At 56.9% G+C, this 71,929-nt stretch overlaps 3 protein-coding genes across 3 annotated transcripts in view; 1 reads left to right on the top strand and 2 right to left on the bottom strand.

Annotated features, from left to right (window-relative positions):
* LOC134433085 (tenascin-X-like) overlaps window positions 1–6,120 on the bottom strand; it is a gene marked incomplete at its 3' end in the record, with an annotated part of 66,642 nt that extends 60,522 nt beyond the window's left edge. The window contains exons 1-2 of the mRNA XM_063181978.1: window positions 6,037–6,120; window positions 2,106–2,319 (exon numbers count right to left, since the gene is read on the bottom strand). Of these exons, the coding sequence (XP_063038048.1) occupies window positions 2,106–2,319; window positions 6,037–6,120 (298 nt within the window). The remainder of the gene's footprint in view (window positions 1–2,105; window positions 2,320–6,036) is intronic.
* A 6,523-nt stretch (window positions 6,121–12,643) lies between these two features.
* LOC134433084 (antigen peptide transporter 1-like) lies at window positions 12,644–41,043 on the bottom strand. The gene is given in 13 exon segments (XM_063181976.1): window positions 12,644–12,681; window positions 14,049–14,229; window positions 17,833–17,969; window positions 21,340–21,499; window positions 22,121–22,294; window positions 24,165–24,374; window positions 24,873–25,001; window positions 28,750–28,947; window positions 29,299–29,358; window positions 31,076–31,288; window positions 31,290–31,422; window positions 38,538–38,643; window positions 40,715–41,043. Coding segments are annotated over 13 exon segments (1,836 nt in total). The 5' UTR covers window positions 40,812–41,043.
* Window positions 41,044–41,249: 206 nt separating this feature from the next.
* Window positions 41,250–58,683, top strand: LOC134433075 (antigen peptide transporter 2-like). The gene is made up of 12 exons (XM_063181970.1): window positions 41,250–41,312; window positions 42,692–43,239; window positions 44,805–44,913; window positions 44,991–45,121; window positions 46,645–46,850; window positions 48,905–49,102; window positions 51,918–52,046; window positions 52,127–52,315; window positions 54,134–54,307; window positions 55,658–55,817; window positions 57,318–57,445; window positions 58,313–58,683. The coding sequence occupies exons 2-12, from the start codon at window positions 42,738–42,740 to the stop codon at window positions 58,559–58,561; spliced, it is 2,175 nt and encodes a 724-aa protein (XP_063038040.1). The 5' UTR covers window positions 41,250–41,312; window positions 42,692–42,737; the 3' UTR covers window positions 58,562–58,683.
* The last annotated feature ends 13,246 nt before the right edge of the window (window positions 58,684–71,929 follow it).

The following is a 71,929-nucleotide window of genomic DNA, read 5'->3' as shown; positions in this document are numbered from 1 at the left end:
GCGTGGGGACAGAGCGGGGACAGCGTGGGGACAGAGCTGGGACAGAGTGGGGACAGCGTGGGGACAGAGTGGGGACAGAGCGGGGACACCGTGGGGACAGAGTGGGGACACCGTGGGGACAGAGTGGGGACAGAGCGGGGACAGAGCGGGGACAGCGTGGGGACAGTGCGGGGACAGAGTGGGGACAGCGTGGGGACAGTGTGGGGACAGAGCTGGGACAGAGTGGGGACAGAGCGGGGACAGAGTGGGGACACCGTGGGGACAGAGTGGGGACAGAGCGGGGACACCGTGGGGACAGAGTGGGGACAGAGCTGGGACAGAGTGGGGACACCGTGGGGACAGAGTGGGGACAGAGCGGGGACACCGTGGGGACAGAGTGGGGACACCGTGGGGACAGAGCGGGGACAGAGCGGGGACAGAGCGGGGACAGCGTGGGGACAGTGTGGGGACAGAGCTGGGACAGAGTGGGGACAGCGTGGGGACACCGTGGGGACAGAGTGGGGACACCGTGGGGACAGAGTGGGGACAGAGCGGGGACAGCGTGGGGACAGAGCGGGGACAGAGCTGGGACAGAGCGGGGACACTGTGGGGACAGCGTGGGGACAGAGTGGGGACAGAGCGGGGACAGAGCGGGGACAGAGCGGGGACAGCGTGGGGACACTGTGGGGACAGAGTGGGGACAGCGTGGGGACAGAGCGGGGACAGAGCGGGGACACTGTGGGGACAGTGTGGGGACAGAGTGGGGACAGAGCTGGGACAGAGCGGGGACACTGTGGGGACAGTGTGGGGACAGAGTGGGGACACCGTGGGGACAGAGCGGGGACACCGTGGGGACAGAGTGGGGACACTGTGGGGGCAGCTCAGGGACAGTGTGGGACAGTGCAGGGACACCGTGAGGATAGGGCACGGACACCTTGGGGACACTTTGGGGACACCTTGGGGACACACTGGGGACACTGTGGGGACACCTTGGGGACCCCTTGGGGACACATTGGGGACACCTTTGGGGCACTTTGGGGACACATTGGGGACACCGTGGGGACACATTGGGGACACACTGGGGACACTGCGGGGACACCATGGGGACACATTAGGGACACACTGGGGACACCTTGGGGACACCGTGGGGACACACTGGGGACACACTGGGGACACCGCGGGTCACCGTGACGCACCCACGTGGCAGCGGGCGCCGCCCCAGCCCGGGTGGGGAGGACAGGGGGTCCCTTTGGGGCACACTGGGGACACACTGGGGACACCGTGGGGACACATTGGGGACACCGAGGGGACACCGTGGGGACACATTGGGGACACACTGGGGACACCTTGGGGACACAGTGGGGACACACTGGGGACACCGTGGGGACACACTGGGGACACCTTTGGGGCACTTTGGGGACACACTGGGGACACATTAGGGACACCTTGGGGACACACTGGGGACACCGTGGGGACACCTTGGGGACACCTTGGGGACACCTTGGGGACACTTTCGGGACACACTGGGGACACCGTGGGGAGACATTGGGGACACCATGGGGACACCTTGGGGACACATTGGGGACACCTTGGGGACACACTGGGGACACCGTGGGGACACACTGGGGACACACTGGGGACACACTGGGGACACCGCAGGGACACCGTGGGAACACCTTGGGGACACATTAGGGACACACTGGGGACACACTGGGGACACCGTGGGGACACATTGGGGACACCGTGGGGACACATTAGGGACACATTGGGGACACCGTGGGGACACACTGGGGACACACTGGGGACACACTGGGGACACCTTGTGGACACCGTGGGGACACCTTGGGGACACCGTGGGGACACCATGGGGACACATTGGGGACACCTTTGGGGCACTTTGGGGACACACTGAGGACACTGCGGGGACACCTTGGGGACACCTTGGGGACACAGTGGGGACACCTTGGGGACACCTTGGGGACACCTTGGGGACACACTGGGGACACACTGGGGACACTTTCGGGACACACTGGGGACACCGTGGGGAGACATTGGGGACACCATGGGGACACATTGGGGACACACTGGGGACACCGTGGGGACACACTGGGGACACCGTGACGCACCGACGTGGCAGCGGGCGCCGCCCCAGCCGGGCGCGCAGGCGGCCGTGCCGCAGTCGGGGCCGCTCCAGCCCGGGAAGCAGCGGCAGCGGCCCCGCTCGCACCGGCCCTGGTCGCTGCAGCCGCGGGGACACGCGGGCCGGGGCGGCGCCGGGGGCGGGGCCTCGCCCGAGGGGGCGGGGCAAGCGCAGGCCCCGCCCGCGGGGGGGGCGCAGAGCTGCACGGAGCGGCCTGTGGGGGGGGGAGGGGGGGACACACGGACAGAGGGGTGAGACACGGTGACCCCCCAAAATGACCCCCCAAACCCACCCGTTGACCCCCAAAATGACCCCCCAAACCCACCCGTTGACCCCCCAAAATGACCCCCCAAACCCACCAATGACCCCCCAAAATGACCCCCCAAAACCCACCCGTTGACCCCCCCAATGACCCCCCCAAACCCCCCCAGTGTCCCCCCCAAAACCCCCCCAGTGTCCCCCCAATGACCCCCGGTGACCCCCCCAATGACCCCCCCGTGACCCTCCCAAAACCCACCCAGTGACTCCCCAATGACCCCCAATGACCCCCCAAAACCCACCTCAGTGTCCCCCCCAAAACCCCCCCAGTGTCCCCCCAATGACCCCCGGTGACCCCCAATGACCCCCCAAAACCCCCCCAGTGTCCCCCCAATGACCCCCGGTGACCCCCCCAAAACCCACCCAGTGACCCCCCAATGACCCCCCAGTGACCCCCCCGGTGACTCCCCCAGTGACCCCCAATGACCCCCCCAAAACCCACCCCAGTGTCCCCCCAGTGACCCCCGGTGACCCCCCAAATCCCACCTCAGTGTCCCCCCAATGACCCCCGGTGACCTCCCCGGTGACCCCCCCAGTGACCCCCAATGTCCCCCCCAAAACCCACCTCAGTGTCCCCCCAATGACCCCCGGTGACCTCCCCGGTGACGCCCCCAGTGACCCCCGGTGACCCCCCAAAACCCACCCAGTGTCCCCCCAGTGACCCCACAATGACCCCCCAATATCGTCACCAATGTCCCCCCAGTGACCCCTTGGTGACCTCCCCAGCGACCCTCCAATGACCCCCCCGTGACCCCGAATGACTCCACCAATGTCCCCCCAGTGTCCCCCAATGTCCCCCCAGTGTCCCTCCCAATCCCCCAAGGACACCCAGTGACCCCAATGCCCCCCCAATGTCCCCCCTTGTCCCCAATGTCCCCCAATGTCCCCCATGTCCCCATGTCCCCATGTCCCCAATGTCCCCAATGTCCCCAATGTCCCCAATGTCCCCCAATGTCCCCCATGTCCCCATGTCCCCAATGTCCCCAATGTCCCCAATGTCCCCCAATGTCCCCAATGTCCCCCAATGTCCCCCCAGTGTCCCCCATGTCCCCCATGTCCCCAATGCCCCCCATGTCCCCAGTGTCCCCCTGTCCTGTGTCCCCAATGTCCCCCATATCACCAGTGTCCCCACTGTCCCCAATGTCCCCCAATGTCCCCTATGTCCCCCATATCACCAGTGTCCCCACTGTCCCCCAATGTCCCCAGTGTCCCCCTGTCCTCCCTGTGTCCTCCATGTCCCCAATGTCCCCAATGTCCCAAATGCCCCCCAATGTCCTCCCAGTGTCCCCTGTCCTGTGTCCCCAATGTCCCCCATATCACCAGTGTCCCCAATGTCCCCCATGTCCCCCATGTCCCCCATATCACGAGTGTCCCCCATATCACCAGTGTCCCCAACGCCCCCCATGTCCCCAGTGTCCCCCTGCCCTCCCTGTGCTCCCCTGTCCCATCCTGGGGCGCTCCCATGTCCCCTCCATGTCCCCAACCTCTGTCACCTGTCCCAGCCTCGTGCTCTGCCATGTGCCCCCCATGCTCCCAATGCCCCCCCAATGTCCCCCCAATGTCCTTCATGTCCCCCTTGTCCCTGTAATGTCCCCAATGTCCCCAATGTCCCCAATGTCCCCCCTTGTCCCCATGTCCCCCCATGTCCCCCATGTCCCCCAATGTCCCCAATGTCCCCATGTCCCCCATGTCCCCAATGTCCCCAATGTCCCCCTTGTCCCTGCAATGTCCCCAATGTCCCCATGTCCCAAATGTCCCCAATGTCCCCCATGTCCCAAATGTCCCCAATGTCCCCATTGTCCCCCTTGTCCCCCTTGTCCCTGCAATGTCCCCCAATGTCCCCCATGTCCCCAGTGTCCCCCACGTCCCCAATGTCCCCAATGTCCCCAATGTCCCCGCTGTCCCCTGTCACCTGTCCCAGCCTGCGGTCCCCCCGTGTCCCCGCAGTGTCCCCAATGTCCCCATTGTCCCCGCTGTCCCCTGTCACCTGTCCTGGCCTGCGGTCCCCCCGTGTCCCCACAGTGTCCCCAGTGTCCCCAGTGTCCCCCCGCTGTCCCCTGTCACCTGTCCCGGCCTGCGGTCCCCCCGTGTCCCCGCAGTGTCCCCAATGTCCCCGCAGTGTCCCCAATGTCCCCCATGTCCCCGCTGTCCCCATTGTCCCCGCTGTCCCCTGTCACCTGTCCCGGCCTGCGGTCCCCCCGTGTCCCCGCAGTGTCCCCAATGTCCCCATTGTCCCCGCTGTCCCCTGTCACCTGTCCTGGCCTGCGGTCCCCCCGTGTCCCCGCAGTGTCCCCAGTGTCCCCAATGTCCCCCCGCTGTCCCCTGTCACCTGTCCCGGCCTGCGGTCCCCCCGTGTCCCCGCAGTGTCCCCAGTGTCCCCAGTGTCCCCAATGTCCCCAATGTCCCTCCAATGTCCCCAATGTCCCCATTGTCCCCGCTGTCCCCTGTCACCTGTCCCGGCCTGCGGTCCCCCCGTGTCCCCACAGTGTCCCCAGTGTCCCCAATGTCCCCGCTGTCCCCTGTCACCTGTCCCGGCCTGCGGTCCCCCCGTGTCCCCGCAGTGTCCCCAGTGTCCCCATTGTCCCCAATGTCCCCAATGTCCCCCCAATGTCCCCAATGTCCCCAGTGTCCCCAATGTCCCCTGTCACCTGTCCCGGCCTGCGGTCCCCCCGTGTCCCCGCAGTGTCCCCAATGTCCCCAATGTCCCCAATGTCCCCTGTCACCTGTCCCGGCCTGCGGTCCCCCCGTGTCCCCGCAGTGTCCCCAGTGTCCCCATTGTCCCCAATGTCCCCTGTCACCTGTCCCGGCCTGCGGTCCCCCCGTGTCCCCGCAGTGTCCCCAATGTCCCCATTGTCCCCGCTGTCCCCTGTCACCTGTCCCGGCCTGCGGTCCCCCCGTGTCCCCGCAGTGTCCCCAATGTCCCCAGTGTCCCCAATGTCCCCTGTCACCTGTCCCGGCCTGCGGTCCCCCCGTGTCCCCGCAGTGTCCCCAGTGTCCCCATTGTCCCCAATGTCCCCTGTCACCTGTCCCGGCCTGCGGTCCCCCCGTGTCCCCCATTGTCCCCAATGTCCCCGCTGTCCCCTGTCACCTGTCCCGGCCTGCGGTCCCCCCGTGTCCCCGCAGTGTCCCCAGTGTCCCCAATGTCCCCAATGTCCCCAATGTCCCCCCGCTGTCCCCTGTCACCTGTCCCGGCCTGCGGTCCCCCCGTGTCCCCGCAGTGTCCCCAATGTCCCCGCAGTGTCCCCAATGTCCCCCATGTCCCAAATGTCCCCAATGTCCCCGCTGTCCCCTGTCACCTGTCCCGGCCTGCGGTCCCCCCGTGTCCCCGCAGTGTCCCCATTGTCCCCAATGTCCCCAATGTCCCCCCAATGTCCCCAATGTCCCCAGTGTCCCCAATGTCCCCTGTCACCTGTCCCGGCCTGCGGTCCCCCCGTGTCCCCGCAGTGTCCCCTCAGTGCCCGCACGTGTCCCTCGAGCTCCCGCAGCCGCCGCAGCACATCGGCCAGCGCCGCCCCGCACGGCCCGGGGACAGGGGACACCGCGGGGGACACGGATGGTGGCACCGCGGGGGACACCGGGGGTGGCACCGGGGGTGGCACCGGGGGTGGCACCGGGGGTGGCACCGCCTCCCCCCGCAGCGCCAGCGCCAGCAGCAGCAGCCGCAGCTCCAGGGACACCGGCATCGTCCTGCGGGACAGCACAGGGACATGGGGACATCGTGGGGACATCTGGGGACATCGTGGGGACATCATGGGGACATGGGGACATCGTGGGGACGTGGGGACATCGTGGGGACATGGGGACATCGTGGGGACATGGGGACATGGATGGGGACATGGGGACATGGGGACATGGGGACATTGTGGGGACATCGTGGGGACATGGGGACATCGTGGGGACATCGTGGGGACATCGTGGGGACATGGATGGGGACGTCGTGGGGACATCTGGGGACATCTGGGGACATCGTGGGGACATCTGGGGACATCGTGGGGACATGGGGACATTGTGGGGACATGGGGACAAGGGTACATGGGGACATGGATGGGGACATTGTGGGGACATGGGGACATCGTGGGGACATGGGGACACAGGGACATGGATGGGGACATGGGGACACTGCGAGGGGACACAGGGACACGGGGACATGGATGGGGACATGGGGACATTGTGGGGACATGGGGACATGGATGGAGACATCTGGGGACATGGATGGGGACATGGGGACATCGTGGGGACATCGTGGGGACATGGGGACATCGTGGGGACATCGTGGGGACACCGTGGGGACATGGGGACATTGTGGGGACATCGTGGGGACATGGGGACATCGTGGGGACATCTGGGGACATGGGGACATGGATGGGGACATGGGGACATCGTGGGGACATGGGGACACGGGGACATGGGGACATGGATGGGGACATCGTGGGGACATTGTGGGGACATGGATGTGGACATGGGGACATTGATGGTGATGTGGGGACATGGATGGAGACACGGGGACATGGATGGGGACATGGGTGGGGACATGGGTGGGGACACGGGCACAGGGACGAGCACGCGGGCACATCCACAGGGACATCCCTGGGGACACGGGGACACGGGGGGGACGTCCCTGGGGACGTCCCTGGGGACACCCCTGGGGACACAGGGACAGGGACGAGCATGAGGGGACATCTGTGGGGACATCCCTGGGGACACGGGGACATGGGGGGGACACGGGGACACCTGCGGGGACAGCCAGGGGACACAGGGACAGGGACGAGCATGAGGGGACACCCATGGGGACATCCATGGGGACACGGGGACATGGAGGGGACACGGGGACACCTGCGGGGACAGCCAGGGGACATGGGCATGAGCAGGCAGGGACATCTTGGGGACATCCACGGGGGGACACAGGGACACCAATAAAGGACACGGGGACATGTGGGGACAGCCAGGGGACACAGGGACAGGGACATGGAGCATGAGGGGACATCCGCGGGGACACCCCTGGGGACACACGGACACCCCGAACCCGGCACCCCCAGTGCCCCCTCCCAGTGATTCCCAGTGCCCCCCAGTGCCCCCCCAGTGCCCCCAGTGCTCCCCAGTGCCCCCCAGTGCCCCCAGTGCTCCCCAGTGCCCCCCCAGTGCCCCCAGTGCCCCCCAGTGCCCCCCAGTGCCCCCAGTGCCCCCAGTGCCCCCAGTGCCCCCCAGTGCCCCCCAGTGCCCCCAGTGCCCCCAGTTCCCCCCAGTGCCCCCCCAGTGCCCCCAGTGCCCCCCAGTGCCCCCCCCCCAGTGCCCCCCCAGTGCCCCCCCAGTGCCCCCAGTGCCCCCCAGTGCCCCCCCCCCAGTGCCCCCCCAGTGCCCCCCAGTGCCCCCAGTGCCCCCCAGTGCCCCCAGTGCCCCCCAGTGCCCCCAGTGCCCCCCAGTGCCGCCAGTGCCCCCCAGTGCCCTCCCAGTGCCCCCCAGTTCCCCCAGTGCCCCCTCCCAGTTCCCCCAGTGCCCCCCAGTGCCCCCAGTGCCCCCCAGTTCCCCCAGTGCCCCCCAGTGCCCCCCAGTGCCCCCAGTGCCCCCCAGTGCCCCCAGTGCCCTCAGTGCCCCCCAGTGCCCCCCAGTGCCCCCCCAGTGCCCCCAGTGCCCCCTCCCAGTGATTCCCAGTGCCCCCAGTGCCCCCCAGTGCCCCCCAGTGCCCCCTCCCAGTGATTCCCAGTGCCCCCAGTGCCCCCCAGTGCCCCCCAGTGCCCCCTCCCAGTGATTCCCAGTTCCCCCCAGTGCCCCCAGTGCCCCCAGTGCCCCCAGTTCCCCCCAGTCTCCCCCAGTGCCCCCAGTGCCCCCCAGTGCCCCCCAGTGCCCCCCAGTCTCTCCCAGTCCCCCCCAGTCCTCCCCAGTTCCCCCCCAGTCCATCCCAGTCCATCCCAGTTCTCCCAGTCCATCCCAGTGCTCCCAGTTCCCCCCAGTTTCCCCCAGATCTCTCAGTTTCCCCCCAGTCCCGCCCCATTCTCCCAGTCCCTCCCAGTATATCCCAGTCCATCCCAGTCCATCCCAGTCCATCCCAGTCCCTCCCAGTATATCCCAGTCCATCCCAGTCCATCCCAGTCCATCCCAGTCCCTCCCAGTATATCCCAGTCCATCCCAGTCCATTCCCAGTATATCCCAGTATATCCCACTCCATTCCCAGTATATCCCAGTCCCTCCCAGTATATCCCAGTTTGATCCCAGTCCATCCCAGTGTCCCCCAGTCCATCCCAGTCCATCCCAGTTTGTTCCCAGTCCCTCCCAATTTGTTCCCAGTCCCTCCCAGTCCATTCCCAGTATATCCCAGTCCATCCCAGTCCCTCCCAGTCCATTCCCAGTATATCCCAGTCCATTCCCAGTCCCTCCCAGTCCCTCTCAGCTCTCCCAGTTCCCCCCAGTTTCCCCCAGTTCCCCCCAGTTCTCCCAGTTCCTCCCAGTGACCTCACAGCCCCCAGTGCCTCCCAGTCCCTCCCAGTCCCTCCCAGTGCTCCCAGTTCCCCTGAGATATCTGCGCCCCCCAGTCCCGCCCCGTTCCCCCAGTTCCTCCCAGTTCCTCCCAGTCCCTCCCAGTCCCCCCCAGTCCATCCCAGTCCCTCCCAGTCCATCCCAGTTCTCTCCCAGCCCCCCCCGGTCCATCCCAGTTCCCCCCAGTCCATCCCAGTCCATCCCAGTTCCCCCCAGTCCATCCCAGTCCCTCCCAGTCCATCCCAGTTCTCTCCCAGTCCCCCCCAGTCCATCCCAGCCCATCCCAGTCCCCCCCAGTTCCCTCCCAGTTCCCTCCCAGCCCATCCCAGTCCCCCCCAGTCCCTCCCAGTTTCCCCCAGTCCATCCCAGTCCCCCCCAGTCCATCCCAGTCCATCCCAGTTCTCTCCCAGTCCATCCCACCGCCCCCCAGTTCCCCCAGCCCATCCCAGTTCCCCCCAGTCCATCCCAGTCCCCCCCAGTTCCCTCCCAGTTCCCTCCCAGCCCATCCCAGTCCCCCCCAGTCCCTCCCCGTTTCCCCCAGTCCATCCCAGTCCCCCCCAGTCCATCCCAGTCCATCCCACCGCCCCCCAGTTCCCCCCAGCCCATCCCAGTTCCCCCCAGTCCATCCCAGTGCTCCCAGCCCATCCCAGTTCCCCCCAGTCCATCCCAGTTCCCCCCTAGTCCATCCCAGTTCCCCCCCAGTCCATCCCAGTCCCCCCCAGCCCATCCCAGTCCATCCCAGTTCCCCCCAGTATCCCCAGTACCTCCGGCCGCTCCCGCTCCGCTCTCGCTCTGCCCCGGGCGGGGTGGCCCGAGGGGGGCGGGGCCGGGGGCGGGGCCGGGGGCGGGGCCGGGGGCGGGGCCGGGGCCACACCCACCCCGCCCCCCCTGGGGAGCCGCCCCCGCCCGTGTTTGGGGCGTTGCCATGGAAACCAAACAGCGGAGCGGGAGCGGCTCCAGGGAGAGAAACCAGTGAGACCAGTAAGGGAAACCAGTGAGACCAGTAAGGGAAACCAGTGAGACCAGTAAGGGAAACCAGTGAGGGAAACCAGTGAGACCAGTAAGGGAAACCAGTGAGACCAGTAAGGGAAACCAGTGAGACCAGTAAGGGAAACCAGTGAGGGAAACCAGTGAGGGAAACCAGTGAGACCAGTGAGGGAAACCAGTGAGACCAGTAAGGGAAACCAGTGAGACCAGTAAGGGAAACCAGTGAGACCAGTGAGGGAAACCAGTGAGACCAGTGAGGGAAACCAGTGAGACCAGTAAGGGAAACCAGTGAGACCAGTAAGGGAAACCAGTGAGACCAGTGAGGGAAACCAGTGAGACCAGTAAGGGAAACCCGTGAGGGAAACCAGTGAGACCAGTAAGGGAAACCAGTGAGACCAGTGAGGGAAACCAGTGAGACCAGTGAGGGAAACCAGTGAGGGAAACCAGTGAGACCAGTAAGGGAAACCAGTGAGGGAAACCAGTGAGACCAGTAAGGGAAACCAGTGAGGGAAACCAGTGAGACCAGTAAGGGAAACCAGTGAGGGAAACCAGTGAGACCAGTAAGGGAAACCAGTGAGGGAAACCAGTGAGACCAGTAAGGGAAACCAGTGAGACCAGTGAGGGAAACCAGTGAGACCAGTGAGGGAAACCAGTGAGACCAGTAAGGGAAACCAGTGAGACCAGTGAGGGAAACCAGTGAGACCAGTGAGGGAAACCAGTGAGACCAGTAAGGGAAACCAGTGAGACCAGTGAGGGAAACCAGTGAGACCAGTAAGGGAAACCAGTGAGACCAGTAAGGGAAACCAGTGAGACCAGTGAGACCAGTAAGGGAAACCAGTGAGACCAGTGAGGGAAACCAGTGAGGGAAACCAGTGAGACCAGTAAGGGAAACCAGTGAGACCAGTGAGGGAAACCAGTAAGACCAGTGAGAGAAACCAGTGAGACCAGTAAGGGAAACCAGTAAGGGAAACCAGTGAGACCAGTAAGGGAAACCAGTGAGACCAGTGAGGGAAACCAGTGAGACCAGTGAGGGAAACCAGTGAGACCAGTAAGGGAAACCAGTGAGACCAGTAAGGGAAACCAGTGAGACCAGTAAGGGAAACCAGTGAGACCAGTGAGGGAAACCAGTGAGGGAAACCAGTGAGACCAGTAAGGGAAACCAGTAAGGGAAACCAGTGAGACCAGTAAGGGAAACCAGTGAGACCAGTAAGGGAAACCAGTGAGACCAGTAAGAACCAGTGAGACCAGTGAGGGAAACCAGTGGGACCAGTAAGGGAAACCAGTGAGACCAGTAAGGGAAACCAGTGAGACCAGTAAGGGAAACCAGTGAGACCAGTGACACCAGCGAGACCAGTGACACCAGCAAGAGAAACCAGTGAGACCAGTAACACATCCCAGTGAGACCAGTGAGACCAGTAACACATCCCAGTGAGACCAGTAACGGAAACCAGTGACACCAGTGAGACCAGTGAGAGAAACCAGTGACACCAGTAACACATCCCAGTGCTCCCAGTGACACCAGTGACACATCCCAGCGCTCCCAGTGACACATTCCAGCCCCTCCCAGCGCTCCCAGTGCTCCCAGTAACACATTCCAGCGCTCCCAGTGACACCAGTAACACATCCCAGTGCTCCCAGTGCTTCCAGTAACACATCCCAGTGCTCCCAGTGACACCAGTAACACATCCCAGTGCTCCCAGTAACACATTCCAGTGCTCCCAGTGCTCCCAGTGCTCCCAGTAACACATCCCAGTGCTCCCAGTGCTTCCAGTAACACATCCCAGTGCTCCCAGTAACACATCCCAGTGCTCCCAGCGCTCCCAGTAACACATCCCAGTGCTCCCAGTGACACATCCCAGTGCTTCCAGTAACACATCCCAGTGCTCCCAGTGACACCAGTAACACATCCCAGTGCTCCCAGTAACACATTCCAGTGCTCCCAGTGCTCCCAGTAACACATCCCAGCGCTCCCAATGACACCAGTAACACATCCCAGTGACACCAGTGACACATCCCAGTGCTCCCAGTGCTCCCAGTAACACATCCCAGTGCTCCCAGTGACACCAGTAACACATCCCAGCGCTCCCAGTGACACATTCCAGCCCCTCCCAGCGCTCCCAGTGCTCCCAGTAACACATCCCAGTGCTCCCAGTGACACCAGTGACACATCCCAGTGCTCCCAGTAACACATCCCAGTGCTCCCAGTGACACCAGTGACACATCCCAGTGCTCCCAGTAACACATTCCAGCCCCTTCCAGCGCTCCCAGTGCTCCCAGTAACACATTCCAGCGCTCCCAGTGACACCAGTGACACATCCCAGTGCTCCCAGTGCTCCCAGTAACACATCCCAGTGCTCCCAGTGCTCCCAGTGACACATCCCAGTGCTCCCAGTAACACATCCCAGTGCTCCCAGTGCTCCCAGTGACACATCCCAGTGCTCCCAGTAACACATCCCAGTGCTCCCAGTGCTCCCAGTAACACATCCCAGTGCTCCCAGTAACACATCCCAGTGCTCCCAGTAACACCAGTAACACATCCCAGCGCTCCCAGTAACACCAGTGACACATCCCAGTGCTCCCAGTAACACATCCCAGTGCTCCCAGTGACACCAGTAACACATCCCAGCGCTCCCAGTAACACATTCCAGCCCCTCCCAGCGCTCCCAGTGCTCCCAGTAACACATCCCAGTGACACCAGTAACACATTCCAGCTCCTCCCAGCGCTCCCAGTGCGGGCGTGCCCGTGACTCACAGCCCCGGCAGCAGCAACAACAGCGGGGGGGGAACTGGGGGGGACTGGGAGGGACTGGGAGGGACTGGGGGGAACTGGGATGGACTGGGAGGGACTGGGAGGGACTGGGGGGGACTGGGGGGCCCAAAAGGGCCGGGGGGGGGCGGGGAGGGACCCCCAATGTCCCCCCCGTGTCCCTGTCCCGTGTCCGGCCCCCGTCCCCGTCCGTGTCCCCATTGTCCCCAGTGTCCCCCCCCTTTGTCCCCTCCCCCTTTTGTCCCCTCCGTGCCCCCCCCGCCCATCGCGTGTCCCGGCCCCCGCCGAGGAATTTCGGGAGTTTGGGAATTTGGGAATTTTGGAATTTTCTCCATCAACAGCGATGAGATCATGGAGGGGGGGGGGGAAGGGGCGGAGGGGCCCCGCCGGGGGGGGTCCGGCCCCGAATTGTTCCCTTGGTTTGATCGATCGATTGATTGATTGATTGATTGATTGATTTTATTGTTCGATTTAATTCATATCGATCGATTTATTTTATTGTTTGATTTATTTTATCGATTTATTTTATTGCTCGATTTAATTTATTTCGATTGATTTTATCGCTCCGTTGATTTTTTTGTCTAATTTATTTTATTGTTGGATTTATTGACATTTTATTTCATTATTTCGCGCGCTCATTGATGCTCTCGCACTCGGGTCGCTGTCACGGCCCCGGTCCCGAGGTCACCCCGTCCCGGCGGTGTCCCCATCGCTGCCACCGCTGCTGCCACTGCAGTGTCCCCGTGTCACTGTGTCCCCATCCTCAGTGTCCCTGTGTCACTGTCTGTGTCCCCGTGTCCCCATCCTTGGTGTCCCCATCGCTGTCACCGCTGCTGCCACTGCAGTGTCCCCGTCCCTGTGTCACTGTCTGTGTCCCCGTGTCCCCATCCTCGGTGTCCCCTGCTGTCCCCATCCCTGTTGTCACAGTCTCTGTCCCCAGTGTCCCCATTGTCCCCACCCTCGGTGTCCCCCGCTGTCCCCATCCCTGGCACCACCCTCAGTGTCCCCTGCTGTCCCCAGTGTCCCCACCCTCAGTGTCCCCCGCTGTCCCCATCCTCAGTGTCCCCCGCTGTCACAGTCTCTGTCCCCATTGTCCCCGCTGTCCCCGCTGTCCCCATTGTCCCCCGGGGTCCCCCAGGGGACGCTCCCCAGCTCCTCAGTGTCCCCGCTGTCCCCACTGTCCCCATTGTCCCCCGGTGTCCCCCAGGGGACGCTCTCCAGCTCCTCAGTGTGCCCTGCTGTCACAGTCTGTGTCCCCACTGTCCCCATTGTCCCCGCTGTCCCCATTGTCCCCATTGTCCCCCAGGGGACGCTCCCCAGCTCCTCAGTGTGCCCCGCTGTCACAGTCTGTGTCCCCGCTGTCCCCATTGTCCCCGCTGTCCCCACTGTCCCCCGGTGTCCCCCAGGGGACGCTCCCCAGCTCCTTGGCGCTGCCCAGCTCCCGCAGTCGCCCCCCCTCCAGCAGTGCCACCCTCGGTGCCAGCTGTGCCAGGGCCACCCTCGATGTCACCAGCAGCACCGCTGGGCCCTGCCCTGGCCCGCGGCCGCGCAGCAGCTCCTGCTCCACCTGCGGGGACACCGGGGGACATTGGGGGACATTGGGGACACTGGGGACATTGGGGGACATTGGGGACATGGGGGACATGGGGGACATTGGGGACATTGGGGACATTGGGGGACATTAGGGACATTGGAGACATTGGGGACATTGGGGACATTGGGGGACATGGGGGACATGGGGGACATTGGGGGACACTGGGGACACTGGGGACATTGGGGGCATTGCGGACATTGGGGACATGGGGGACATTGGGGACATTGGGGACATTGGGGGACATGGGGGACATTGGGGACATTGGGGACATGGGGGACATGGGGGACATTGGGGACATGGGGGACATTGGGGACATGGGGGACATTGGGGGACATTGGGGACATGGGGGACATTGGGGGACATTGGGGACATTGGGGACACTGGGGACATTGGGGACATGGGGGACATTGGGGACATTGGGGACATGGGGGACATTGGGGGACATTGGGGACATGGGGGACACTGGGGACATTGGGGACATGGGGGACATTGGGGGACATTGGGGACATGGGGGACAATGGGGGACATTGGGGGACATGGGGGACATTGGGGACATTGGGGACATGGGGGACATTGGGGACATTGGGGGACATTGGTGACATTGGGGACATTGGGGACATTGGGGGACATGGGGGACATGGGGGACATTGGGGGACATGGGGGACATTGGGGACATTGGGGACATTGGGGACATTGGGGACATGGGGGACATGGGGGACATTGGGGGACATTGGGGACATGGGGGACAATGGGGGACATTGGGGGACATGGGGGACATTGGGGACATTGGGGGACATTGGGGACATTGGGGACATGGGGGACATTGGGGGACATTGGGGACATGGGGGACATTGGGGGACATTGGGGACACTGGGGACATTGGGGACATTGGGGGACATTGGGGACATGGGGGACATTGGGGACATTGGGGACATGGGGGACATTGGGGGACATTGGGGACATGGGGGACATGGGGGACATTGGGGACATTGGGGGACATGGGGGACATTGGGGACATGGGGGACATTGGGGGACATTGGGGACATGGGGGACATTGGGGGACATTGGGGACATTGGGGACACTGGGGACATTGGGGACATGGGGGACATTGGGGACATTGGGGGACACTGGGGACATGGGGGACATTGGGGACATTGGGGACATGGGGGACATTGGGGGACATTGGGGACATGGGGGACATGGGGGACATTGGGGACATTGGGGGACATTGGTGACATTGGGGACATTGGGGACATTGGGGGACATGGGGGACATGGGGGACATTGGGGGACATGGGGGACATGGGGGACATTGGGGACATTGGGGACATTGGGGACATTGGGGGACATTGGGGGACATTGGGGACATTGGGGACATGGGGGACATGGGGGACATTGGGGGACATTGGGGACATGGGGGACAATGGGGGACATTGGGGACATGGGGGACATTGGGGACATTGGGGACATGGGGGACATTGGGGACATTGGGGGACATTGGGGACATTGGGGACATGGGGGACATTGGGGGACATTGGGGACATGGGGGACATTGGGGGACATTGGGGACACTGGGGACATTGGGGACATTGGGGGACATTGGGGACATGGGGGACATTGGGGACATTGGGGGACATGGGGGACATGGGGGACATTGGGGACATTGGGGACATGGGGGACATGGGGGACATTGGGGACATTGGGGGACATGGGGGACATTGGGGACATTGGGGACATTGGGGACATTGGGGACACCGGGGGACATTGGGGACATTGGGGACATGGGGGACATGGGGGACATTGGGGACATTGGGGGACATGGGGGACATTGGGGACATTGGGGACATTGGGGACATTGGGGACACCGGGGGACATTGGGGACATTGGGGACATGGGGGACATTGGGGACATTGGGGGACATTGGGGGACATTGGGGACATGGGGGACATTGGGGACATTGGGGGACATGGGGGACATGGGGGACATTGGGGGACATGGGGGACATTGGGGACATTGGGGGACATGGGGGACATTGGGGACATTGGGGACATGGGGGACATTGGGGACATTGCGGGACATTGGGGACATTGGGGACATTGGGGACATGGGGGACATTGGGGACATGGGGGACATGGGGGACATTGGGGGGACATTGGGGACATTGGGGACATTGGGGACATTGGGGACATGGGGGACATTGGGGACATTGGGGACATTGGGGGACATTGGGGACATTGGGGACATGGGGGACATGGGGGACATTGGGGGACATTGGGGGACATTGGTGACATTGGGGACATTGGGGACATTGGGGACATTGGGGACATGGGGGACATGGGGGACATTGGGGGACATGGGGGACATTGGGGACATTGGGGGACATTGGGGACATGGGGGACATTGGGGACATTGGGGGACATTGGGGGACATGGGGGACATGGGGGACATGGGGGACATTGGGGACATTGGGGACATGGGGGACATTGGGGACATTGGGGGACATGGGGGACATGGGGGACATTGGGGGACATGGGGGACATTGGGGACATTGAGGACATTGGGGACATGGGGGACATTGGGGACATTGGGGGACATTGGTGACATTGGGGACATTGGGGACATTGGGGACACTGGGGACATTGGGGACATGGGGGACATTGGGGACATTGGGGACATGGGGGACATTGGGGGACATGGGGGACATTGGGGACATTGGGGACATGGGGGACATTGGGGACATTGGGGGACATGGGGGACATGGGGGACATTGGGGGACATGGGGGACATTGGGGACATTGAGGACATTGGGGACATGGGGGACATTGGGGACATTGGGGGACATTGGTGACATTGGGGACATTGGGGACATTGGGGACACTGGGGACATTGGGGACATGGGGGACATTGGGGACATTGGGGACATGGGGGACATTGGGGGACATGGGGGACATTGGGGACATGGGGGACATTGGGGACATTGAGGACATTGGGGGACATGGGGGACATTGGGGACATTGGGGGACATGGGGGACATGGGGGACATTGAGGACATGGGGGACATGGGGGACATTGGGGACATTGGGGACATGGGGGACATTGGGGGACATTGGGGACATGGGGGACATGGGGGACATTGGGGGACATGGTGGGGATGGGGGACACAGCAGGGATGTGGGGACATGGGGACCAAGGGGACATCGGGATTGGGGCCGTGTGGGACAAGGTGACATGAGAATGTGGGACCCAGGGGACATTGGGACCGAGGGGACACCGGGAATTGGGGACCCAGGGGACAGGGGGACACAGGGGACATGAGGATGTGGGACCAGGGGGACAGGGGGACACAGGGGACACCGGGGATTTGGTGGCACAGAAGAGCCCAGGGGACACAGGGATGGGAACAGAGGGGACACAGGGGACACGGGGCATGTGGGGACACGAGGATTGGGGACACGGGGGACACAGGGATTGGGGGACCCAGGGGACAGGGGTACCCAGGGGACACAGGGACGGGGCCGTGTGACACAGGGACACAGGGACAGGGCCGTGTGACACGGGGACAGCGCTGTCACCTACCTGGCACCGCGTCACGGGGTCCAGGGCCCTCGTGGGCTCATCCAGCACCAGCACCTGGGGGTTCCTGAGCAGCGCCCGGGCCAGCGCCACCCCCTGCGCCTGTCCCCCCGAGAGCTGCAGCCCGCGGGGACCCACCTCTGGGGACACAGGGACACCGTGGGGACAGTGTGGGGACAGTGCCACCCCCTGCGCCCGTCCCCCCGAGAGCTGCAGCCCGCGGGGACCCACGGCTGGGGACACAGGGACACCGTGGGGACAGTGTGGGGACAGTGCCACCCCCTGCGCCTGTCCCCCCGAGAGCTGCAGCCCGCGGGGACCCACCTCTGGGGACACAGGGACACCGTGGGGACAGTGTGGGGACAGTGTGGGGACAGTGCCACCCCCTGCGCCTGTCCCCCGGAGAGCTGCAGCCCGCGGGGACCCACCTCTGGGGACACAGGGACACCGTGGGGACAGTGCCACCCCCTGCGCCTGTCCCCCCGAGAGCTGCAGCCCGCGGGGACCCACCTCTGGGGACACAGGGACAGTGTGGGGACAGTGCCACCCCCTGCGCCTGTCCCCCCGAGAGCTGCAGCCCGCGGGGACCCACCTCTGGGGACACAGGGACACCGTGGGGACAGTGTGGGGACAGTGCCACCCCCTGCGCCTGTCCCCCCGAGAGCTGCAGCCCGCGGGGACCCACGGCTGGGGACACAGGGACACCGTGGGGACAGTGTGGGGACAGTGTGGGGACAGTGCCACCCCCTGCGCCTGTCCCCCCGAGAGCTGCACCCCGCGGGGACCCACCTCTGGGGACACAGGGACACCGTGGGGACAGTGTGGGGACAGTGCCACCCCCTGCGCCTGTCCCCCGGAGAGCTGCAGCCCGCGGGGACCCACCTCTGGGGACACAGGGACAGTGTGGGGACAGTGTGGGGACAGTGCCACCCCCTGCGCCCGTCCCCCGGAGAGCTGCAGCCCGCGGGGACCCACGGCTGGGGACACAGGGACACCGTGGGGACAGTGCCACCCCCTGCGCCCGTCCCCCCGAGAGCTGCACCCCGCGGGGACCCACGGCTGGGGACACAGGGACACCGTGGGGACAGTGTGGGGACAGTGCCACCCCCTGCGCCTGTCCCCCCGAGAGCTGCAGCCCGCGGGGACCCACCTCTGGGGACACAGGGACACCGTGGGGACAGTGTGGGGACAGTGCCACCCCCTGCGCCTGTCCCCCCGAGAGCTGCAGCCCGCGGGGACCCACCTCTGGGGACACAGGGACACCGTGGGGACAGTGTGGGGACAGTGCCACCCCCTGCGCCTGTCCCCCCGAGAGCTGCAGCCCGCGGGGACCCACGGCTGGGGACACAGGGACACCGTGGGGACAGTGCCACCCCCTGCGCCTGTCCCCCGGAGAGCTGCAGCCCGCGGGGACCCACCTCTGGGGACACAGGGACACCGTGGGGACAGTGTGGGGACAGAGAGGGGACAGCAAGGGGACACACAGAGACACTGTGGGGACATTGCGGGGACAGCAAGGGGACAGCAAGGGGACATTGGGGGGACACAATGGGGACACATTGGGGACACAATTTTCCCTGCAGGGGGACACCTGCTGTACCTGTGTCATGGGAACAGCAGGGGACACCATGGGGACACTATGGGAACATAATGGGGACACCATGGGGACACCACAGGGACACACTGGGGACACTATGGGAACACAATGGGGACACCATGGGAACACAATGGGGACACCATGGGAACACAATGGGGATACAGGGGGGACACAATGGGGACACCATGGGGACATAATGGGGTCACCATGGGGACACCAAGTGGACACACTGGGGACACTATGGGGACACTATGGGGAGACCTTGGGGACACAATAGGGGAACTGCAGGGGACACCATGGGAACACACTGGGGACACACTGGGGACACCATGGGGACACAATGGGGACACCTTGGGGACACCGCAGGGGACACACTGGGGACACCACAGGGACACCATGGGGACACAATGGGGACACTATGGGGACATAATGGGGACACAATGGGGACACAATGGGGACACAATGGGGACACAATGGGGACAGAATGGAGACACTATGGGGACACAATGAGGACACTGCAGGGGACACAATGGGGACACAATGAGGACACTGCAGGGGACACTATGGGGACATAATGGGGACTCCATGGGGACACCAAAGGGACACACTGGGGACACCACGGGAACACCATGGGGACACAAAGGGGACACTATGGGAACACACTGGGGACACTATGGGGACACCAAAGGGACACACTGGGGACACAAAGGGGACACAAAGGGGACACAATTGGGACACCATGGGGACTCCATGGGGACACCATTGGGACACCTTGGGTACACAAAGGGGACACTACATGGGACACCATGGGGACACTATGGGGACATTATGGGGACATAATGGGGACACTACGGGGACACCATGGGGACACCACAGGGACACCTTGGGGACACAATGGGGACACCATGGGGACACAATGGGGACACAATGAGGACACCATGGGGACACCATGGGGACACAATGGGGACACAATGGGGACACAATGGGGACAGAAAGGGGACATAATGAGGACACAATGGGGACACAATGCGGACACCATGGGGACAGAAAGGGGACATAATGGGGACATAATGGGGACACCATGGGGACACTATGGGGACACACTGGGGACACCACAGGGACACCACAGGGACACCAAGTGGACACACTGGGGACACTATGAGGACACCTGCCGTACCTGTGTCATGGGAACAGCAGGGGACACCATGGGGACACTATGGGGACACAAAAGGACAGCATGGGGACAGCATGGGGACACACTGGGGACATAATAGAGTCACAATGGGGATACAACGGAGACACCATGGGGACACCATAGAGACACTGTGGAGACACTATGGGACATAATGGGGACACCATGGGGACACAATGAGGACACCACAGGGACACAATGGGGACACAATGGGGACACCATGAGGACACAATGGGGACACAATGCAGACAGAAAGGGGACATAATGGGGACACCATGGGGACACAATGAGGACACCTGCTGTACCTGTGTCATGGGAACAGCAAGGGACACTATGGGGACACAATGGGGACACCATGGTGACTCCATGGGGACACCATTGGGACACCATGGGGACACCATGGGGACACTATGGGACACCTTTCATACCTGTGTCATGGGAACAGCCGGGGACAGCATGGGGACACCACGGGGATACCAAGGGGACACAACGGGGACACAATGGGGACACCATGGGGACACAATGAGGACACAACGGGGACACAACGGGGACACAATGGGGACACAATGGGGACACAATGGGGACATAATGGGGACACTGCAGGGGGACACTGCAGGGGGACACCTTGGGGACGCATTGGGGACACACGGGGGACACCTTGGGGACACCATGGGGACACCATGGGGACACCTTGGGGACACCTTGGGGACACCTGCTGTACCTGTGTCGTAGCCCTGCGGCAGGTGCTGGGCCCAGCTGTGCACCCCCACGCGCCGCGCCGCTGCCACCACCGGTGTCCCCTCCCTGTGTCCCCAGCCCAGGCTGATGTTGGCCCTGAGGGTGCGGGACAGGAGGGACGGGCTCTGCAGGACACCGGCCACCTGCGGGGACACGGGGACAGCGTCAGGGTCGGCAGGGACGAGGAGGGGACACCTAGGGACACACGGGGTGGGGGCAGGGTCACGGCGAGGTGACACAGGGGTGGCTGTGAAGAGCTGTTGGGGACACGGGATGGCAATGGGGACGTGTTGGGGACACAGCGTGACACGGCGTCCATGGCTGTGGGGACAATGGGGTAGCCATGGTGACCCACTGGTGACACAGGTGTGGCACTGGTGACACAGGAGGTGGCACTGAGGCACCCATTGGTGACACAGGGGTGGCAGTAGGGACCCATTTGGGGCACAGGAGTGACCTGGGGATGGCAATGGGGACGTGTTGGGGACACAGGGTGACACGGTGGCCATGGCTGTGGGGACAATGGGGGAGCCACGGTGACCCACTGGTGACACAGGTGTGACACTGGTGACACAGGGGGTGGCACTGAGGCACCCATTGGTGACACAGGGGTGGCAGTAGGGACCCATTGGTGACAAAGGAGTGACCTGAGGGTGGCAGTGGGGATCTGTTGAGGACCAGGTGTGGAGACAGGCGTGGCTGTGGGGACCTGTTGGGGACCCAGGGAAGGCCACGGTGACCCGAGGGTGTCCCGCGAGTGTCACCTGCTCGCGCAGCGCGGGCTCCGAGCGCGGGCTCAGGGGGGTCCCGTTGAGCAGCACCGTCCCGGCCTCCAGGGGGCGCAGCCCCAGCGCCGCCGCCGCCAGCGAGCTCTTCCCGCCGCCAGGGGGCGCCAGCACGGCCAGGGCCTCGCCGGGGCGCAGCGACAGCGACACCCCCTGGTGGCGGCAACGGGGATCGCACCCGGCACCGCCACGCGCGACGCGTGTCCCCAGTGTCCCCGGGTCCCCCCGTGTCCCTCCATGTCCTCCCCGTGTCCCTCCATGTTCAGTGTGTCCCCCTGTGGCCCCAATATCCCTCTTGTCCCCTCATAGCCCCAACATCCCCTTGTCCATGTGCCCCAATTTCCCCTTGTCCCACCATGCCCCATGCGCCCCCGTGTCCACAATACCCCCACGTGCCCCTGTCCCATGTGTCCCTCCATGTCCCCAATGTCCCCTTGTCCCCCCATGCCCCATGCGCCCCCGTGTCCACAATACCCCCACGTGCCCCTGTCCCATGTGTCCCTCCATGTCCCCAATGTCCCCTTGTCCCCTTAAGTCCCATGTTTCCCCATGTCCCCAATGTCCCCTTGTCCCACCATGTCCCATGTGTCCCCCCCGTGTCCACAATACCCCCATGTGCCCCTGTCCCATGTGTCCCTGCGTGGCCACAATATCCCCTTGTCCCCCCATGTCCCACGTTTCCCCATGTCCTCCCCATGTCCCCAATATCTTCTTGTCTCCCCGTGTCCCATGTGCCCCAATGTCTTCCTGATGTCACCAAAATCCCCTTGTCCCCCCGTGGCCCCAATATCCCCCTTGTCCCTCCATGTCCCACGTGTCCCCCCATGGCCCCAATGTCCCCTTGTCCCCCATGTCCCATGTGCCCCCCATGTCCCCAATATCTCCCATGTCCCATGTGTCCCCATGTCTCCCCCATGGCCCCAAAATCCCCTTGTCCCCCCATGTCCCCAACGTCCCCTTCTCCCCTCATGTCCCTTTGTGCCTCTGACCCATATCCCCCCAAGTCCCATGTGCCCCCATGTCCTTCCCGTGTCCCCAGTGTCCCCTTGTCCCCCCATGTCCCATGTGCCCCCATGCCCACAATACCCCCATGTGCCCCTGTCCCATGTTTCCCCATGTCCCCGATGTCCCCTTGTCCCCCATGCCCCATGCGCCCCTGTGTCCACAATACCCCCATGTGCCCCTGTCCCATGTGTCCCTCCATGTCCCCAATGTCCCCTTGTCCCACCATGTCCCATGTGTCCCCCAAGTCCCCAATATCCCCCATGTCCCACATGTCCCCCCGTGTCCCCAACACCCCCTTGTCTCCCCGTGTCCCATGTGCCCCCATGCCCACAATATCCTTTCGTCCCCCATGTCCCAAGCGCCCCCACGTCCTCCCCATGTCCCCAATGTCCCCTTGTCCCCCCATGTCTCCCATGTCCCCCCATGTCCCATGTTCCTCCATGTTCACAATACCCCCACATTTCTCCACGTCCTCCCCTTGTCCCCAGTGTCCCCTTGTCCCCCCATGTCCTCCCATGTCCCCAGCGTCCCCTTGTCCCCCATGTCCCTTCATGTGTCCCATGTCCCCGCGGCCCTCCATGTCCCTTGTGCCCATGTGCCATGTCCCCCCATGTCCCCCCATGTTCCCCCATGTTCACAATAGCCCCATGTTTCCCCGTGTCCCCGATGTCCCCTTGTCCCACCATGTCCCATGTGTCCCCTCGTGTCCCCAACATCCCCCATGTCCTCCCCATGTCCATGTTCCTCCATGTTCACAATACCCCCGCCTTTCCCCACGTCCTCCCCATGTCCCCAGTGTCCTCTTGTCCCCCCGTGTCTCCCCGTGTCTCCCATGTCCCCCCATGTCCCATGTTCCTCCATGTTCACAATACCCCCACCTTTCCCCACGTCCTCCCCATGTCCCCAGTGTCCCCTTGTCCCCCCATGTCCCCCCATGTTCACAATACTCCCATGTTCCCCCATGTCCCATGTCCCCCCACGTCCTCCCCGTGTCCCCTGTGCCCCCATGTCCCCCCACCTTGAGGACGGGCTCGGAGCGCCCAGGGTAGGACATCCAGACATCCTTGAGGCACAGCCCTGGAGGGCCCTGTGCGGTGTCACAGCTCCGGGGTGGCACAGGTGACGGTGGCCCCGCGGGTGTCCCCACCTTGGCCTGCTCCAGCAGCTCCAGGAGGGTCTCAGAGGAGCCAACGGACTTGGCCAGGATGGGGACGTACAGCAGGACACCCTGGGGACACGGGGACATGGGGTAACATGGGGTGACAAGGGACACTGGGGACATGGGGACATGAGGGGACATGGGGGAGCTATGGCATGGCCGGGGGACAAAAGGGACATTGGGGACACTGGGGACATGAGGTGACATGGGGGAGCTATGGCATGGCCTGGGGGACAGAAGGGACACTGGGGACATGGGGACAGTGGGACATGTGGGAGGGTGACGGGGACATGGGAGGGGTGATGGGGACATGGGGACATGAGGAGCTATGGCATGGCCTGGGGAACACAAGGGACATTGGGGACATGGGGACATGAGGGGACATGGGGAGCTATGGCATGGCCTGAGGGACACAAGGGACATTGGGGACACAGGAGACAGGGACAGGGACATGGCCAGGAGAACATGGGGACATCACTGTGAGGATGTGGGGACACGGTGACACAGGGAATGGGGTTGGGGACAGACTGGGGACGAGACGGGACACGCTGGGGACACATTTGTCACCTCCACAGCGCGGGTGAAGTTCAGCTGGCACATGAGGATGGTGACCAGCTCCCCACGGGTGACACTGCCCGCAGCCACCAGGCGTCCCCCCAGGAAGAGCAGCGCCAGCTTCAGGGCCAGGGCAGGGAACTGGGGACAAGGGACACACAGGGCGTCACCCCGCCTCCTGTCACCGCGTGTCCCCAGCCCCGTGCCACCGCGTCCCCTTCCCCAGGACACCCATCCCCGTGCTCCTCAAGCCCAGGCCACCACCTTTGGCCATGTCCCCTGGCCCCACGCTGCTGATCCCCATGTCCTGCCACCCCCGTGCCACCACGTCCCTGTGTCCCCATGTCCCCACATCTGCCATCCCTGTGCCACCATCCCCAGTGTCCCCATGTCCCTGTGCCTTCAACCCCCTGCCACCACATCCGACGTGGTGCCACATCCCCGTGTCCCCCATTCCAATGCCATCCCCATGTCCCCTATTCCAATGCCACCACGCTCCCATGTCCCCCAGACCCCTGTCCCCACATCTGCCATCCCCGTGCCACCACCCCCGTGTCCCCATGCCCCCGTGCCTGTGCCTTCATCCCCGTGCCACCACATCCAAGGTGACCTCCTGCTGCCACCTCTCCATGTCCCCAGACCCTGTGCCACTCTGTCCCGTCCCCACATCTCTCATCCCCGTGCCACCACCTCCATGTCCCCTATTCCGAGGCCACCAAATCCCCTTGTCCCCCAGCCCCCTGTCCCCACATCTGCCCTCCCGTGTCCCCATAACCCTGTGCCCATGTCCCCCAGCCCCCTGTCCCCACATCTGCCATCCCCGTGCCACCATTCCCAGTGTCCCCATGCCCCTGTGCCTGTGCCTTCAACCCCCTGCCACCACATCCGACGTGGTGCCACATCCCCATGTCCCCTATTCCAATGCCATCCTCATGTCCCCCATTCCAATGCCACCACGCCTCCCATGTCCCCCAGCCCCCTGTCCCCATCTGCCATCCCCGTGCCACCACCCCCGTGTCCCCATGCCCCTGTGTCTTCATCCCCGTGCCACCACATCCAAGGTGACCTCCTGCTGCCACCTCTCCATGTCCCCAGACCCTGTGCCACTCTGTCCCGTCCCCACATCTCTCATCCCCGTGCCACCACCTCCATGTCCCCTATTCCGAGGCCACCAAATCCCCTTGTCCCCCAGACCCCTGTCCCCACATCTGCCATCCCCATGTCCCCATAACCTGTGCCCATGTCCCCCAGCCCCCTGTCCCCACATCTGCCATCCCCGTGCCACCATCCCAGTGTCCCCACGCCCCTGTGCCTGTGCCTTCATCCCCGTGCCACCACATCCGACGTGGTACCACATCCCCGTGTCCCCTATTCCAATGCCATCCCCATGTCCCCCATTCCAATGCCACCACGCTCCCATGTCCCCCAGCGCCCTGTCCCCACATCTGCCATCCCCGTGCCACCACCCCCGTGTCCCCACGCCCCTGTGCCTGTGCCTTCATCCCCGTGCCACCACATCCAAGGTGACCTCCTGCTGCCACCTCTCCATGTCCCCAGACCTGTGCCACTCTGTCCCATCCCGCATCTCTCATCCCCGTGCCACCACCTCCATGTCCCCTATTCCGAGGCCACCAAATCCCCATGTCCCCCAGCCCCCTGTCCCACATCTGCCCTCCCCGTGTTCCCATAACCCTGTGCCCATGTCCCCCAGCCCCCTGTCCCCACATCTGCCCTCCCCGTGTCCCATAACCCTGTGCCCATGTCCCCGAGACCCCTGTCCCCACATCTGCCATCCCCGTGCCACCATCCCCAGTGTCCCCATGCCCCTGTGCCTGTGCCTTCAACCCCCTGCCACCACATCCGACGCGGTGCCACATCCCCGTGTCCCCCATTCCAATGCCATCCCCCATGTCCCCCATTCCAATGCCACCACGCTCCCATGTCCCCCAGCGCCCTGTCCCCACATCTGCCCTCCCCGTGCCACCACCCCCGTGTCCCCATGCCCCCGTGCCTGTGTCTTCATCCCCGTGCCACCACATCCAAGGTGACCTCCTGCTGCCACATCCCACGTCCCCTCGCCCTTTGCCGCTGTGTCCCCTGTCCCCACATGTCCCATCCGGGTGTCCCCGTGTCCCTGTACCCACGTCTTCATCCCCCTGCCACCAGCTCTCCATGTCCCCTATTCCAATGCCACCACGCATCCATGTCCCCCAGCCCTGTGCCACCACATCCCCATGTCCCCAGCCCCTGTTGCTCACACCCCATTGTCCCCAGTGTCCCCAGTGTCCCCATGTCCCCATTGTCCCCAGTGTCCCCATACCCCGGTGGCCCAGAGCCCGGCCGCGTAGGCCAGCGCCTCCCGCTGCTCCAGCCGGTGTCCCCGTGCCACCATCCCCGTGTCCCCAGTGTCCCCAATGTCCCCATGTCCCCATTGTCCCCAGTGTCCCCGTGTCCCCAGTGTCCCCATGTCCCCAATGTCCCCATGTCCCCATTGCCCCCAGTGTCCCCATTGCCCCCATTATCCCCATGTCCCCAGTGTCCCCAGTGTCCCCATGTCCCCAGTGTCCCCGTGCCCCAGTGTCCCCATTTTCCCCAGTGTCCCCATTTTCCCCATTGTCCCCCATTGTCCCCATGTCCCCATACCCCGGTGGCCCAGAGCCCGGCCGCGTAGGCCAGCGCCTCCCGCTGCTCCAGCCGGTGTCCCTGTGCCACCATCCCCGTGTCCCCAATGTCCCCAGTGTCCCCATTGTCCCCATTTTCCCCATTGTCCCCAGTGTCCCAGTGTCCCCATGTCCCCAGTGTCCCCATTGTCCCCAGTGTCCCCATACCCCGGTGGCCCAGAGCCCGGCCGCGTAGGCCAGCGCCTCCCGCTGCTCCAGCCGGTGTCCCCATGCCACCATCCCAGTGTCCCCATTGTCCCCAATGTCCCCATGTCCCCATTGTCCCCAGTGTCCCCGTGTCCCTAGTGTCCCCATGTCCCCATTGCCCCCAGTGTCCCCATTGCCCCCATTATCCCATGTCCCCAGTGTCCCCAGTGTCCCCATGTCCCCAGTGTCCCCGTGCCCCCAGTGTCCCCATTTTCCCCAGTGTCCCCAGTGTCCCCATGTCCCCATTGTCCCCATTGTCCCCATGTCCCCATACCCCGGTGGCCCAGAGCCCGGCCGCGTAGGCCAGCGCCTCCCGCTGCTCCAGCCGCTGTCCCCGTGCCACCATCCCTGTGTCCCCAGTGTCCCCATGTCCCCAATGTCCCCAGTGTCCCCAATGTCCCCAGTGTCCCCATGTCCCCATTGTCCCCAGTGTCCCCATTGTCCCCAATGTCCCCATGTCCCCATTGCCCCCAGTGTCCCCATTGCCCCCAGTGTCCCCATTTTCCCCATGTCCCCATTGTCCCCATTATCCCCATTGTCCCCATTGTCCCCAATGTCCCCCGTGTCCCCATTTTCCCCAATGTCCCCATTGTCCCCATGTCCCCATTGTCCCCGTGTCCCAATGTCCCGGTGTCCCCAGTGTCCCCAGTGTTCCCATTGTCCCCAGTGTCCCCATACCCCGGTGGCCCAGAGCCCGGCCGCGTAGGCCAGCGCCTCCCGCTGCTCCAGCCGGTGTCCCCGTGCCACCATCCCCGTGTCCCCAGTGTCCCCGTGTCCCCATTGTCCCCATTGTCTCCATTGCCCCCAGTGTCCCCATTATCCCCATGTCCCCAGTGTCCCCAGTGTCCCCGTGCCCCCAGTGTCCCCATTTTCCCCAGTGTCCCCAGTGTCCCCATGTCCCCATTGTCCCCGTGTCCCCATTGTCCCCAGTGTCCCCATTTTCCCCCGTGTCCCCATTGTCTCCATTGTCCCCAGTGTCCCCAGTGTCCCCATTGTTCCCATTGTCCCCAGTGTCCCCATACCCCGGTGGCCCAGAGCCCGGCCGCGTAGGCCAGCGCCTCCCGCTGCTCCAGCCGGTGTCCCCGCGCCAGGTGGTGCCGCACGCGCTCGGTGGCACCGGCCTCGTGCCCGAAGGCCCGCACCGTGCCCATGGCCCCCAGCGCCTCCAGGGCCACCGCCGTGGTGCCGGCCTGGGCCGCGCGCACCCGCCGCGCCAGCTCCTGGGGACACGGGGACACACCGCGGTCACGCTGGGGACACGGGGGACAATGGGGACACACCGCGGTCACGCTGGGGACACGGGGGACACACCGCGGTCACGCTGGGGACACGGGGGACACACCGCGGTCACGCTGGGGACAATGGGGACACGGGGGACACTGGGGACACGGGGTCACGCTGGGGACACTGGGGACACTGGGGACAATGGGGACACGGGGGACACACCGGGGTCACGCTGGGGACACGGGGACACGGGGGACACTGGGGACACGGGGTCACGCTGGGGACACGGGGGACAATGGGGGACACGGGGACACACCGCGGTCACGCTGGGGACAATGGGGACACACCGGGGTCACGCTGGGGACAATGGGGGACACGGGGGACAATGGGGACACACCGGGGTCACGCTGGGGACACGGGGGACACAGGGGACAATGGGGACACACCGGGGTCACGCTGGGGACAACGGGACACACTGGGGACGATGGGGACAAGGGGTCACACTGGGGACACAGGGAACAATGGGTCACACTGGGGTCACTGGGGACAGTGGGACAAAGGGTCACACTGGGGGACACTGGGGACAAGGGGTCACACTGGGTGACACTGGGGACACACTGGGGACACTGGGGACACGGGGTCACACTGGGGACACGGGGTCACACTGGGGACACGGGGTCACCGTGGGGGCACCACAAGGATGGGAGGACATGAGGTGGCATGGGACAGGGAGCCACCTCGGGGTCACCATGGGGACAGGGAGGGGACAATGGGGACAGGGAGGTGACAGGGAGGTGACAATGGGGACAGGGAGGGGACAATGGGCACAGGGAGGGGACAATGGGGACAGGGAGGTGACAATGGGCACAGGGAGGGGACAATGGGGACAATGGGGACAGGGAGGGACAATGGGCACAGGGAGGTGACAATGGGGACAGGGAGGGGACAATGGGCACAGGGAGGTGACAATGGGGACAGAAGGGTGACAATGGGCACAGGGAGTGACAATGGGGACAGGGAGGAGACAATGGGGACAGGGAGGGGACAATGGGGACAGGGAGGGGACAATGGGGACAGGGAGGTGACAGGGAGGTGACACCTGGGACAAAGAGGTGACAATGGGGATGAGGAGGTGACAATGGGGACAAGACGGTGACAATGGGGACAGGGAGGTGACAATAGTGACATAGAGGTGACACTGGTGACACAGAGGTGACAGGGAAGTGACAGTGGTGACACAGAGGTGACAATGAGCACACAGAGGTGACAATGGTGACACAGGTGACACCGGTGACACGGAGGTGACACAGAGGTGACACAGAGGTGACAAGAGGTGACATTGAGGATAGGGAGGTGACACTGGTGACACTGGTGACAATGGTGACACAGAGGTGACACAGAGGTGACAGAGAGGTGACACAGGTGACACAGGTGACAATGGTGACACACAGGTGACACCGGTGACACGGAGGTGACAATGAGAACACAGAGGTGACAATGGTGACACAGAGGTGACACAGAGGTGACACGGAGGTGACAATGAGAACACAGAGGTGACAACGGTGACACAGGTGACACAGGTGACACCGGTGACACCGAGGTGACACGGAGGTGACAGAGAGGTGACACAGGTGACACAGGTGACAATGGCGACACACAGGTGACACCGGTGACACGGAGGTGACACAGAGGTGACAATGAGAACACAGAGGTGACAATGGTGACACAGAGGGGACACAGAGGTGACACAGGTGACACCGGTGACACAGAGGTGACACAGAGGTGACACGGAGGTGACAATGAGAACACAGAGGTGACAACGGTGACACAGGTGACACAGGTGACACCGGTGACACCGAGGTGACACGGAGGTGACAGAGAGGTGACACAGGTGACACAGGTGACAATAGCGACACACAGGTGACACCGGTGACACGGAGGTGACACAGAGGTGACAATGAGAACACAGAGGTGACAATGGTGACACAGAGGGGACACAGAGGTGACACAGGAGACACCGGTGACACAGAGGTGGCACAGAGGTGACACAGGTGACACAGGTGACACAGAGGTGACACGGAGGTGACCCAGGGGTGCCCGCGGCGACACGGACGGCGTCCTTACCTGCTGCACCCGGGCCACGGCGCGCGGCAGCAGCAGGAGCAGCGGCAGCGCCAGCGCCGTCAGCAGCCCCAGCGCCGGGGACAGCCAGGCCACCGCGGCCAGCAGCGCCGCCGCCCGCGTCACCGCCCACAGCGCCGGCACCAGCGCGTCCGCCAGCGCCGCGTGCGCCGCCTCCGCGTCCCCGGTCAGCCGCGCCGCCACCAGCGCCCGCCGTGTCCCCCAGGGCGCCGCCCGCGCCGGGCACGGCCCCGCGCAGCACCGCCGACACCGCGCCGCGCTGCAGCCGCGCCCGCGCCCGCGACAGCGCCAGCGCCGCCGAGGAGTCGCAGGCCAGCTCCGACAGCGCGCTGCGGGGACGGGCGGACGGACGGACAGACAGACAGACAGAGAGAGGGGGTAGAAACGAAAAAACACAACAGTTATTTTGGGGGAAACAAAAAAAAAAAAAAGAGTTGCAAATCCAGTTAAACCAGTTACCGCTAAAGTAAAGTTCTAACGGTTTGCGACTGTCGTCATCGGTTTGCGATTGTCATAATCGGTTTGATATCGTCATCATTGGTTTGATATCGTCATCATCAGTTTGCTATTGTCGTCATCGGTTTGCTATTGTCGTCATCGGTTTGATATCGTCATCATTGGTTTGCTATCGTCATCATCGGTTTGATATCGTCACCATCGGTTTGATATCGTCACCATCGGTTTGATATCGTCATCATCGGTTTGATATCGTCACTATCGGTTTGATATCGTCATCATTGGTTTGATATCGTCACCATCGGTTTGATATCGTCACTATCGGTTTGCTATCGTCACCATCGGTTTGATATCGTCACCACTGGTTTGATATCGTCACTATCGGTTTGATATCGTCATCATCGGTTTGATATCGTCACTATCGGTTTGATATCGTCATCATCGGTTTGATATCGTCACTATCGGTTTGATATCCTCATCATTGGTTTGATATCGTCACCATCGGTTTGATATCGTCACTATCGGTTTGCTATCGTCACCATCGGTTTGATATCGTCACCATCGGTTTGATATCGTCACCATCGGTTTGATATCGTCACCATCGGTTTGCTATTTTCACCATCGGTTTGATATCGTCACCACCGGTTTGATATCGTCACCATCGGTTTGATATCGTCACCATCGGTTTGATATCGTCACTATCGGTTTGCTATCGTCATCATCGGTTTGATATCGTCACCACCGGTTTGATATCGTCACCATCGGTTTGATATCGTCACCATCGGTTTGATATCGTCACCACCAGTTTGATATCGTCATCATTGGTTTGATATCGTCATCATCGGTTTGCTATCGTCATCATTGGTTTGCTATCGTCACCACCGGTTTGATATCGTCACTATCGGTTTGATATCGTCATCATCGGTTTGATATCGTCACCATCGGTTTGATATCGTCACTATCGGTTTGATATCGTCACCATCGGTTTGCTATCGTCACCATCGGTTTGATATCGTCACCACCGGTTTGATATCGTCACTATCGGTTTGATATCGTCATCATTGGTTTGCTATCGTCACCACCGGTTTGATATCGTCACCATCGGTTTGATATCGTCACCATCGGTTTGATATCGTCACCATCGGTTTGCTATCGTCACCATCGGTTTGATATCGTCACCATCGGTTTGATATCGTCATCACCGGTTTGCTATCGTCATTGTCGGTTTGATATCGTCATCACCGGTTTGATATCGTCATCATCGGTTTGTGATTGTCACCATCGGTTTGATATCGTCACCATGGGTTTGCTGTTGTCGTCACCGCTGGTTTTTTGCCAAACGCTCCCTTTGTGTCAGCGCGGCCCTGCCTGGCGCTAAGGGCATGGTTTCTTCTCCCCACAAAGTGACAGGAGGGGACACGGGGGACGTGGCAGGGGGTGGCATCGGAGAAAGTGCAAAACAACCTCGAGGCCGGCGTGCCGTGGGAAGCAACGCCACCAAACTCAGCGAGAAGAGCCCAAAAACAACGAGCCAACAGAGAATTGAGAGATCAGGGAGATGTCTGGAGGAAAAGAGCCCAAAAACAACGAGCCAACGCAGAATTGAGAGATCAGAGAGATGTCTGGAGGAAAAGAGCCCAAAAACAACGAGCCAACGCAGAATTGAGAGATCAGAGAGATGTCTGGACACAAAAAGAGCCCAAAAACAACGAGCCAATAGAGAATTGAGAGATCAGGGAGATGTCTGGAGGAAAAGAGCCCAAAAACAACGAGCCAACGCAGAATTGAGAGATCAGAGAGATGTCTGGACACAAAAAGAGCCAAAAACAACGAGCCAACGCAGAATTGAGAGATCAGAGAGATGTCTGGAGGAAAAGAGCCCAAAAACAACGAGCCAACGCAGAATTGAGAGATCAGAGAGATGTCTGGACACAAAAAGAGCCCAAAAACAACGAGCCAACGCAGAATTGAGAGATCAGAGAGATGTCTGGACACAAAAAGAGCCCAAAACAACGAGCCAACGCAGAATTGAGAGATCAGAGAGATGTCTGGAGGAAAAGAGCCCAAAAACAACGAGCCAACGAAGAACTGAACAATCAGAGAGATGTCTGGAGGAAAAGAGCCCAAAAACAACGAGCCAACGCAGAATTGAGAGATCAGAGAGATGTCTGGACAAAAAGAGCCCAAAAACAACGAGCCAACAGAGAATTGAGAGATCAGAGAGATGTCTGGAGGAAAAGAGCCCAAAAACAACGAGCCAACGCAGAATTGAGAGATCAGAGAGATGTCTGGACACAAAAAGAGCCCAAAAACAACGAGCCAACGCAGAATTGAGAGATCAGAGAGATGTCTGGGGGAAAAGAGCCCAAAAACAACGAGCCAACGCAGAATTGAGAGATCAGAGAGATGTCTGGGCAAAAAGAGCCCAAAAACAACGAGCCAACGCAGAATTGAGAGATCAGAGAGATGTCTGGACACAAAAAGAGCCCAAAAACAACGAGCCAACGCAGAATTGAGAGATCACAGAGATGTCTGGGCAAAAAGAGCCCAAAAACAACGAGCCAACAGAGAATTGAGAGATCAGGGAGATGTCTGGAGGAAAAGAGCCCAAAAACAACGAGCCAACGCAGAATTGAGAGATCAGAGAGATGTCTGGACACAAAAAGAGCCCAAAAACAACGAGCCAACGCAGAATTGAGAGATCAGGGAGATGTCTGGGCAAAAAGAGCCCAAAAACAACGAGCCAATAGAGAATTGAGAGATCACAGAGATGTCTGGAGGAAAAAAACCCAAAAGTTGTCAACACGGGGTGCGAACGCGCCGCTCTTGTTATAAACAAAAAAAATCTGCCAATTTTTTTTTTTGGGGGGGGAAAAAGGGGAATCCACAAAATTGGAAGGTTTTGGGGAAAAAGAGGCAGGCCCCAGAGACAGCAGAACTGTGAGCAGAGCTAAAGCAGCAGCCATGAGACAGATGAGGAGAAAAATCATGTGAAAAACAGAAAAGTAACGAAATAAAATAAAATAAATAAAATAAAATAAAATAACATAAAATAAAATAAAATAAAATAAAATATCATAAAATAAAATAAAATAAAATAAAATAAAATAAAATAAAATAACATAAAATAAAATAAAATAAAATAAAATAACATAAAATGAAATAAAATAAAATAAAATAAAATAAAATAAAATAAAATAAAATAAAATAACATAAAATAAAATAACATAAAATAAAATAAAATAAAATAAAATAACATAAATTAAAATAAAATAAAATAACATAAAATAAAATAAAATAAAATAAAATAAAATAAAATAAAATAAAATAAAATAAAATAAAATAAAATAAAATAAAATAAAATAAAATAAAGAAGAATGGCCTGTGTATTAGTGCTTGTCTGAACAGCTCTCCAAGCCACAGAAAGTTTATCTGGCAACGTCCCGTGGGTGCCACAGCCCAGCTGGGCGATGGCACTGCGGGGATGGATGGACAGAGGGGGCAGCGGGGTTAGAAATCAAAAATCTGACAATTTTTTTGGGGGGCAAAAAAAAGGGTTTCAGAACCTTGACGGTGTTCACAGGGGTCTTATGTTGAAGGAAAGGAGGAAAATCTGACTCCGTAATTCAGACGGCTTGATCTGTTATTTTATGATATATATCACGTTAAAACTGTACTAAAAGAACAGAGGAAAAGGATTTCATCACAAGGAATAGCAAAGAATGATAACAAAGGTTTGTGGCTCGCACAGGGAGTCTGGGATTGGCCATTAATTAGGAACAACCACACGAGGCCAATCCCAGGTGCACCTGCTGCGTCCCACAGCAGCAGATAAATAATAAAAGTGCTTTAATAAAATAAAATAAAATAAAATAAAATAATAAAATAAAAATGCTTTAATAGAAGCATTAAAAGGAGAAAAAGTCTCCTGCCCTGTTTATTTCAGTGATCACATTTAATAAAGGCATTAAAAGGAGAAAAAGTCCCTGCCCTGTTTATTTCACTGATCACGTTTAATAAAGGCATTAAAAAGAGAAAAATGCCCTGCCCTGTTTATTTCACTGATCACATTTAATAAAGGCATTAAAAAGAGAAAAATCCCCTGCTCTATTTCACTGATCACATTTAATAAAAACATTAAAAAGAGAAAAATGCCCTGCCCTGTTTATTTCAGTGATCACTTTTAATAAAAGCATTAAAAAGAGAAAAATGCCCTGCCCTGTTTATTTCAGTGATCACGTTTAATAAAGGCATTAAAAAGAGAAAAAACCCCTGCCCTGTTTATTTCACTGATCACATTTAATAAAGGCATTAAAAAGAGAAAAATGCCCTGCCCTGTTTATTTCACTGATCACATTTAATAAAGGCATTAAAAAGAGAAAAATGCCCTGCCCTGTTTATTTCACTGATCACATTTAATAAAGGCATTAAAAAGAGAAAAATCCCCTGCTCTATTTCACTGATCACATTTAATAAAAACATTAAAAAGAGAAAAATGCCCTGCCCTGTTTATTTCACTGATCACATTTAATAAAGGCATTAAAAAGAGAAAAAACCCCTGCCCTGTTTATTTCACTGATCACATTTAATAAAGGCATTAAAAAGAGAAAAACCTCCTGCCCTGTTTATTTCACTGATCACGTTTAATAAAAGCATTAAAAAGAGAAAAACCTCCTGCCCTGTTTATTTCACTGATCACTTTTAATAAAGGCATTAAAAAGAGAAAAATGCCCTGCGCTATTTCAGTGATCACGTTTAATAAAGGCATTAAAAAGAGAAAAATGCCCTGCCCTGTTTATTTCACTGATCACATTTAATAAAAGCATTAAAAAGAGAAAAACCTCCTGCCCTGTTTATTTCCCTGTTTATTCACATTTAATAAAGGCATTAAAAGGAGATAAAACCCCTGCTCTATTTCAGTGATCACATTTAATAAAGGCATTTAAAAGGAGATAAAACCTCCTGCCCTGTTTATTTCACTGATCACGTTTAATAAAGTCATTGAAAGGAGAAAAAGTCCCTGCCCTGTTTCAGTGATCACGTTTAATAAAGGCATTTAAAGGAGATAAAGTCTCCTGCCCTGTTTATTTCCCTGTTTATTCACATTTAATAAAAGCATTAAAAAAAGAAAAATGCCCTGCCCTGTTTATTTCAGTGATCACGTTTAATAAAAGCATTGAAAGGAGATAAAATCCCCTGCCCTGTTTATTTCACTGATAACATTTAATAAAGGCATTAAAAAGAGAAAAAACCCCTGCCGTGTTTATTTCACTGATCACTTTTAATAAAGGCAGTTAAAGGAGAAAAGGTCCCTGCCCTATTTCAGTGATCACATTTAATAAAAGCATTAAAAGGAGAAAAATGCCCTGCGCTATTTCAGTGATCACTTTTAATAAAGGCATTAAAAAGAGAAAAACACCCTGCCCTGTTTATTTCAGTGATCACATTTAATAAAGGCATTTAAAGGAGATAAAACCCCTGCCCTGTTTATTTCACTGATCACATTTAATAAAGGCATTGAAAGGAGAAAAACGCCCTGCCCTATTTCACTGATTACGTTTAATAAAGGCATTAAAAAGAGAAAAATGCCCTGCTCTATTTCAGTGATGACATTTAATAAAGGCATTAAAAAGGAGAAAAAGTCCCTGCCCTGTTTCAGTGATCACGTTTAATAAAGGCATTTAAAGGAGATAAAACCCCTGCCCTGTTTATTTCCCTGTTTATTCACATTTAATAAAAGCATTAAAAAGAGAAAAACGCCCTGCCCTGTTTATTTCAGTGACCACTTTTAGTAAGGGCATTAAAAGGAGAAAAATGCCCTGCTCTATTTCACTGATCACATTTAATAAAAGCATTAAAAAGGAGATAAAACCTCCTGCCCTGTTTATTTCAGTGATCACATTCAATAAAGGCATTAAAAAGAGAAAAATCCCCTGCCCTGTTTATTTCACTGATCACTTTTAATAAAGGCAGTTAAAGGAGAAAAGGTCCCTGCCCTATTTCAGTGATCACATTTAATAAAAGCATTAAAAGGAGAAAAATGCCCTGCACTATTTCAGTGATCACTTTTAATAAAGGCATTAAAAGGAGAAAAATGCCCTGCCCTGTTTATTTCACTGATCACGTTTAATAAAGTCATTGAAAGGAGAAAAATGCCCTGCTCTATTTCAGTGATCACATTTAATAAAGGCATTTAAAAGGAGATAAAACCTCCTGCCCTGTTTATTTCACTGATCACGTTTAATAAAGGCATTAAAAGGAGAAAAAGTCCCTGCCCTGTTTCAGTGATCACGTTTAATAAAGGCATTTAAAGGAGATAAAGTCTCCTGCCCTGTTTATTTCCCTGTTTATTCACATTTAATAAAAGCATTAAAAAGAGAAAAATGCCCTGCCCTGTTTATTTCAGTGATCACGTTTAATAAAAGCATTGAAAGGAGATAAAATCCCCTGCCCTGTTTATTTCACTGATAACATTTAATAAAGGCATTAAAAAGAGAAAAAACCCCTGCCGTGTTTATTTCACTGATCACTTTTAATAAAGGCAGTTAAAGGAGAAAAGGTCCCTGCCCTATTTCAGTGATCACATTTAATAAAAGCATTAAAAGGAGAAAAATGCCCTGCTCTATTTCAGTGATGACATTTAATAAAGGCATTAAAAAGGAGATAAAACCTCCTGCCCTGTTTATTTCACTGATCACATTTAATAAAGGCACTTAAAGGAGATAAAACCCCTGCCCTGTTTATTTCACTGATCACATTTAATAAAGGCATTAAAAAGAGAAAAATGCCCTGCCTTATTTCACTGATCACATTTAATAAAGGCATTAAAAAGGAGATAAAACCTCCTGCCCTGTTTATTTCAGTGATCACGTTTAATAAAGGCATTAAAAGGAGATAAAACCTCCTGCCCTGTTTATTTCCCTGTTTATTCACATTTAATAAAAGCGTGAAAAAGAGAAAAACGCCCTGCCCTGTTGGTTTCACCCACCTGGCGAGCCCCACCAGCACCAGGGGCCACACGGCGGCCGCCGGCTCCTCCTCCGGTGCCACCCGGTCGGTGACACGGCCCGTGAAGTAGGGGGCGGCCACCTCACCTGCGGGGACACGGCGGGGTCACGGCGGGGACCCCCGAACTGGGGGCAGAGAGCTGCAAATGGCATCCTGACCGCTCCCAAATTGTGTGATCGGCCCCAAAATTGGATCCTGATTCACCAAACTGGGTGCTCAAAACCTCTGAATTGGGTCCTGACCCTCAAATCGATCCTGACCACTCCCAAAATTGTGTGATCGGCCCCAAAATCGGATCCTGATTCACCAAACTGGGTGCTCAAAATCTCTAAATTGGGTCCTGACCCTCAAACTGGGTCCTGACCCTCAAATTGGGTCCTGACCCCTCAGATTGGCCTTGCAACCCCCCCAAACTGGGTCCTGGAACCCCCAGTTATGTCCAAACCCTTTAAATTGGATCCCAAAGCCCCTCAAGGGGGTCCTGCCATCTCCAAACCCTCCAAATCAGACCCCAAATCTCCTCAAATCGATCCTGACCACTCCAAAACTGTGTGATCGGCCCCAAAACTGGATCCTGATTCTCCAAACCGGGTGCTCAAAATCTCTAAATTGGGTCCTGACCCACAAATTGGGTCCTGACCCCTCAAATTGGGTCCTGACCTCTCAAATTGGGTCCTGACCTCGCTCCAATCAGATCCAAATCCCCCAAATTGGGTCCTGAAACCTCAAACTGGCCTTGCAACCCCCCCAAACTGGGTCCTGGAACCCCCAGTTATGGCCAAAGCCTCCAAAACGGATTCCAAAACCTCTCCAAGGGGTCCTGCCATGTCCAAATTGGATCCCAAAACCTCTCAAGGGGGTCCTGCCATCTCCAAACCCTCCAAATCAGACCCCAAATCTCCTCAAATCGATCCTGACCACTCCAAAACTGTGTGATCGGCCCCAAAACTGGATCCTGATTCTCCAAACCGGGTGCTCAAAATCTCTAAATTGGGTCCTGACCCACAAATTGGGTCCTGACCCCTCAAATTGGGTCCTGACCTCTCAAATTGGGTCCTGACCTCGCTCCAATCAGATCCAAATCCCCCAAATTGGGTCCTGAAACCTCAAACTGGCCTTGCAACCCCCCCAAACTGGGTCCTGGAACCCCCAGTTATGGCCAAAGCCTCCAAAACGGATTCCAAAACCTCTCCAAGGGGTCCTGCCATGTCCAAATTGGATCCCAAAACCTCTCAAGGGGTCCTGTTATATCCAAACCCTCTAAATCAGACCCAAAATCCCCTCAAATTGGATCCTGACCGCTCCCAAAATTGTGTGATCGGCCCCAAAATCGGATCCTGATTCTCCAAACCGGGTGCTCAAAATCTCTAATTTGGGTCCTGACCCTCAAATTTGCCTTGGAAACCGCCCATTGCCTCCTGTCCCATCCCAGTTATGCCCAAAAAGCCTCCAAATAAAACCCCAAAGCCCCTCAAAGGGGTCCTGTTATGTCCAAAGGATCCCAAATCCCCTCAAATCAGATCCTGACCACTCTCAAAATTGCGGATTGAGCCCAAAACTGGATCCCAAAGCCCCTCAAGGGGGTCCTGCCATGTCCAAACCCTCCAAATGGGATCCCAAAGCCCGTCAAAGGGATCCAAACCCCCCAAATCGGATCCCAAATCCCCTCAAGGGGGTCCTGCCATGTCCAAACCCACAAATGGGATCCCAAAGCCCCTCAAAGGGATTCAAACCCTCTAAATCGGATCCCAAATCCCCTCAAGGGGGTCCTGTTATGTCCAAACCCCCCAAATGAGATCCCAAAGCCCCTCAAAGGGATCCAAACTCCCCAAGTCGGATCCCAAAGCCCCTCAAAGGGGGTCCTGCCTTCTCCAAACCCACAAACGGGATCCCAAAGCCCCTCAAAGGGATCCAAACCCTCTAAATCGGATCCCAAATGCCCTCAAAGGGGTCCAAACCCCCCAAATCGGATCCCAAAGCCCCTCAAAGGGATCCAAACCCTCTAAATCGGATCCCAAAGCCCCTCAAGGTGGTCCTGCCTTCTCCAAACCCCCCAAATCAGATCCCAAAGCCCCTCAAAGGGGTCCAAACATCCCAAATCGGATCCCAAATCCCCTCAAAGGGGTCCCGGCCCCCCCGGTCGGGGTCCTCCCGTACCGAGAGCCGAGGCCGACATCAGCCCCCCCACCAGCGTCCATCGGCCGCGCTCGGGGCCCAGCAGGGCCAGGAGCCGGCGAATGGGGGGTGACAGCATCGGCGACACGGGGACCGGGGGGTTCTGCTGCGTCCGGTGGGTCTCGGTCTGTCCCGCTGGCTCCCGCTCGCTCCCGGTTCTCCCCGCCGGCGGTTCCGGGTGGTTCCGGGCAGTCCCGGGCTCCGTGCGGGTGCCGGTGCCGCTCGCAGCGTGTCCCGGTCCGGACCGTGTCGCTCTCCCGGTGCGCTCCCGGTGCCGCCCCGGTCCCTTCCCGGCAGCCGCCGCCGCTTCCCGGAACGCGCGCGCGGGAATCCCCGGCAATCCCGGCCTGGCCCGCCCGCTCCTGAAATAACGGCTGTGATTGGTCAGAATGGCGGCCGCGTCATCGGTTGCCAGGCAGAGCGGGACGGAGGGGGTTGAGAGGAGATGGGAGGCGACGCCAGGAGGGGGCGGGGTCTGGGCGGGGCCTGGGCGGGGTCTGGGCGGGGCCTGGGCGGGGCCTCGAAAGCGAAACCTTAACGGCGCTTTTGGGAGCGGAACTGGGAGCGCTGGTGTGGACTGGTGAGCACCCCAGGCTGAACTGGGAGCACTGGTGTGGACTGGTGAGCTCAGGGGGCTGGACTGGGAGCACTGGTGTGGACTGGTGAGCACCCCAGGCTGAACTGGGAGCACTGGTGTGGACTGGGGAGTGCCAAGAGCTAGACTGGGAGCACTGGTGTGGACTGGTGAGCACCCCAGGCTGAACTGGGAGCACTGGTGTGGACTGGTGAGCACCCCAGGCTGAACTGGGAGCACTGGTGTGGACTGGTGAGCTTAGGGGGATGAATTGGGAGCACTGGTGTGGACTGGTGAGCTCAGGGGGCTGCACTGGGAGCACTGGTGTGGACTGGGGAGTGCCAAGAGCTAGACTGGGAGCACTGGTGTGGACTGGTGAGCACCCCAGGCTGAACTGGGAGCACTGGTGTGGACTGGTGAGCACCCCAGGCTGAACTGGGAGCACTGGTGTGGACTGGTGAGCTTAGGGGGATGAACTGGGAGCACTGGTGTGGACTGGTGAGCTCAGGGGGCTGCACTGGGAGCACTGGTGTGGACTGGGGAGCGCCCCAGGCTGGACTGGGAGCACTGGTGTGGACTGGTGAGCTCAGGGGGATGAACTGGGAGCACTGGTGTGGACTGGGGAGCGCCTCAAGCGGGACTGGGAGCACTGGTGTGGACTGGTGAGCTCAGGGGACTGAACTGGGAGCACTGGTGTGGACTGGGGAGCTCAGGGTGCTGAACTGGGAGCACTGGTGTGGACTGGGGAGCTCAGGGGGCTGAACTGGGAGCACTGGTGTGGACTGGGGAGCTCAGGGGGCTGGACTGGGAGCACTGGTGTGGACTGGTGAGCTCAGGGGGCTGCACTGGGAGCACTGGTGTGGACTGGTGAGCACCCCAGGCTGAACTGGGAGCACTGGTGTGGACTGGTGAACTTAGGGGGCTGAACTGGGAACTCTGGTGTGGACTGGTGAGTGCATGGGGATTGAACTGGGAGCACTGGTGTCTAGACTGGGAGCACTGGTGTGGACTAGTGAGCACCCCAGGCTGGACTGGGAGCACTGGTGTGGACTGGTGAGCGCCTTAGGCTGAACTGAGAGCACTGGTGTGGACTGGTGAGCTGAGAAGGCTGCACTGGGAGCACTGGTGTGCACAGGGGAGCATCCCAGGCTGAACTGGGAGCACTGGTGTGGACTGGTGAGCTTAGGGGGCTGAACTGGGAGCACTGGTGTGGACTGGTGAGTGCCTTGTCTGGACTGGGGACTGCTCCAGGCTGAACTGGGAGCACTGGTGCGGGCTGCTGAGCTCAGGGGGCCAGACTGGGAGCACCGTAGTCCAGACTGGGAGCACTGGTGTGCCCAGGGGCGGGCCCCAGTCCTAACTGGTTTGAACTGGTGCCTCCACAGGCTGTTGCTCATTCCTGGGAGCCGCGCTGTCCGTACCGGTGCCGCCATGGCGCTGCCACCCGCCGCTCTCCTGCCCGCCGCGCTGCTGGCGGCCGACGCCCTGGCCCTGGCGTTCCTGGCGCCGCTGGCGCCGCTGCTGGCGCCGCTGGGCGCGCCGGGCGTGTGGCTCGAGGCCGCCCTGCGCTTGCCCATCCTGGCCGCGGCCGCCCGGCTGCCGTTCCCTCGCCGTCCCTCCGGAGCCGCCGCGGCCGCCGTCACGGCCGCCGCCACCCCCGCCGTGTTCGGAACCTTCCGGAGCCTCCTGGGGCCGCCCGGCGCCGGCCCGGGGCTGTTGGCGGCCGCGGCGCCCGCCTGGCTCGGGGTCACCCACGCCGCCGCCGCCCTGGCCGTGCTGGCCTGGGCCGCGCCCCCGAGCCCCGGCAGCGTCGCCGAGAGCCCCGGAGGCGTCCCCGAGGCTCCCGGCGGCGTCCGGCGCGCTCTGGCGCTGACCTGGGAGCAGCGGAACGTCCTTGGAGCTGCCGTGCTCTGCCTCGTGCTGGCCGTCGCTGGTGGGTGACCGTCCTGGTTCGGGGCAAATTTGGGGGAAAATCTCCAAAGGGGCCCCTCCAGAAAGAAAACCCTCAGGGTCCCTCGCCACAAATGGCTGCTCGGTCAGTAGAGCATGAGACGCTTAATCTCAGGGTCAGGGGTTCAAGCCCCACGTTGGGCGCCAAAATTTGTCCTGGTTTAGGGCAAATTTGGGGGAAGTTCTCCAAAGGGGGCAAAGCGAACCCACACGGCCCCTCGCCACAAATGGCTGCTCAGTCAGTGGGGCGTGACACGCTTAATCTCAGGGTCAGGGGTTCAAGCCCCACGTTGGGCGCCAAAATTTGTCCTGGTTTAGGGCAAATTTGGGAGAAAATCTCCAAAGGGGCCCCTCCAGAAAGCAAACCCACACAGTCCCTCCCCAAACCAGTTCAGGAAGGATTCCTCGGAGAGAAGTGGAAAGAACCTGTTTGTTTAACGGGCACAGCACCCCCAGCACACAAAATGAACAATACCGGGTGACACCGCTCTGAAAAAGATGACAAATTCAGAAAGTCTCTCTCGGGGTGGTCGCTCTGTTATCGGTCCCTCCGGTGCTGGGGCAGCTGCTGCAGCCACAAGGTGCAAACTCTCGGTGTTTCCCAGGTCCCAGCTCGGAGCAGGTTTGAGTGGTTCCAAAAAAGGGAAAGGAGAAACAGTCCAGGGTGAATTTCGGACTGCTTAGCTAAAGTAACTAATGAGCAGAAGCAAAAAGCAGAAGCAGGAGAAAAGCCAAAGCAGCACCATGTACTGCCCCGTCTGTGTGTCCCGCCAGCCGTGGGGGAGCGGCTGAGAACAAAACCAAACCAAAACTTCGCTCTTCAGAGCCAGTCTTGATAATATCCATAAGATAAGACAATATCCAGCATAAACAGAACGCATGGATGGGGACACAAGCATCACAGCGTCACCCTAGGACATTGACACGTGGTGACAGGCTCTGACACCCCAAATTTGGGCTCTGCAGCCCCAACTTGGGAACCCCCCCAACTTGGGATACCCCCCCATAATTGAGTGCTGGTGCCTAAAAGTTGAGTGCTGAGCCCCTAAATAGGCGATGGCCGCCCTAAAGCTGAGTGGTGACCCTCCTGAATTGTGAGTTGACCCCTTCGGTTGGGTGCTGACCCTGCCAAAACGAGGTGCTGACATTCCAAATTGGGTTCTGACCCTGCAGACTTGGCTGTTGGTCCCCCAAAATTGGGTGCTGACCATCAAACTTAGGGTCTGACGCCCGAAAATGGATGTTGGCCTCTAAGGCCTGGTGTCTTAAGGTCCTGATCTCCTACGTTTAGGTTCTGACCCATAAAATTGTCTGCTGAATCCCCCCAAAATTGGTACTGACGCTTTAAATTGGGTGTAAGATCCCTAAATTTGTCACCAAACCCCCAAAATTGGGCCCTGACCTCTCTAAGTTGTCTCCTGCCCGAATCGTGTCCCGCATTTCCAAAATTGGATCCCCGCTCCCCAGACCGGGTCCCGCCCCCCCCAAACCAGGGTCCCCCTGTGTCAGTGGTCACACCTGTGGTGACGCAGCCTCGGTGACACCCAGGGGAGATGGCGGGGCCCTACGCCACCGGGAAGGTGCTGGATGCCATCGGGAGCGGGGACGGAGTCACGGCCGGAGCTGTCGGGATGGTGGCGGCTGCTGGAGCCACAAGGTGGGTGGCAGCGTCCCCAGGGCCTGTCCCCGTGTCCCCGACGTGCCCGACGTCACCGTGTCCCTGCGTCCCCACAGTGTGCTGTTTTCTGGCTGCCGGGGCTCTCTCTTCATGCTGTTGATGGCGCGTCTCCGTCAGAGCCTGAGCCTGCGGCTCTTTTCCCACCTGGTGCACCAAGACCTGGACTTCTTCCAGGGAACACCGGCAGGTAATGGGGCACGGCCCAGCCCCATCCCACCCGACCCATCACACCCGACCCATCCCACCTGTCCCATCCCATCCCAAGTATTGTGTCACCCCAGGTCCATCCCCACCATCCCAGCCCCCAGTCCCCATCCCATCCTATCCCATCTGTCTGTTATCCCATCCCACCACTCCATCCCCATCATTCCCATTCCCACCATCCCATCCCATCCCATCCCATCCCATCCCATCCCATCCCATCCCATCCCATCCCATCCCATCCCATCCCATCCCATCCCATCCCATCCCATCCCATCCCATCCCATCCCATCCCATTCCATCCCATCCCCATCCCATCCCCATCCCCATCATTCCCATTCCCACCATCCCATCCCATCCCATCGATCCCATCCCATCCCACCACTCCATCCCCATCATTCCCATTCCCACCATCCCATCCCATCCCATCCCATCCCATCCCATCCCATCCCATCCCATCCCATCCCATCGATCCCATCCCATCCAGCCACTCCATCCCCATCATTCCCATTCCCACCATCCCATCCCATCGATCCCATCCCATCCCACCGCTCCATCCCCATCATTCCCATTCCCACCAACCCATCCCATCCCATCCCATCCCATCCCATCCCATCCCGTCCCACCACTCCATCCCCATCATTCCCATTCCCACCATCCCATCCCACCATCTCCATTCCCACCCTGACCATCTCCCCTCTCCCACCCCTTTCCACCCTGTCCATCTCCATATCCATTCCCATCACCCCATCCCACCATCCCGCCATCCCATCTCCCCTGTCCCATCCCATTCCACCCTGACCATCTCCCCACCCATTCCCACCATCCCATCTCCCCTCTCCCATCCCATTCCACCCTGTCCATCTCCACACCCATTCCCACCCTGACCATCTCCCCTGTCCCACCCATTCCACCCTGTCCAACTCCCCACCCATTCCCACCATCCCATCCCACCATATCCATTCCCATCATCTCATCTCCCCTGTCCCACCCATTCCACCCTGTCCATCTCCCCACCCATTCCCACCATCCCATCCCACCATCTCCATTCCCACCATCCCATCTTCCCTGTCCCATCCCATCCACCCTGTCCATCTCCACACCCATTCCCATCATCCCATCTCCCCTGTCCCACCCATTCCACCCTGTCGATCTCCACACCCATTCCCACCTCTCCCCTGTCCCATCCCATTCCACCCTGTCCATCTCCACACCCATTCCCACCATCCCATCCCACCATCTCCATTCCCACCATCCCATCTCCCCTTTCCCATCCCATTCCACCCTGACCATCTCCACACCCATTCCCACCATCCCATCCCACCATCTCCATTCCCACCATCCCATCTCCCCTGTCCCACCCCATTCCACCCTGACCACCTCCACCTCCATTCCCATCACCCCGTCCCGCTGTTCCCCATCCCATCATTCCCATCCCGAACGGGATCATCCAGGATGGGATCATGGTCTCACCCACCGCGATCCCAAAGCTCTTTTCCCACCCTGCAGCTGAGCTCCTGGCCCAGTTTTCCATGGAAGTGCCGCGCGTGTGCAGGGCGGCGCCGACTGGAGCCAACCAGCTGCTGCGGAGCGTGGTGATGGCCCTGGTGGTGGGGGGGTTCATGGTGGGGCTGGCACCGGGGCTGGCACTGCTGGCGCTGCTGGAGGTGCCCCTGGGAATCGCCACGCGCCGCATCCAGAGCACCCGCAAACAGGTCAGGAGCGGGAGGGGGACAGAGGAGGGATAAGGGGGTGGGAATGGTGGAGCTGGGATGGGGGGCTAGGGGGATGGCATGGCATGGCATGGCATGGCATGGCATGGCATGGCATGGCATGGCATGGCATGGCATGGCATGGCATGGCATGGGGTGGGGTGGGATCAATGGGACGAGATGGGATCAATGGGATGGAATGGAATTGATGGGATCAATGGGATTAATGGGATGGGATGGAATCGATGGGATCAATGGGAATGGAATGGGATGGGATGGGATGGGATGGGATGGGATGGGATGGGATGGGATGGGATGGGATGGGATGGGATGGGATGGGATGGGATGGGATGGGACAGGATCAATGGGAATGGAATGGGATGGGATGGGATGGAATCGATGGGATCAATGGGATCAATGGATGGGATCAATGGGATGGAATGGGATGGGATGGGATCAATGGGATCAATGGGATTAATGGGACGGGATGGAATAAATGGGATCAATGGGATGGGATCAATGGGATGGAATGGGATGGGATGGGATCAATGGGATGGGATCAATGGGATGGAATGGGACGTGATGGGATGGGATGGAGTGGGATGGGATGGGGTGGGATTGATGGGATGGGATGGGATCAATGGGATCAATGGGATGGGATGGAATTGATGGGATCAATGGGATTAATGGGACGGGATGGGATCGATGGGATCAATGGGAATGGGATGGGATGGGATGGGATGGGATGGGATGGGATGGGATGGGATGGGATGGGATGGAATCGATGGGATCAATGGGATGGGATGGGATGGGATGGGATGGGATGGGATGGGATGGGATGGGATGGGATGGGATGGAATCGGTGGGATCAATGGGATCAATGGGAATGGGATGGGATGGAATCGGTGGGATCAATGGGATGGGATGGGATGGGATGGGATGGGATGGGGTGGGATTGATGGGATGGGATGGGATCAATGGGATCAATGGGATGGGATGGGATGGGATTGATGGGATGGGATGGGATCAATGGGATTAATGGGATGGGATGGAATCGATGGGATCAATGGGATTAATGGGATGGGATCAATGGGATCAATGGGATGGGATGGGATCAATGGGATCAATGGGATGGGATCGATGGGATGGGATCGATGGGATGGGATGGGATGGGATGGGATGGGATGGGATGGGATGGGATGGGATGGGATGGGATGGGATGGGATGGGATCGGTGGGATCAATGGGATGGGACGGGATGGGATGGGATCAATGGGATTGATGGGATGGGATCAATGGGATACAGAATGGAAAGGAGGACGATGGAGATGGAAATGGTGGGATGAAAGGGGATAAAGACCAGGGGAATGGGATGGTGGGGATGGGATGGGATGGGATGGGATGGGATGGGATGGGATGGGATGGGATGGGATGGGATGGGATGGGATGGGATGGGATGGGATGGGATGGGATGGGATGGGGTGGGGTGGGATGGGATGGGACTGGATGGGTCGGGATGGGAAGGAGGATGGAAAGGAGGATGATGGAGGTGGAACAGTGGGATGAAAGGAGATAAAGTCCAGGCGAATGGGATGGTGGGGATGGGATGGGATAGAGAATGGAAAAGACGATGATAGAGTTGGAATAGTGGGATGAAAGGGGATAAAGACCAGGGAAGCAGGATGGTGGGGATGGAATGGAGAATGGAAAAGACGATGATGGAGGTGGAAATGGTGGGATGAAGGGGATAAAGACCAGGGGAATGGGATGGTGGGAGTGCTGACGTGGGGATGGAACGAAATGGTGGAGATGGGAATGGTGTGGATGGGAAGAGAAGGATGAGATAAGGTGGGATGGTGGGGACGGGATGAGACTGTGGGGATGGGGATGGTGGGATTAGGACTGGGAGAATGGATGGGAATGGTGAGGGTGAGAGAGAGGGGTGTGGGATGTTGGGAGTGCAATAGTGGGGACGCAGTGGGTGTGGTGGGACTCGATGTGGATGGTGGGCCAGGAAGGTGATCTGGGAAAGCTGGAGATCCCCTGTTGCTGCCACAGGCCCTTCAGCGATCCATGCTGGAAGCTTCCGCCCGCACAGCCGCCGGGGTGCAGGAATCTGTTGCCGCCATCGAGACCATCCGAACGTTTTCGGCGGAGGAGGAGGAGGAGGAGCAGCACAGACGTAACCTGGCCAAGGAGCTGAGGCTGAAGGAGCAGATAGAGCTGGAGCTGGCAATCTTTGTCCTCGTCCACAGGGTCAGGGGGGACTGGGAATGGGAACAGCAGGGAATGGGGATGCCGGGATCAGGGATGGGGACACTGGGAATGGGGACACCGGGACCAGGAATGGGAAACCAGCGGCTGAGGTGGGGACATTCAGAGCAGAATGGGGACACCAGGAATGGGGACATCAGAACAGGGACACTGGGAATTGGGGTACTGGGAATGGGGACACTGGGAATGGGGGTACTGGGAATGGGAGCACTGGGACCAGGAATGGGAAACCAGCGGCTGAGATGGGGACATTCAGAGCAGAATGGGGACACTGGGAATGAGGACATCAGAACAGGGACACTGGGAATGGGGACACTGGGAATGGGGACACTGGGAATGGGGGTACTGGGAATGGGGACACTGGGACCAGGAATGGGAAACCAGCAGCTGAGATGGGGCCACTCAGAGCAGAATGGGGACACCAGGAATGGGGACATCAGAACAGGGACACTGGGAATGGGGGTACTGGGAATGGGGACACTGGGACCAGGAATGGGAAACCAGCAGCTGAGATGGGGCCACTCAGAGCAGAATGGGGACACCAGGAATGGGGACAACAGAACAGGGACGTTGGGGTCAGGAACAGGCATGGCAGGAATGGGAATGGTGACATTGGAAACAGGATGGGGACACTGGTATAAAGGTTGGGAACATCAGTGGGGTGGTGTTTGCGGGTCCCCAGGACGAGGGAAGAGACGAAAATCTTGACTCCATGTTTCAGAAGGCATGATTTATTATTTTATTAAATATATTATATGACCAGAAAATTATATGCTAAAACTGTACTAAAGAAAGAGAAAGGAAACATTAGAAAGCTAGAAAGAAATGAAAGGCTGATTTATTATTTTATGATATATATTATATTAAAAGAAAATTATATACTAAAACTGTACTAAAGAATGAGAAAGGAGACATTAGAAAGCTAGAAAGGAATGAATAATAAAATCTTGTGACTGACCAGAGAGTCCGACACAGCTGCAGCTGTGATTGGTCTTCAATTAAAAAGAACCACATGAGACCAATCAAGGATGCACCTGCTGCATTCCACAGCAGCAGATCATTATTGTTTACATTTCATTTCTGAGGCCTCTCAGCTTCTCAGGAGAAGAATCCTGGTGAAAAGATCTTTCAGAAAATATGTCTGTGACGCATCAGGATCAGGAATGGGGACACCAAGAGTGAGAGGGGGACACCAGAACTGGAATGAGGACAGCAGGAACAGGGATAAAGACACAGAGATGAAGGAGTGGGATGGGGGCAGGTGGAATGGGGACACCAGGAGTGGAATGGGGGCAAATGGAATGGGGGACATCAGGAGTGGGTTGGAATGGGGGCAGATGGAATGGGGACACCAGGAGTGGGTTGGAATGGGGGCAGGTGGAATGGGGACACCAGGAGTGGGATGGGGGCAGATGGAAGGGGGGACATCAGGAGTGGGATGGGGACACCAGGAGTGGGTTGGAGTGGGAGCAGATGGAATGGGGACACCAGGATTGGATTGGAATGGGGACAGATGGAATGGGGACACCAGGAGTGGGTTGGAATGGGGGCAGATGGAATGGGGGACACCAGGAGTGGGTTGGGGACAGATGGATTGGGGACACCAGGAGTGGAATGGGGAGAGATGGAATGGGGGACACCAGGAGTGGGTTGGAATGGAAGCAGATGGAATGGGGGACGCCAGGAGTGGGATGGGGACGGATGGAATGGGGACACCAGGAGTGGGTTGGAATGGAAGCAGATGGAATGGGGGACACCAGGAGTGGGATGGGGACGGATGGAATGGGGACACCAGGAGGGGGTTGGAATGGGGACAGATGGATTGGGGACACCAGGAGTGGGATGGGGACAGATGGATTGGGGACATCAGGAGTGGGTTGGGGGCAGATGGAATGGGGACACCAGGAGTGGGCTGGGGACAGATGGATTGGGGACACCAGAAATGAGTTGGGGACACCAGGAGTGGGTTGGGGGCAGATGGAATGGGGACACCAGAAGTGGGTTGGAATGGGGGCAGATGGAATGGGGGACATCAGGAGTGGATTGGAATGGGAGCCAATGGATTGGGGACATCAGGAGTGGGTTGGGGACAGATGGAATGGGGACACCAGGATTGGATTGGAATGGGGTAGGATGGAATGGGGACACCAGGAGTGGGATGGGGGCAGATGGAATGGGGGACATCAGGAGTGGGACGGGGACACCAGGAGTGGGTTGGAATGGGAGCAGATGGAATGGGGACACCAGGAGTGGGTTGGGGACATCAGGAGTGGGATGAGGGCAGATGGAATGGGGACACCAGGAGTGGGTTGGAATGGGAGCAGATGGAATGGGGACACCAGGAGTGGGTTGGAATGGGAGCCAATGGATTGGGGACACCAGGAGTGGGATGGGGGCAGATGGAATGGGGACACCAGGAGTGGATTGGGGGCAGATGGAATGGGGACACCAGGAGTGGGTTGGAATGGGGGCAGATGGAATGGGGACACCAGAAATGGGTTGGAATGCGAGCCGATGGATTGGGGACACCAGGAGTGGGTTGGGGACAGATGGAATGGGGACACCAGAAATGGGTTGGAATGGAAGCCGATGGATTTGGGACACCAGGAGTGGGTTGGAATGGGGGCAGATGGAATGGGGACATCAGGAGTGGAATGGGGGCAGATGGATTGGGGGCACCAGGAGTGGGATGGGGGCAGATGGAATGGGGACACCAGGAGTGGGCTGGGGACACCAGGAGTGGGTTGGGGACACCAGGAGTGAGTTGGGGGCAGCAGTGTCCCTGTCCCACCCACAGGTGATCGAACTGGCCATCCGGGTCATGGTGCTCTTCAGGAGCCACCAGCAGCTCCGTGACGGCTCCATCACTCCCGGGGTCCTCGTCACCTTCCTGCTGTACCGGGACAGAGTTGGCAGCCATGTCCAGGTGATCCCATGGAATGCACGTGTCTGTCCATCCGTCCGTGCTTCTGTCCACCCCGGTGCCACCCCCTCCCTTCTCCCCAGGTGCTGCTCTACGGCTTCAACGAATTCCTGACCAACGCAGCTGCTGGGCAGAGGATCTGGGAATACCTGGATTGGAAACCCGCAGGGAATGTCGGGGGCACGCGGGAGCCCCCCGAGCTTCAGGGCCACGTCACCTTCCAGAAGGTCTCCTTCGCATACCCCGGGAATCCAGAGCGCCCTGTGCTGAAGGTGGGTCTGGGGGCAGGTGGCGCTTCCCAGGGGTGGGAATTCTGGCATCACCTGCTGTCACGAACGGCTTCGTGGTGGTTCGTGGGTCGATCTCAGGGTGCAAAAAACACCGACACGGCGCGGGGGGTTGCAGTGATAATCAGAACAAATGTACCTTTATTGAGTAACCACAACGAAGCGCGTTAGAGAGAAATTGGGGAAACAGGAAAAAGAGGGAGGAAGAGAAAGGAAGGTACAAAGCTACCAAACGTAGAACGGTGAAGTCCTTCAATGTCCACCCAATGGAGTTCACCAAGTCACATCTCAGGAGGTCTCAGGGTTGCAGTTCATCCAAACTCTTATTATACTCTTTTTTTTTTGATGGGGGAATGGGTAAAACTTGAAACCGAATCAAAGGTAGTCTGTTGTATTTTTGGGGGTAAAAAATGGTATTTAGAGAAGGCTACACACAGTCCATGTTCTCAGCAGTGGGTGAGAACCATTGTCTTCTTGGTCCACTGCTCGCACCCGCAACATCCATCTTGCTGTGGTCAGCTTGCCTCCCCCACACGCCTCCCCCGGGTTGGGGCTCTCAGTCCCAGTCCTCGGGGGCCTTTTCGCACAGGGATTTCACATCTCGGTCTGTTACGGAGAGGTTCTTGCGTCTCAGTCTGTCTGTCACGGCGGCTGCGAGACAAGTGAGGGGTTTTGTGTGGGGTCTTCTGTGGGGGAACCACCCAAAATTCAGCAGGAGTCCAGCCAGGCCCAGAGGTGGGACAACTTCCAAGGCCGTTGTTGCAAAAAGGGCACGGTGCCCCCTTCTTCCTTTCGTTGGGTTCAGTGTGGCACACAGCAAACACACCTGTGAGCAGTAGCTTGGCAATGCTCCTCACGTGTCGGGGCCTTGTTGGGATGTGACTTTCTCCTCCAGAGCCAGAGATTTTGCACAGTGGGGTGTGATGGTGTTCACAGGGGTCTCGGGATGAGGGAAGAGACGTAGATTTGACTGTGTTACAGAAGGCTTGATTTATTATTTTATTATATATCACATTTAAACTGTACTAAAAGAACAGAAGAAAAAGTTCTCATCAGAAGGCTGGGCTAAGAATAGGAAAGAATGAATCCACAAAAGGCTGTAGCTCACAGAGAGAGAGAGCCAACTCTGCCGTGATTGGCCATTAATTCCAACCATCTACATGAGACCAATCACAGATCTACCTGTTGCATTCCACAGCAGCAGATAATCAATGTTTACATTTTGTTCCTGAGGCCTCTCAGTGTCTCAGAAAAGAAAAATCCTAGAGAAAGATTTTTAATGAAAAGATGTCTGTGACAGCGTGTTAACGTTCAAAAACAAATAATCACATAAGCGATTATATCTGGTGCTTTTTATGAAGAGCTCTGGGAATCGGGTATTACAACCCAAATCTGATTCCGACCATACATTCAAGATGAACGTGTTTTTATGCTCTGTCGTTATGTAGCTTTGATTTTAATTATTAAACTTATATCGTTCTATTGTATACATAGATTTCAGCGAAACGTAGCCCCCTTAAATTTCCAACACAGTTTCTCATGATTCTTCTTATGATTATGTAATAATTATATTTAATTACTAAACAACCATCACACCTAACAGCTGTATCTTTTATCATACTGCTTACGCGGGTGCAGTGATCTGAGAGAACACAAAGCCTAACATTTTCCAAAGACTGTCTTTAACATCTCCCAGGGCTCCACTATCAAGTGGGCTCTTCTCCTCAGCGGTGCCCCAAAGACGATGGCGAGGCAGATGAGGGATATTTAGGACAGACCCTCACACCTGTCCCCATCCCACAGGACGTGAGCTTCCAGGTGCGCTCCGGGGAGGTGACGGCGCTGGCGGGGCCCAATGGCAGCGGGAAGAGCACGGCCGTGGCGCTGCTGGGGCGGCTGCGGGATCCGGGCAGCGGGACGGTGCTGCTGGACGGGATCCCGCTGCCAGAGTACGAGCACCAGTACCTGCACCGCAAGGTGGGACAGCAGGGACACTGGGCGTGGAATGGGGAAAATGGGGACAGGGGTGTGGGGACACTGAAATGGAACTGGGACCGTGGGAGACACTGGGCATGGAATGGGGAAAATGGGGACAGGGGTGTGGGGACACTGAAATGGAAGTGGGACCGTGGGACAGCAGGGACACTGGGAACGCTGGGAATGGAATGGGGAAAATGGGGACAGCGAGGGGGACACTGAAATGGAACTGGGACCGTGGGACAGCAGGGACACTGGGCATGGAATGGGGAAATTGGGGACAGGGGTGTGGGGACACTGAAATGGAACTGGGACAGCAGGGACACTGGGCGTGGAATGGGGAAAATGGGGACAGCGATGGGGACACTGAAATGGAACTGGGACCGTGGGACAGCAGGGACACTGGGAATGGAATGGGGAAAATGGGGACAGGGGTGTGGGGACACTGAAATGGAACTGGGACCGTGGGACACTGGGCGTGGAATGGGGAAAATGGGGACAGCGATGGGGACACTGAAATGGAACTGGGACCGTGGGACAGCAGGGACACTGGGAATGGAATGGGGAAAATGGGGACAGGGGTGTGGGGACACTGAAATGGAAGTGGGACCGTGGGACAGCAGAGACACTGGGAACGCTGGGAATGGAATGGGGAAAATGGGGACAATTGTGACTGTGTTCACAGGGGTTTTTGGATGGGGGAAGAGATGAGGATTTGACTTCATGTTTCAGAAGGCTTGATTTATTATTTTATGATATATATTACGTTAAAACTATACTGAAATAACAGAAGGAAGGATTTCATCAGAAGGCCGGCTAAGAGTAGAATAGGAAAGAATGATAACAAAGGTTTGGGGCTCAGGGTTCTCTGTCCGAGCCAGCTGGGCTGTGATTGGCCATTAATTACAGACATCCAATATGGGCCAATCAAAGATCCACCTGTTGCATTCCACAGATAATCAATGTTTACATTTTGTTCCTGAGGCCTCTCGGGTCCTCAGGAGGAAAAATCCTGAGGAAAGGATTTTCCATAAAAGATGTCTGCAACAAACAGTGAAATGGAACTAGGACCACAGGAGCATGAGAGCAGAAATGGGGACGCTGGGAAGAGGGATGGGGACGCCAGGAATAGGATGGGGACAACAAGAAATGGGATAGGAACGTTGGGAAATGGGATGGGAATGACAGGGATGGGGATGGGAAAAGTGGGAAATCAGGAGTGGGGACGCAGATGGGGACAGTGGGATCAGGGATGGAGACCGTGGGGACACCAAGGTGGGATGGGGTCATGGAACAGGGGTGGGGACACCAGGAGCCAGGACAGCGTCACAGGGTTTGGTGCTGGGGCAGGTGGTGCTGGTGGAGCAGGACCCCGTCCTGTTTTCTGGAACGATCCGTGAGAACATCCTGCTGGGGCTGGAGCACTGCAAAGAGTCAGAGCTGCGGGAGGCCGCCATTGCTGCTGGAGCCATGGAGTTCATCCAGGGGCTGGAGCAGGGCTGGGACACTGGTGAGAGCCAGGGGGATGGATGGGGCACCCCTGGGGCACATCCCACTGATCCCATGGGATTGCTCACCATGCAGGTCACTGATCCCACTGATCCCGTGGGATTGCTCACACAGGTCACTGATCCCACTGATCCCATGGGATTGCTCACCATGCAGGTCACTGATCCCATGGGATTGCTCACCATGCAGGTCACTGATCCCATGGGATTGCTCACCACACAGGTCACTGATCCCATGGGATTGCTCACCATGCAGGTCACTGATCCCATGGGATTGCTCACCACACAGGTCACTGATCCCACTGATCCCGTGGGATTGCTCACACAGCTCAGACCCCACTGATCCCATGGGATTGCTCAGATCCCACTGATCCCATGGGATTGCTCACCATGCAGGTCACTGATCCCACTGATCCCGTGGGATTGCTCACACAGCTCAGATCCCACTGATCCCATGGGATTGCTCACACAGCTCAGATCCCACTGATCCCGTGGGATTGCTCACACAGCTCAGATCCCACTGATCCCATGGGATTGCTCACACAGCTCAGACCCCACTGATCCCATGGGATTGCTCACACAGCTGAGACCCCACTGATCCCATGGGATTGCTCACACAGCTCAGACCCCACTGATCCCACTGATCCCATGGGATTGCTCACACAGTCACTGATCCCACTGATCCCATGGGATTGCTCACCATGCAGGTCAGACCCCACTGATCCCATGGGATTGCTCACACAGGTCAGACCCCACGGATCCCATGGGATTGCTCACACTGTCACTGATCCCACTGATCCCATGGGATTGCTCACCATGCAGGTCAGACCCCACTGATCCCATGGGATTGCTCACACAGCTCAGACCCCACTGATCCCATGGGATTGCTCACACAGCTCAGACCCCACGGATCCCATGGGATTGCTCACACAGCTCAGACCCCACTGATCCCATGGGATTGCTCACACAGCTCAGACCCCACGGATCCCATGGGATTGCTCACACAGGTCACTGATCCCGTGGGATTGCTCACCATGCAGGTCTGACCCCACTGATCCCATGGGATTGCTCACACAGGTCAGACCCCACTGATCCCGTGGGATTGCTCACACAGGTCACTGATCCCACTGATCCCGTGGGATTGCTCACACAGCTCAGACCCCACTGATCCCATGGGATTGCTCACCATGCAGGTCACTGATCCCACTGATCCCATGGGATTGCTCACACAGCTCAGACCCCACGGATCCCATGGGATTGCTCACACAGCTCAGACCCCACGGATCCCATGGGATTGCTCACACAGCTCAGACCCCACTGATCCCATGGGATTGCTCACACAGGTCACTGATCCCACTGATCCCATGGGATTGCTCACACAGCTCAGACCCCACGGATCCCATGGGATTGCTCCCCCAGAGGTGGGGCAGCACAGGGGTTGGAGAAGAGGGGAGAGCTCCAGGGCTGCCCGCACTGATCATCCCCCGTGGTCGCTCCCGCAGAGGTCGGGGAGCGCGGGGGGCGGCTGGCGGCCGGGGAGCGGCGCCGTCTGGCCCTGGCCCGGGCCCTGCTCCGGCGCCCGGCCGTGCTCATCCTGGACGAGGCGCTGGACGATGGAGATGACGGAGCGGTGAGCGGGCTGGGGTGGAGGGGGTTGGTCTGGCTGGGGCTGCACTTGGTGAAGATGGGGTGTGATGGGACGGCTGGGATGGCTGGGATGGGATGCAGAGATGGGGTGGTGGCGATAATGGTTGCCATGGAGTGGGAATGATGCGATGAAGACAGGGGTTGGGTGGGGTGGTGGGGTCATCGAGGTGGAGGAACAGGACAGGATAGTGGGGTGGGAATGGTGATAGAGACCAGGGGTGTGGGATGGCAGGAAAGTAGAATGGAGACAAGGAGATGTAACAGGGTGGGTTTGGAGGGGGTGGGAATGGAGGGGATGGGAATGCTGGGATGAGGACAGAGAGATGGAATGCAATGGGAAGGGTTGGGGTGGTGGGAGGAGGATGGCATGGGACAGTGGGGACGGGGATGGTTTGGACAGGATGGCAGAGTGGGCGTGGGGATGGGCTGGGGAACAGGGAGGTGGGATGGTCAGAATAGGATGGGATTAGAGTAGGACTGAGAGTGGAGTGGGGTGGGGTGGGTTGGTTGGGACTGGGTGGGATCAGGTGGGACAGGGTAGGACTGAGCCGGATGGGTTGGGATGGGAGTTCTGTGAGCTGGATGGGTTGGGATGAGCTGGATGGGTTGGGATGGGAGTTCTCTGAGCTGGATGGGTTGGGATGAGCGTTCTCTGAGCTGGATGGGTTGGGATGGGAGTTCTCTGAGCTGGATGGTTTGGGATGGGAGCTCTCTTAGCTGGGTGGGTTGGCATGAGCTGGATGTGTTGGGATGAGTGTTCTCTGAGCTGGATGGGTTGGGATGGGAGTTCTCTGAGCTGGATGGTTTAGCATGACCTGGATGGGTTGGCACGAGCGTTCTCTGGCCACAGGCACAGCGCTGGGTGCGCACTGGGCTGGCCCGGACCGTGCTGGTCGTGTCCCACCGGCCGCGGGTGCTGGACGGGGCCGATCGCCTGGTGCTGCTGGAGCGCGGGGCCGTGATGGAGACGGGAACACCGGCGGAGCTGCGGGAACGCCGCGGCGCCTACAGCCGCCTGCTCCTTGGAGGAGGCAGCGCCGGGCAGCCCGAGGGCCCCGGGACGGGCAGCGAGCAGGGGGCTGCATCTGGCAGGGAATAAAGGGGAATCGGCCCCAGTGTCCCCATTCCTGGTGGCTGTGTCCCCAGCCAGCTCCCGGTGTCCCCAGTCACGGTGTGCTGTGAATCCCTCATCCCCACATCCTCAGGATCCCAACTCCCCGTGTCCCCACAGTGTGTCCCCCATGTCCCCAGTGTGTCCCCCAGCCCCGCCCATTCCCTGGCTGTGTCTGTGTCCTGTGAATCCCTCATCCCCACATCCTCAGGATCCCAACTCCCCGTGTCCCCCATGTCCCCGCTGTGTCCCCCGTGTCCCCACAGTGTGTCCCCACCGTGTCCCCCGTGTCCCCGCTGTGTCCCCCGTGTCCCCACAGTGTGTCCCCCAGCCCCGCCCATTCCCTGGCTGTGTCTGTGTGCTGTGAATCCCTCATCCCCACATCCTCAGGATCCCAACTCCCCGTGTCCCCCATGTCCCCACCGTGTCCCCCGTGTCCCCGCTGTGTCCCCCGTGTCCCCACAGTGTGTCCCCCAGCCCCGCCCATTCCCTGGCTGTGTCTGTGTGCTGTGAATCCCTCATCCCCACATCCTCAGGATCCCAACTCCCCGTGTCCCCCATGTCCCCAGTGTGTCCCCCATGTCCCCGCTGTGTCCCCCATGTCCCCACCGTGTCCCCCGTGTCCCCGCTGTGTCCCCCGTGTCCCCGCTGTGTCCCCCAGGCCCGCCCATTCCCTGGCTGTGTCCGTGTCCCCTGTACCCACCACGTCCCCATGATCCCTGGTCCCCGTGCCTGCTCCTGGTAATGGGGCACAGGGTGGGAAATCAATCCCAAGGAATGGATCTGGGCATGGGTGTCACGTCCTCATCTCAGTCCTGCTGTGCCCACTCCAAGCTCCTGGTGTCCCCAGTCCCTTCCCAGTGTCCCCGTCCCCGGTGTTTTCATCCCAGTTCCCAATGTCCCCTTTTCTATTCCTCATTCCCTGAAAGTGCTGGGCACTGGAGGAGGGAGCTGGGATTTATTGCCCAAACCAGGGTATTTTTACATTAGAAATAAAACATTTTGAACCGCTGTAATTCCCGTGTTTGAAACATGGGAAAACAGGAAGCCAGCCTGTTGGGAAGGGCTGCTGTGTGATGAGTGGGAACAGCAGGATGAACTATGCCAGCAATTTGCGGCTTTCTGCAGGGAGAGGGAAGGGGTTGGACCTGCACCATGGATCATTCAGCTGCTGATGAGGGAAAGAGTTGGTGTCACCCTGTCTCTGTCGCCATGGCTTGGATCTGGCTGAAGAGCCCACAGAGAGCAAGGATCCCACCAGATCCTCCTGCATCCCTTGTTCCCCAATGCTGCTCCACCAGCACCGCCCGATCTGCTTTGGAATCCCCCAAATCCTGTTCTGGAATCCCACTCCAGTGCTGCCCCATCCATCCATCCATCCATCCATCCATCATCCATCCATCCATCCATCCATCATCCATCCATCCATCCCACCTGATCCTGCTCTGGAATCCAGCCCAGAGTCACTTTAGAATTCGACCTGATCCCGATCTGGAATCGTTCCCTGCTCTGGAATCCTGCCCTGTTTCCCTTCTGGAATCCCGCACAGGTTCCCCTCTGTACCTGTGCTCAAGCAATTTGGTTTCTCTGCCTGTTTCTGCAGAATGAGAGGATCCATGAGATTCCAGCGTGGATCACACACCAGGATTCACCTGCATGCAGGAGATCCAGAGCTGGATCTGCCTCTGTGTTAGGTCACATGTGGAGGGCGAGGGGCACAGGAGATGGAGACCACCACTCACCCCGATGTTCGTGTGGGAAGAGACTTTATTTTTATTTTTATTTTTATTTTTATTTTATTTTTAATTTTATTTTTATTTTTATTTTTATTTTTATTTTTATTTTTATTTTTATTTTTATTTTTTTTATTTTTTATTTTTTATTTTTTATTTTTATTTTTTATTTTAATTTCTATTTTTATTTTTAATTTTTTATTTTTATTTTTATTTTTTATTTTTTATTTTCCACTCCCTCCTTTACACAGAGCAATTGAAAGGCCTGGTCTGGATGCTCTCGTTGGTTTGAACTCCACACCCCTTTGGGTCCTGGGCCACTGAAATGCCTGCAGGCTTATGGGAGATCAGATTGGCCGAAATCCCTGTCACCGAGCCCAGGGCTGGCAAGGTGACGCCAACATCTCACCTCTTCTTTTCTATAAATTTTGATTTGCATTATAGCTGCAGCATTTGTGTCCAGGACCTGCTAGGGGGAGAGCTCGGGTAAATATGCCCCAGGTTACAGATTACAATTTGTAAAAACAACAAACTATTTAGGCCTTGAGGAAAATAAAACAGTCAGTAAGAACAAGAATCATTGCAACCTTAATAAAGAAAAAAAAAAAACAAAAAAACAAAACAACTCAAAACCTAGGAAACAATCTGTAGGCAAGGAAAACAGTTTGTAAACAGGGAGATAATTTGTAAACAGGATCTCATTCCCAGGAGCCCCCGTGCATTGGTGGGGAGGTCTCGAGCCATTCTATTCCCGCGCCTGAGTGGGTCGCAGCTGGTGAGAGAGAGACGGTGAATCTTGTATCTTGAGCAGAAGGCTGAATTTATTTATATATCATATATAATACATTATGACTATACTAAATAGAATATAGAGAGAGGTCTGCAGAGCAGCTAGGCTAGGCTAAGAATAGAAAGAAAGAATCTACAACAAAGTAAATATTATATTATATATTATTATATATATTATATATTATAAGATATATATTATATATAATACATTATGACTATACTAAATAGAGTATAGAGAGAGGTCTGCAGAGCAGCTAGGCTAGGCTAAGAATAGAAAGAAAGAATCTACAACAAAGTAAATATTATATTATATATTATTATATATATTATATATTATAAGATATAATATATATTATATATAATACATTATGACTATACTAAATAGAATATAGAGAGAGGTTTGCAGAGCAGCTAGGCTAGCTAAGAATAGAAAGAAAAAATCTAAAACAAAATTGTGGCCAAGGTCTCAGTCCCCTAGCTTGCACTGGTGATTGGCCCTTAATTATAAACATAGAAAATGAGCCAATCAAGGTGTGCCCGTTGCATTCCACAGCAGCTGATAATAATTGTTTACCTTGTCTTCTGGAGCCTCTGGCCTCCCGAAGACGCAGAAATCCGAAAGAAAGGATTTCTGTGGAGAAATGTCTGCGACACCATTCCCTTGGGTTTGGGCAGCCGAACGTCACAGGGTTGGCGTTGATAAGGAGTCATTTAGCCTAACTGGGTTCCGGGATTTTTCCTAACACTGATAAGTGATTTGATGTGTGTCGCAGACATTTCTCCACAGAAATCCTTTCTTTCAGATTTCTGTGTCTTCGAGAAGCTACAAGTTCTAGAAAACAAAGTAAACAATTATTATCAGATGCTGTGGAATGCAACAAGAACACTTTAATTAACTCATTTCCTATGTTTATAATTAAGGGCCAATCACCAGTGCGAGCTAGAAGACTGAGTCCTTGAACACAATTTTGTTGTAAATTTTTTTTTTTCTATTCTTAGCTAGCCTAGCTACTCTACAAACCTCTCTCTATATTCTATTAGTATAGTAATAATGTATTATATATAATATCTTAATAAACCAAGCCTTCTAATCAAAATACAAAATTCACCGTCTCTCTCTCACCAGCTGCGACCCACTCAAGCGCAGTAATAGACGTGGCTAGTCATATAATTATTAATATAAAGTTATTAATATACAGCTTTAGCTGTTCTGCTCTCCGGGGTCTCACCACATGCCTCCCTTTTGTTTATTAACTATTCCTTTTCAGGCACCGTGTGCTCTCTCCACTCTTGCTTGTCCAGCTGCTAATGAGGGATGCTGCTTTGGCGTGACACACCCCAGAGCTGTAGAAACTGCCTGGTTTTCTGGGAAGTGTAGCAGGCCCACAGTCAGTCTAGGTGGTTTGAGGAATGCCCACCAAGGCTGCCAAAGCTGATGGCCAGCGTGCCACGGCATCCCATCCTCTTCCCCTGTGCGTGCTGTGGCCCACATTGATGAGGAAAAGGTGTCAATTGAGTCATGGGCGTGTTTTAAATCACCAAATTCAGGGATGTGTGCGACATCAGCGCGCCAGATTCGCAAAGTCCACGAGGGTGTTGCCTTCTGGATCAAGGCAGGCGACCTGGTTCTGAGGTACAGCTCGACAGCCCGCTCTCCAGGGCCGTTCGGGCCAGTGACACACGCAGACACCAATGTGGTGGACGGTCAAAAGGCGTTTATTACTTCTTCTCATGGGGTCTTATAGTCTTAGGGGTCTCTGCGTCAAAAGGGGTTTGTCCTTCTTACCTATGGTTAGTAGGGAATGGAAAAGTACTGGGTAAGGGATGGAAAGTTACTGGCTTCAGTGGGGCAACATTCCTATTGTTAGTGGGACCACATTCCTATGTTAATTTCTTATCTATGAGTAACTGAGGGTCTTATCTACGGGGAGCAGAGGGTCCTGGCTTTCCGTGACATCGCGAAATCTTCCGCAGCGCCTCTTCCCTAGCTACCACACTGTCGCCTGTCCCCGTCTGTGAGAGACGCTCTGAGGTTTCCCTCAGCTGCCTCACTGTGACGGACGGAGACTGAAGCCCCTCCCCAGGGCTGGGACTGAGACCCCTGTAACTCCAACGCAGGGGCTGGCCGGGCTGCAGCCAGATGTTTGCCAGGTGTTGCCGGCGGGCGTGTGCCCTGGACCAGGACGACAATTGGTGTCGCTCACGGCCGAGAACATGGAGTGCCTGTAAACTCACCTGTTCCCTCTCGGCGGTTTCGACAGAGTTACCTGTTCCCCCCCTTGGTGGAGGACTGTAACAGAACCAAGACTTTGAGATTCTCCCTGGGCCACGAGGGTTTCATCTCTCCATTGGCAGCTGTTCCTGCCCTCTTTCTCTCTCTCTCTCTCTATGCTTTATTCTCCTTTCTAATCCTTCCATCGCATCTGCTGTGGGCACTCAATAAAAGGCGCATTTGTTTTGATTAACACCAAAATCCCCTTTCCGTGTTGCTTCTGCGCTCTGAGATCAGTTAACGAACCATCACGACCCCCGCTTGTACGAGCGGATCATGACACCATCCTGGTGGCCCTGGTGACCCTACCATGGTCCCTGGTGGCCCTGGTGACCCTGCCATTGTCCCTGGTGGCCCTGGTGACTCTACCATGGTCCCTGCTGGCCATCCTGATGGCCCTGGTGACCCTACCATTGTCCCTGGTGGCCCTGGTGACTCTACCATGGTCCCTGCTGGCCATCCCGGTGGCCCTGGTGACCCTACCATGGTCCCTGGTGGCCCTGGTGACTCTACCATGGTCCCTGCTGGCCATCCCGGTGGCCCTGGTGACTCTACCATGGTCCCTGCTGGCCATCCTGGTGACTGTGCTGGCCCCGCCATGGTCCCCACTGGCCATCCTGTCCCACCACTGTCCCTGTTGGCCATGCTGGTGGCCCTGGTGACCCTACCATGGTCCCCGCTGGCCATCCTGTCCCACCACTGTCCCTGTTGGCCACGCTGGTGACCACAATGGTCCTGCTATCACCCACGCTGGTGGCCACAGCGTCCCCCCATTGTCCCTGGTGCAGACGGCCCAGCGAGTGCATCCTGCTGCTCACCAGGGTGGGGCTGGGGTGGTGGCCACGGGGACATGGAAGTGGTCAAGAGGGTGGTGGTGGCCATGGGGAGATGATGGCGACCATTAGGGGCTGGTAGTCAAGGGGATGGTGGTGGCCATTTTTGGCCCCACCGGAAACGCGCATACAACTCCCGTCAGCCCCCGCGCCCCATAGAGAATCATTACAAACGCGCATACAACTCCCGTCAGCCCCCGCGCCCCATAGAGAATCATTATCACCCATAGAGCCCCATTAGAAACGCGCATACAACTCCCATCAGCCCCCGCGCCCCATAGAGAATCATTATAACCCATAGAGCCCCATTACAAACACGCATACAACTCCCGTCAGCCCCCGCGCCCCATAGAGAATCATTATCACCCATAGAGCCCCATTACAAACGCGCATACAACTCCCATCAGCCCCCGCGCCCCATAGAGAATCATTATAACCCATAGAGCCCCATTACAAGTGGGCATACAACTCCCGTCAGCCCCCGCGCCCCTCAGAGAATCATTATCACCCATAGAGCCCCATTAAAAACACGCATACAACTCCCGTCAGCCCCCGCGCCCCATAGAGAATCATTATAACCCATAGAGCCCCATTACAAACACGCATACAACTCCCATCACTCCCCGCGCCCCATAGAGAATCATTATCACCCATAGAGCCCCATTACAAACACGCATACAACTCCCATCAGCCCCCGCGCCCCATAGAGAATCATTATAACCCATAGAGCCCCATTACAAACAGGCATACAACTCCCATCACCCCCCGCGCACCACAGAGAATCATTATCACCCATAGAGCCCCATTACAAACGCGCATACAACTCCCGTCAGCCCCCGCGCCCCATAGAGAATGTCCCAAACTGTCCCCAAATTTTCCCCAAAACCACCAAGAATTGTCCCCAAAATTGTCCCAAAATGCCCCAAATTCTGCTCCAAAATTGTCCCCAAAATGTCCCCAAATATCCTGAAAATGTCCCCAAATTGTCCCCAAAATTGTCCCTAAAACGTCCCCAAATCCCCCAAAATTTCCTCATTTTGTTCCCGGAATTGTTCCTGAAATATCCCAAAAATGTCCCCAAAATTCGGACCCCAAAATTGTCCCCAAAGTGTCCCCAAACCCCCCAAATTTCCCCCAAATTTTACCCCAAATTTCCCCAAAATGTCCCCAAAATTGTCCCCAAAATTGTCCCTAAAATGTCCCAAAATTCTCCCCAAATTTTCCTCAAATCCCCCCAATTTGTCCCCAAAATGTCCCAAAAATTGTCCCCAAATGTCCCCAAATCCCCCAAATTTGCCCCAACTTTTACCCCAAAATGTCCCCAAATTTTCCCCATCATTGACCCCAAAATTGCTCCTGAAATGTCCCCAAATGTCCCCAAAGTGGCCGAAATTGTCCCCAAATTTGCCCCAAAGTTTCACTCCCGAATGTCCCAAAATTTGCCTCAAATTGTCCCCAAAATGTCCCCAAATTGTCCCCAAAATTGTCCCTAAAATGTCCCCAAAATTGTCCCTAAAATGTCCCAAAATTATCCCAAAAATGTCCCAAAATTGTCCCCAAAATTGTCCCTAAATTGTCCCCAAAATTGTTCCCAAAATGTCCCAAAATTGTCCCAAATTTTCCCTAAAATGTCCCAAAATTGTCCCCAAAATTGTCCCAAATTGTCCTTAAAATGTCCCCAAAAATGTCCCAAAAATGTCCCAAAATTGTCCCTAAAAATGTCCCAAAATTGTCCCAAAAATGTCCCTAAAATGTCCCAAAATTGTCCCAAATTTTCCTTAAAATGTCCCAAACTCTCCCCAAATTTTCCCCAAAACCACCAAGAATTGTCCCCAAAATTGTCCCCAAATTGTCCCCAAATTCTTCTCCAAAATTGTCCCCAAAATGTCCCCAAATATCCTGAAAATGTCCCCAAATTGTCCCCAAAATTGTCCCTAAAATGTCCCAAAATTGTCCCAAAATTATCCCCAAAATTGTCCCCAAAATGTCCCAAAATTCTCCCAAATTTTCCCTAAAATGTCCCCAAAATTGTCCCCAAAATGTCCCAAATTGTCCCTAAAATGTCCCCAAAATTGTCCCCAAAATGTCCCAAATTGTCCCTAAAATGTCCCCAAAATTGTCCCAAAATTGTCCCAAATTGTCCCTAAAATGTCCCCAAAATTGTCCCCAAAATGTCCCAAAATGTCCCCAAAATTGTCCCCAAAATGTCCCCAAATTATCCCAAAAATGTCCCAAAATTGTCCCAAAATTGTCCCTAAAATGTCCCCAAAATGTCCCAAAAATGTCCCCAAATTGTCCCCAAAATTGTCCCTAAAACGTCCCCAAATCCCCCAAAATTTCCTCATTTCGTTCCCGGAATTGTTCCTGAAATATCCCAAAAATGTCCCCAAAATTCGGACCCCAAAATTGTCCCCAAAGTGTCCCCAAACCCCCCAAATTTCCCCCAAATTTTACCCCAAATTTCCCCAAAATGTCCCCAAAATTGTCCCCAAAATTGTCCCTAAAATGTCCCAAAATTCTCCCCAAATTTTCCTCAAATCCCCCCAATTTGTCCCCAAAATGTCCCAAAAATTGTCCCCAAATGTCCCCAAATCCCCCAAATTTGCCCCAACTTTTACCCCAAAATGTCCCCAAATTTTCCCCGTCATTGACCCCAAAATTGCTCCTGAAATGTCCCCAAATGTCCCCAAAGTGGCCGAAATTGTCCCCAAATTTGCCCCAAAGTTTCACTCCCGAATGTCCCAAAATTTGCCTCAAATTGTCCCCAAAATGTCCCCAAATTGTCCCCAAAATTGTCCCTAAAATGTCCCCAAAATTGTCCCTAAAATGTCCCAAAATTATCCCAAAAATGTCCCAAAATTGTCCCAAATTGTCCCTAAATTGTCCCCAAAATTGTTCCCAAAATGTCCCAAAATTGTCCCAAATTTTCCCTAAAATGTCCCAAAATTGTCCCCAAAATTGTCCCAAATTGTCCTTAAAATGTCCCCAAAAATGTCCCAAAAATGTCCCAAAATTGTCCCTAAAATGTCCCAAAATGTCCCCAAAAATGTCCCAAAATTGTCCCAAAAATGTCCCTAAAATGTCCCAAAATTGTCCCAAATTTTCCTTAAAATGTCCCAAACTCTCCCCAAATTTTCCCCAAAACCACCAAGAATTGTCCCCAAAATTGTCCCCAAATTGTCCCCAAATTCTTCTCCAAAATTGTCCCCAAAATGTCCCCAAATATCCTGAAAATGTCCTCAAATTGTCCCCAAAATTGTCCCTAAAATGTCCCAAAATTGTCCCAAAATTATCCCCAAAATTGTCCCCAAAATGTCCCAAAATTCTCCCAAATTTTCCCTAAAATGTCCCCAAAATTGTCCCCAAAATGTCCCAAATTGTCCCTAAAATGTCCCCAAAATTGTCCCAAAATTGTCCCAAATTTTCCCTAAAATGTCCCCAAAATTGTCCCCAAAATGTCCCAAAATGTCCCCAAAATTGTCCCCAAAATGTCCCCAAATTATCCCAAAAATGTCCCAAAATTGTCCCAAAATTGTCCCTAAAATGTCCCCAAAATGTCCCAAAAATGTCCCCAAATTGTCCCCAAAATTGTCCCTAAAACGTCCCCAAATCCCCCAAAATTTCCTCATTTCGTTCCCGGAATTGTTCCTGAAATATCCCAAAAATGTCCCCAAAATTCGGACCCCAAAATTGTCCCCAAAGTGTCCCCAAACCCCCCAAATTTCCCCCAAATTTCACCCCAAAATTGTCCCTAAAATGTCCCAAAATTGTCCCCGAATGTCCCCGGGTTGTCCTCAAATTTTCCCCCAAATTTCCCCAATTTGTCCCCAAAATTGTCCCCAAAATTGTCCCTAAAATGTCCCAAAATTGTCCCCAAATTTTCCTCAAATTCCCCCAATTTGTCCCCAAAATGTCCCTAAAATTGTCCCCAAATGTCCCCAAATCCCCCAAATTTGCCCCAACTTTTACCCCAAAATGTCCCCAAATTTTCCCCGTCATTGACCCCAAAATTGCTCCTGAAATGTCCCCAAATGTCCCCAAAGTGGCCGAAATTGTCCCCAAATTTGCCCCAAAGTTTCACTCCCGAATGTCCCAAAATTTGCCTCAAATTGACCCCAAAATGTCCCAAAATTGTCCCAAAATTGTCCCCAAAATGTCCCAAAATTGTCCCCAAAATGTCCCAAATTTTCCCTAAAATGTCCCCAAAATTGTCCCCAAAATTGTCCCAAAATTGTCCCTAAAATGTCCCAAAAATGTCCCCAAATTGTCCCAAAATTGTCCCCAAATTGTCCCCAAAATCTGGCGGCCATTTTGGGACACTGGGGACACTTTGGGGACATTGGGGGGGGTTGGTGCCACTTTGTGGCCCCTCGGTGCCACCCTGGTGCCACCCTGGTGCCATTCGGTGCCACCTGGTGTCCCTTTAGTGCCACTCTGTGCCATTTGGTGCCACCTGGTGCCATGTTTGTCACTTTGGTGCCACCCTGGTGCCACCCTGGTGCCACTCTTTGTGCCTTTGGTGCCACCTGGTGCCATGTTTGTCACTTTGGTGCCACCCTGGTGCCACTCTTTGTGCCTTCGGTGCCACCTGGTGCCACCCTGGTGCCATTCGGTGCCACCTGATGTCCCTTTAGTGCCACTTGGTGCCACTCTGATGCCACTCAGTTCCACTTTGGTGCCACTTTTTGTCACTTTGGTGCCACTCTGGTGCCACCTGGTGCCACTCTGGTGCCATTTAGTGACACTTTAGTGCCATTTTTGTCACAATGGTGCCACTTTGGTGCCACTTGGTGCCACTTTTTGTCCCTTTGGTGCCACCCGGTGCCACTTTGGTGCCATTTTTTGTCACTCAGTGCCACCTGGTGCCACTTTTTGTCCCTTTGGTGCCACTCTGGTGCCACTTGGTGCCACCCTGGTGCCATTCGGTGCCACCTGGTGTCCCTTTAGTGCCACTTTGGTGCCATTTTTGTCCCTCTTGTGCCACTTTGGTGCCACCTGGCGCCAGTTTGATGCCACCTGACAGCACCCGGTGCCATTTTGGTGCCACTCAGTGCCACTCTAGTGCCATTCAGTGCCACCTGGTGCCACCTGGTGCCATTTGGTGCCACTCAATGTCCCTTTAGTGCCACTCTGGTGCCATTCGGTGCCATCTGATGCCATCTGGTGCCATTTTTTGTCACTTTGGTGCCACTTTGGTGCCACCTGGTGCCATCTGATGCCCCTTTAGTGCCACTTTGGTGCCACTTTGATGCCATTTTTTGTCACTTCGGTGCCACTTTGGTGCCACCTGGTGCCATCTGGTGCCATTTTTGCCACTTCGGTGTCATTTGGTGCCACCCTGGTGCCATTTGGTGCCACCTGGTGCCCCTTTAGTGCCACTTTGGTGCCATCTGGTGCCACTCTGGTGCCATTTTTGCCACTTCGGTGCCACCTGGTGCCCCTTTATGCCACTCCAATGCCATTCAGTGCCACCTGCTGCCATCTGATGCCACTTTGGTGCCACCTTCTGTCCCTTTAGTGCCCCTCTGGTGCCACCCGGTGCCACCTGATGCCCCTTTAGTGCCACTTTGGTGCCACCCGGTGCCACTTTTCGTCCCTTCGGTGCCACCCGGTGCCATTTCATGCCCTGCAGTGACACCTGGCACCCCTGGCACCGCTTTGGTGCCACTTTGGTGCCACTTTGGTGCCATTCTTTGCCCATTTATTGCCAATCAGCGCCGCTCCGATGCCACTCGGTGCCACCCGGTGCCATCTTGTGTCACTTTGATGCCACCCTGATGCCATTCGGTGCCACCTGGGCGCCATTTGGTGCCACTCTAATGCCACTCTGATGCCACCCGGTGCCACTTTGGTGCCACTCAGGTGACGCCTGGCACCCCTCGGTGCCACTCTGGTGCCATTCGGTGCCACCTGGTGCCACTCGATGTCCCTTTGGTGCCACCTTAGAGCCATTCGGTGCCACTCTGGTGCCACTTTGCTGCCATCTGGTGCCACTCAGTGCCACTCTGATGCCCTTTGGTGCCACCTGGTGCCATGTTTGTCACTTTGGTGCCACCTGGTGCCACTCTGGTGCCATCTGGTGCCACCTGGTGCCCCTTTAGTGCCACTTTGGTGCCACTTTGGTGCCACTCTGGTGCCATTTTTGCCCCTTCGGTGCCACCTGGTGCCCCTTTATGCCACTCGAATGCCATTCAGTGCCACCTGCTGCCATCTGATGCCACTTTGGTGCCACCTTCTGTCACTTTGGTGCCCCTCTGGTGCCACCCGGTGCCACCTGATGCCCCTTTAGTGCCACTTTGGTGCCACCTGGTGCCACTTTTCGTCCCTTCAGTGCCACTCGGTGCCATTTAATGCCCTGCAGTGACACCTGGTGCCACTCTGCTGCCATTTTTGTCACTTTGATGCCATTTGGTGCCACTCTGGTGCCACCTGGTGCCATTTTTGTCCCTTTAGTGCCACTCAGCGCCACCTGGTGCCACTTTGGTGCCATTTGGTGCCACTCTCTGCCATTTTTTGTCACTTCGTGCCACTCTGGTGCCACTTAATGCCACTTTGGTGCCATTTGGTGCCACTTTGGTGCCACTCTGGAGCCATTTCGGTGCCATTCGGTGCCATTTCAGTGCCATTTCGCCCCCGTTTGGTGCCCCTCCCCCAGCTGGGCGTGGCCCTGGCGAGGCCCCGCCCCCCGCGGCTCCAGTGCGCAGGCGCGGGGACTGGGAGGGACTGGGACAAACTGGGACAAACTGGGACAAACTGGGATGGACTGGGATGGACTGGGGGGAAAAATCCGGGGATTTTTGGGAAAAAACCGGGAATTTAAGGGTTAAAAGTGGGAATTTTAGGGTTAAAAATGGCGATTTTAGGGTTAAAATGGGGATTTTGGGGTTAATAATTGGGGCCTTAGAGGGGAAAATGGGACTGGGTTATACTGGTTTATACTGGGAGGGACTGGGACAAACTGGGATGGACTGGGAGGGACAGGGAGGGACTGGGAGGGACTGAGGGGAAAAATCCGTGGATTTTTGGAAAAAAGCCGGGAATTTAAGGGTTAAAAATGGCGATTTTTTTTTTTTTCAGGGTTAATAACGTGGATTTAGGGGTTAAAAATGGGACTGGTTCGTACTGGGAGGGACTGGGAGGGACTGGGTTATACTGGGTTATACTGGTTTGGACTGGGAGGCACTGGGAGGGACTGGGTTATACTGGTTTGCACTGGGGGGGGAAATCTGGGGATTGGAGGGTTGAAAATGGGGATTGAAGGGTTAAAATTGGGATTTTAGGGGGAAAATGGGACTGGGAGGGACTGGGTTATACTGGTTTATACTGGGACAAACTGGGAGGGACTGGGGGGAGAAAATCCGGGCATTTTAGGGTTAAAATTTGGGGATTTTAGGGTTAAAAATTGGGGATTTTGGGGTTAATAATTGGGGCCTTAGAGGGGAAAGTGGGACTGGGTTATACTGGTTTATACTGGGAGGGACTGGGACAAACTGGGACAAACTGGGAGGGACTGGGAGGGACTGAGGGGAAAAATCCGTGGATTTTTGGAAAAAAACCGGGAATTTAAGGGTTAAGAATGGCGATTTTTTTTTTCAGGGTTAATAACGTGGATTTAGGGGTTAAAAATGGGACTGGTTCGTACTGGGAGGGACTGGGTTATACTGGTTTATACTGGGAGCGACTGGGACAAACTGGGAGGGACTAAAGGGAAAAAAATCCGGGGATTTTA

Source organism: Melospiza melodia, unplaced genomic scaffold, assembly GCF_035770615.1.
Source record: "Melospiza melodia melodia isolate bMelMel2 unplaced genomic scaffold, bMelMel2.pri scaffold_114, whole genome shotgun sequence".
Classification (NCBI taxonomy): domain Eukaryota; kingdom Metazoa; phylum Chordata; class Aves; order Passeriformes; family Passerellidae; genus Melospiza; species Melospiza melodia.
The sequence above is the reverse complement of the archived record's forward strand: the minus strand, read 5'-3'. Positions and strand labels throughout refer to the sequence as shown.

Bases quoted from the DNA above. Each gene is read 5' to 3' on its own strand.
- LOC134433075 (XM_063181970.1), top strand. From the start codon at position 42,738: ATGGCGCTGCCACCCGCCGCTCTCCTGCCCGCCGCGCTGCTGGCGGCC. The intron at 55,818-57,317 runs GTGAGAGCCAGG...TCGCTCCCGCAG, and splicing joins GGAGCAGGGCTGGGACACTG to AGGTCGGGGAGCGCGGGGGG. The intron at 57,446-58,312 runs GTGAGCGGGCTG...CTCTGGCCACAG, and splicing joins ACGATGGAGATGACGGAGCG to GCACAGCGCTGGGTGCGCAC.